Source organism: Cupressus sempervirens, chromosome 8, assembly GCF_028749045.1.
Source record: "Cupressus sempervirens isolate cs-2001-9-10 chromosome 8, ASM2874904v1, whole genome shotgun sequence".
NCBI classification, from domain to species: domain Eukaryota; kingdom Viridiplantae; phylum Streptophyta; class Pinopsida; order Cupressales; family Cupressaceae; genus Cupressus; species Cupressus sempervirens.
The window spans coordinates 684,708,906-684,780,994 of record NC_143125.1 but is presented as its reverse complement, the minus strand read 5'-3'; the positions used below and the strand labels follow the sequence as shown (position 1 = coordinate 684,780,994).

General features: G+C 34.3%; 1 protein-coding gene across 1 annotated transcript; it reads right to left on the bottom strand.

Annotated features, from left to right (window-relative positions):
• Window positions 1–41,552: 41,552 nt before the first annotated feature.
• On the bottom strand, window positions 41,553–48,639 carry LOC149544309 (protein TOPLESS-RELATED PROTEIN 2-like). The gene is made up of 16 exons (XM_089796383.1): window positions 48,329–48,639; window positions 47,052–47,213; window positions 46,749–46,928; window positions 46,149–46,262; window positions 45,898–46,056; window positions 45,258–45,429; window positions 44,983–45,106; window positions 44,671–44,774; window positions 43,866–44,012; window positions 43,647–43,757; window positions 43,374–43,547; window positions 42,937–43,071; window positions 42,735–42,824; window positions 42,445–42,633; window positions 42,127–42,296; window positions 41,553–41,922 (listed from the first exon to the last, which is right to left on the bottom strand). The coding sequence occupies exons 2-16, from the start codon at window positions 47,132–47,134 to the stop codon at window positions 41,730–41,732; spliced, it is 2,145 nt and encodes a 714-aa protein (XP_089652509.1). The 5' UTR covers window positions 47,135–47,213; window positions 48,329–48,639; the 3' UTR covers window positions 41,553–41,729.
• Between the last annotated feature and the right edge of the window lie 23,450 nt (window positions 48,640–72,089).

Below are 72,089 nucleotides of genomic sequence, written 5' to 3'. Positions count from 1 at the left end.
TAGAGTTAGATTTGTAGCTATTGGTAGATCACACATGAAATGCTCTGGTTAGAAGATCATCAGAAGATTCTTCTTTAGAGAGTTTTGATGGATTTTTTTTTGCCTTGATCTATAGCACCAGGAGTAGCCTCTTGTCTACCAAAGACTACAATAATATGAGAACTAGAATAAGGTAACATTACCATAGGGGTTTTATGATCAGGTGTAGATGTCATCTTTATCTTTAGCTCCTTTCTCTTGTCCTTTTGTCGATCCTTCAACTTGTGGAATCAGTTGCAAAGGTGGCCCCATATCTTCTTTTATTTGGGGTCATCTTCTATGTTGAATTTCTCTGTAAGATTCAACAAGATCTTTTGAAAGATGTTATCCTTAGTTGTATGGAGTTCTTCAAGAGTAGGATTAAGCCTTGGCCTCTCCTTAGTGTTCACATTAGGAGTGTTCACCTACTCTTTAGACATTTTAAAACCATAAGGAATGGAGTTAGCTAACCTTACCAAGGTTTTTTCATGTTTAACTATCTATACTTTTTTCAAACTCCTTCTTTCACTTCCTTATATGTCCTTAAGTCTTCAAAAATCAGAACAGATGTGGTTCTAAAACATCTTTGACATATGATCATCTTCTTTGTTGATGTTTTCTTGGGCTTCATAGGAGATGCTCTCTCTATACTGGTCAAAAAGCTCATGAAGCACCTTGTCATTTGTGGCATGAAGTTCTTCAAGAGTAGGAATGAGCTTCAAACTTTCTATCTTCAACCTCAGCTCCTCTCTTTGCATGTCTTTCAGTTTGTAGAATCTATAGCACACACATTTCCATTGGGATGCAGAAATATGATCATATTCAATGTTGATATTCTTTTGGATGGCATGAGAGATTCTTTCTTTATATAGAAGCACAAGATCTCATAACAACTTATCAATAGTTTCATTGAGTTCTTGGAGAGAGGGCTTAGGCCTTTTGCTTCTCTTAGTCTTTGAATTTGGCATGGCCATTGAGTTACACTGGACCTTCTTAGGCCAAAGGAAACAGGTCCTTCATATAAAGTCACCCATTTTCATCCTAGGGAAGACACATTTAGATTTTTGAGAATGAGAAACCAAGCACTAGAGTTCCAATCTAATCCCTAGTAGAGTCACCAAAAATTGTTGGTTAACTGTTTGTCCCTCTTGCTAACTTGGCTTTACCTTAACTCTAGATGCAAAAGGATGTCACCAAAAAATGGGTCAGTGTATGTGTTATATCACTACCCTCTAAATTATAAGGTATAGCTCCCTTATATGCAAGATATGAAATGAATTTTATCTTTAATAGATCATTGGAATCGGGGTATGCTCTTAACCTAAGAGCAGAAGAGGATCAACTAGGATTCTCTTAACTAAAAACACCTCAATCAAAAATAGATTTGGGAAACCTATAACATCTAGTTTAATAGATATCACAAGTTACCTTAAAGCCCTTTAATACTACTCCTGCTCTGGTCTAAATGCATATTATTCCTACTAATAACCCTCTACTAAAATTGAATCTAGTAAGATATCACTAGCTTCAAATACATCTATCTTACAATCCCATAGAGACTATTTTACTGTGCATGGTTAGCTCAGTTGGAGGAGAAAATAAATAGAACATTAGAAATGTTGATCTAAATAGAATTAAGATCACACAAGACCTAGTTGTATATATCAATCAAATCCTTCATTTAATACAACCTCTCAATTTTCACATAGTATCTAGAAACACAGGGGGAGAAGTTGCATAAAATTGTTGATAGTTCCATTAACTTGGAAAATTACATATATAGGCCCCCACTTAGGGTTCTCAGCTAGTTAAAATCATCAAATACATTAACAAAGTACTTGAATCACTCAAAAATACAATAGTCATTAGTTACAATTCAATACATCAGAGAAAGAAAGAAAAAGTGATTAGAAACCTTCAAAATGGTTCATATTCCTCTCTGATCATAATAGTCAGCTTAGTACAAAAATTTGTATTTCACATTGTATTATTCATAGAAATTTTTAATTCTAGTTGTTGATCTTGATCAACTATCATGATTTAAACATAGAAATCCTTTCACCTTTACCTTGTCGCTTCTTCACAACTATCATTCATATGATACTTTTAACCCATGTGATGATGTGCTCAACTATTTTGAATACATCTCGAAAGCTCACAACTTAATATTTTAACCCACAGTCAAACCTTGTGAAATGTATGATCAAAGAATTTCACATCCTCACTACTCTAACAAGAGATTGACTTTAACTCTTTGTGATGCCACAATTTCTCATCTGAGGTTAACAATCTCCTTGTGCTCAACTTCATCACTCAAGATTTTAACTCCCCTTTTAACTGTGCAATGTTGCGATGACTGTACACTTAACCACAATCATGCCTTCATAACATTAAAACTAATTGTGGGTAAACACCTTGTGAAGTAGCAAAACCTTTAAATTTTGACCATCTCATAGCTTTGCAACCCTTTTATCTTTCAACTTGTTATCTAGACTAACCTAACAAAATAACTATCTATATATTCAAGCATTTATCACAACCTCACAACCAAATAAATTAACTTCCACTAAAACCTTATGATGATGCAATTTTCATTTTCTTTGACAGTCAGATGCTCTTCATAGTCTTGCAACTTAGAATTATTACTCTTGGCTTAACTGTGTGAAACTGTGAATAACTCTTATCTTAATTGTTTTCTCATTCATCCTTGCTTCACAACTTGAATTATTTTCAATGCCATCTAGCCTACAAACATGTGATAATTTTTTGACTTAAGTATCATGGTCTCTCACACCTTCATTGCCTTAATTCTAGGTTAAATTTAACTCCTTGAGAAAATGTGATAGCCTTAGATCTTAACTACTATGTTCAACTCTTCACACAATCACAACTTGAATTTCTTTAGGCCAAAACTAAGTTGTGATAAAGTGATCTTTAACTTTTGTTTCTTTTGTAAATTTTACTTTATCAAAATAACAAGATATTCCTTTCTTCAATCACCTAACTCATTCAATCATCTACTTCTAGCTGGCCTTTCAAACAACGATGTGGAAATTTTGATGCATTATGTGCCATCAATTTGATTTCCGTCTTTCATTCTTGCCACCTTTGACTAGGGTGTTTGCTATTGCTGGATATTTTTAGTTCTTCTTCTGTATCAGATTTGAATGATCTTCCTTCTAACTTGTTTCCATGATCTATATCATGTCCTCTCACCTTGATATCGATGTTCTCTATTGCCTTTTGCTCTGATTATAAGTGTGATCTTCTTTCCAAATGCATCTTTTCTTCACCATGAACACTTGATCAAAGCATTAGGGTTTCAAAAAAACTTCCCTCTCATCTAGGAGATACATGAACTTACCCTCTTTTTTGTAATCACCTAATACGAACAAATGCATTGGACTTATTTTGAATACCCACCTAGGCACACACAAAGGGATATATGAGAGGGGAAGTTCCTTAAGGGAAATATAAATACAGACATGACATCACATTAACTTAACCCTAATCCTAGAAGTTTGAAAAATATAGGGGACTCAAATAATGGCAACACATTTGCATATGCAATTTTATCACTTTGGAAAATTGTATTTGATCTTTACTCAATCACCAAGAGATGATATAATTTGTAAGTATAGATTTTTGCATATTTATTTTTGTATGAATAGTTTTAATTGAATTTTTCTGAGGAGAGTGAGTCTACTCATGATGATAATGGCTCCATTTATTGGGTCTTTAGAGGAGAGATGCTTATAGAAGATTAGATGTTGTTTATGGATTTGGGATGATTAATTTGTGTGAATGACTAATCAAGCAATTTGTAGAAAATTAGGGTGTCAGTTGTTAGTAGTTTCATTAATTTGATAAGGGAATCAGCTTTGAAAGAAGGATGATCAAAATTGGCATCTCCATCATTATGATAGATGTCTCTATCTCATAATAGAGAATTACCTCTTATGACAAGTGACAAATCATTAAATATATGTAAAATCAGAAGAACATTCACCTATAGTATTTTTGAAGGACAAATATATAATAAAAATATAATTTGGTGAAAAACTCCATGAGCTATGTGGCTCCATATTGTGGCTATTGCATTGTCCAGTAGTGGAAACTCTTCACTTTAAAAATGAAGATCTTGAAATCAAACAAGATAACTATTAGAGATCTATATTTTTGTTTTAGTGATAAAAAATATACAGTCTAATTTTAAGAAAAATAATAGTCTTAAATGTATATGATTACAAAAAATAAACAAGATTACTAGTTGTAGTTGTATAATTATAGTATTCCTAATTATGTTAAACAAAATGTTCAATAAAACAAGTATGAAGTAACATAAATGGCTCATCTACTTGATCCTATTATGACTTAATGTGAATGCATATGATCATTAGGTGGACAATATTATGCACGAGATCTTTACTCAATTACCAAGAGATAATATAATCTCTAAGTACAGATTTATGTCTACTTAATTGGGTACGAATAAATTTAATTAAATGCAAGGATAATTTCTTGTGTGAATTCAAGACATGAATGATTAAATTAATTTATAATAAGTACTATACAATTGTGTATGTATTCATGTAAGCAACTCACATAGTGAACTAATTTACATATGTACATGCACATATGCATACAATCATCATAATTAGTTATCCTTGAATCTAACCAAAGCTATTATATATGAATAAGAGATACATGTTTAGAAGGAAAAGAAAAGAATATTTACATAGGTACCTCTTCTCCCCTTCAAGAAAATTTCAAAGCAAGGGTATAGAGATCACAAGGGAATGAAAACAAAATCTTAGATCTCCATTGATCTCCACCAATGTTCAGAACTCTCCACCCTTGTTCAAAGCTTTCCACCCTCTTTCACACGCAGCTCTCCACAATCAATCAAAATAAATGGAGAATGATTAATGTCATTTTTTCTTTTCTTTTTTGTTTATAATCCATAATCCATAAGATCTATCTATATATATACATACATACATACATATATATGCATACATACATATATACATACATACATACATAAAAACAATAATGCACTTTTTAAGAGTTTACAATTGTTCAACAAAATTAATGTTTTACAAGAAAATGAATTTGAAGAATAGTTATCTCAGAAGCAAGAACATGGTGTTGAAATAGTACAAAAAGTGCTTGACATGAGAGGTCCACAAGTGAGGGTTTTGACCAATCTTGAAAACTTGAATGATGAAATAAAATCTATCAATCATCAAACACCTATGCCAAAGTTACAAAACACTGTGAATTTGATTTTAGATAAGATATAGGCAAATATTCATAAGTTTTATAATCAAAATTTAAGGCATGAGAGAAAAGGAGTGTCTTTAGAAAGAGAATGAGAAGGAGTGCCTTTAGAAAGAGACTACACGGCAGAAACAATGGCTAGACAACATAGAAGATATTATAGGAGCCACTAGATAAAATCCATAAAAGTGTTGTAGTAATTACTATGACATTGGAATCACTTGCAAGTGTCTTTGAGAATTTACAATCCAAATATCAAATGCTTATAAGAGTGTTTCAAGTACTAGCATAGTCTCCCTACAATGATCCCAAGTATCAAATTCTTATAAGAGTGTTTCAAGGTTGGGAGCCACTTCAACATCCTTTACATGGTTTAGAGGTAATATCATTGTAGTAGAGGCTTCTGCAAGGGAATGAGCCTCATGATTATGGCATTTACACAAAAGCAGAACTTGCTCTTCAAATCCGTACACTCAACTCTTCACTGAAATTCTTCAATTCCTTGCATATGAAATTTTATCACCTTGGAAAATTATATTTGATCCTCCTAGCTGGGAATAGCTAATTGTTCATTTTATTGTACCTAATATGGTGACAATACTACAAGAATTTGTAATCAACCCAACTAATCAGAAACTAGATCCATTTAACTAGTTATGGTTAGTTTCTTTCTAAAAATATCTTCTATGATATGTTTTTGTAAAATTTATTGCAAACTCTGTCCATTTTTCTTGGTCTACATTATTTTTGTGAAGGATCTTGAGGCAAATCACTTAGCACGGGTTGAGTGAGTTTTTTTTTTTACTATTTGGATTCTAGAATATGTATGCAACTGGATAAAAAAATTTGTTGTGTAGCTAAGATTTAATAAGCACCTTAAAAAATATCTTGAAATATAAATGTTTAAAATGAGATATAAAGAGATACCTATTTAGAAGGAAAAGTAACCAACATTTACATACCCTTGAAGAAAATCACAGAGCTAGGGCATGGCAACAAAATTGTAGAGCAAGGGCACAACATGGCAATGAAATAGCGCAACAAGGGCACAACATAGAAAAAAAATTGCAAAGAAAAGGCATGGAAACAAAACTACAAAGTAAGGGCATGACAACAAAACACAAAGGTCATAAGGGCATGGAAATCAAATCACAAAAAATTGTAGAGCAAGGGTGTGGCAATGAAATTTAAAGATATATCATAGGAATGAAATGCACCAAGAACATATTTATTTTTGGAATACTTTTAGAATAATTGAGAGGGGGGGTGGGGGATGAATTAGTTATCCAAGGTTGAGATGTATAAATAAAACTATTCACAGCTTAGTGAACCCATAAAACATTTATCATCATGCATCCATCTATAAGACTATGCAATAACTTAAAACTTGTAGGTTAGTATCAAATCAATTTGTAGAAATGTAAACATGAAACGTAATAGATTCAGTAACACATTTGACACAATGATTTACGTGGAAATCCAATTTGAGAAAAACCACCAGTAACATGCTACTCTTTTTCACTCTTCTAAAGTGATGCCTTGTAAAAGGCCAACCCTATTAAAGGTTACAATACACACTGTTAATTTGACCCTATCAAAGGATTTCAATCACCGTATTAGGAGTGAGCCTTGTTAGAGGACTTTAGACCATTCACTTGGAATGTCACCCAGTTAAAGGATTTACAAATGACTGTTAGGTCAATCGTAATCCAAAGGATTTATCCTAGACTGATACAATTATTAGAGAATAATAGTAAGGCTTGATTGGATAACTACTTACAACTCTATTTTCATATTATAGATCTCTATTTTAATCCTCCGTTCTACTTTCCTTACACATTTCAGCTCTAATAGCTTGTTCACCCTTCAAGCACTCATATCCTTAAGCCTTCTCACTTAACATGCCAATGCAAACTCTTCTCTTAGGTCACTTGATGAAGCAAAACCCCTAACTCCTTGTCTTCCTTAGGTTCTCGAACATGACAACCCTTGCTTCTAACCATCCATCCCTATAAATAGGAAATTAAGATCTTTTTCTACTCATTCTCCATCATCCAATTTAGGGCTAGAATAGATTAGGTAGGATACAATGAATCTACCCCATATTTCATATCACTTCTAGAAACTTCTTCAATCCTCTTTGAATTCACCTCAAAAAAATTTACCTTAAATTTTGTGCCATCAGCCCATCAATCTTATCTTCCACATGGTTCACACAATCTAAGAAAAAAAACTTGTCAACTTAGATCCGTTGAATTCAAAATCTTTCAAATGCAGCCACTCGACATTAACTTGCTTCTTATGCTTGGCACATATTTCTTTGCTTGACATCTTTTATAAAATCACTCGAAATGAACTAAATTTTACTGGTGCTTAGCATCAACTAAACTTTACTTGGCATCCACTTTTTTGCTTGGCATACACTAGAATAGACTTTTACTTGGCTCCAACTAATTTTCTGCTTGGCTTGTCCTAACTTTACTCGGCAGCTACTATTCACTCGGTCAATCTTGGTAGACAAACTTTTTTTAATTTGTTCTTCTAAACTCTCTTAGTGTAACCAACCTTTGTAACCTTAAGTAGATTATCAATACATCATGTTATCACTATTTTAGTTGATTCTTGTATTCCCTTTGTATATCATAACTCAACCTTTCCTCTAGGTGCTATTGTTACATCTTTTGATGAAGTCCTCTTCATCAATCAAATAAGTGATAGTACTTAAATCATATAAGAAGTTTTCTTACGAACAAATAGCAGGTTTAACATCAGTGACAAAAATATGATTGAAACAAATTAATCATACTTATATCAACCTATTCTCAACAATCTCCTTCTTCAACAATCTTCCTCAATCTATTCTCAACAATCTCTCTCTTTGAAATTGATGGAAAACCAAACTAATCAACCAAACTGACTAGGTTAAAATAGTAAGACCAACAAAATCTCAAAAAGAAAATAATTCCTTGTATTGAAATCTCTCCCTCTATTAGTAACTTTTATCTTACTTTTATCATCTCAATAGGTTACAAACTCTTTTGTATCATCCTTATAACTCCATGTGAATTACTTCTTGTATCTCCCTCTTACTAGATAGATGTTAGGATTTTTCCTCCTTTGTTCTCCTAATCAGTAACTATCTCCCTCTTTTGTGTATTTTCCTTTATTAGCAATTATGTCCCTCTTTGACAACAATACCAAAGACTTGTCATCTTAATATGTAGATATGAACTTCTTCAGTTTCTCCCTTTATCACCTTACTTGTGATTGATTTGTAGTATCATCTCTTTGATTACTTTTGGTAGTTCCTGAAGTAAGATCCACTGCATCAATTTGTAACATATGAAAATTAGCTTGTTTGATGTAGGGCACTCCTTTTGTTACTTAGATAGCCTTTGATAGGGGTATCACCCCTAGTTTATCTCTTAGATACTCATGAGCATCCTTAGGTAATGCTTTTGTGAAGATATCAACAATTTTTTCTTTTTGTTAACATATTCCATCTTCACCTCTTTATCTTGGACTAATTCTCTCAAGTAATGATACTTGATTGCAATGCACTTAGTCTTTATGTGCATCATAGGATTCTTTGATATTTTTATAGCACTTGTATTATCATAATAAAGTATCTCTAGTTCTGTGATCTCTTCCTTCATACCTTTGAGAAGCTATTTGATCCATATAATATTTGTACAATTTATAGCAGTAGCATAATCAACTTTAGTAGTAGATTGTGAAGTACAATTTTGTTTCTTGCTAGTCCATGTAATTGATCTCTTGCTTAAGAAAAATGCTCCTCCACTGGTGCTCTTTCCATCATCAATGTTTCCAACCCAATCAACATCAGTATAGGATCTTAATTCAAATTTCTCATTTTTCTTATAGTATAGACCATACTTCTCTGTTCCTTTCAAATATCTCATTATTCTCTTTACAACCATCAAATGACTCTCCCTAGGATTAGCAAATAATATTACAATTATACCTATATATAATGCAATGTCAAGTCTGTTGTGTACTACGTATTGTAATTTTCCAATCATAGGCCTATATAATGTTTGATTCACCTCAGTTGAATCACCATTCTTTGACAATTTGTATCTATCACCATAGGTGTACTTATTGGTTTGGAATCCTCTAATCCAAAAGTTTTCATTATTTTCTTGACATATTTTGACTAAGTGATGTATATACCATATTTCATCTAATATACTTCCAAACTGACAAAGAACTTGATCTCTCCAAACATAGACATCTCAAATTCTTGCTTCATTTCATTTGCAAAAGCCTTACATAAAGCATCTTGACCTCCAAATATGATATCATCAACAAAAATTTCAGATAACAAAATACCTTTTCTTTTTTTTGTCTTCATGTATATATTTTTGTTATCATCATTTCTTTCAAATTCAATCTTCACAAGATAATTATGAAGTCTCTCATACCATGCTTTGGGTGCTTGTTTCAAAACATATAGATCTTTTTGTCATCTACATACCATGTCCTTATTGTTAACATCAACAAATCCTTCTAGCTATTTTGTGTAAACTTCTTCCTCTAATATGTCATTCAGAAATGCAAATTTAACATCTATTTGATAAACTTTGAAAGCTTTGTATGAAAAATAAGCAATTAAATTCTTGCTCCTTCCAATCTAGCAATAGGAGAAAATGTATCTCCATAGTCAATTCCTTCTTCTTGTGCATATCTTTTGCAAACTAATCATGCCTTGTTCCTTGTGACTTCACTTATTTGTATATACCCATTTGGTGCCAATCACACTTTTTATTCTAGTCTAGGAACTAGAGTCCTTTTTTTTTCTCAATTTTTTCAATCTCTTCTTCCATGGCTTTACTCCAGTCCACATCTTCTAAGGCATATCTCACTGATTTGGGTTCTTTTATGCTCAAAAAACATGTATCATTTCTCAATCTATTTCTTTTCATTGGTCTAGCATATTTATCTCCAATGATTTGTGTAACTCAATGATATGTATTGACATATTTTGACAATCTTGGTTTAGCTCTAGTTTCCTCATTTGGTCTTTCAACTTTAGAGTCACTATGTACATCTCTTTTAGGTAGCTCAACATCTCTACTAATCTTAGAATTAGAATGTGCTTCAACTTCATTTTGTAACTTGGCATTTGAATGTAGCTTAGTTCTTGAATGCAACTCGGCATTCATAGTACATGACTCGGTAGTTACTAAAACTTGTTGTGGTTTGTAGCTTGATTTGTTGCATCTTCTTTAGTAGGCATATCTTCATAAAAGTATAGAAATGATATTTATTCTTCTGATTCTTTCATAGGTTCAGCCTCATATACTTTTGTACATTCAACAAAATTTACATTTGCACTTTCCAAAACTTTGTTAGTGTTAGTATTTAAACACTTATAAGCTTTACTTCTAGTGGAATATCTTAAGAATATACCTTCTTGAATTTTTGCATCTATTTTACCATTTCTGAAGTCTTTGAGAATATAGTATTTGCTTCCAAATACCTTAAAATATTTTACATTGGGTGAGTATCCATACCATAGTTCAAAATGTATTGAATGAGTACCTTTCTTGACTTGTACATGGTTCAAGGTATAGATAGCTATAGTTACAGCTTCTCTCTAGTATTTCAAAGCAAAAATTTTCTCTATCATGAGTGTTCTAGCACAGTCCATTATAGATCTGCTCCTCCTTTCAACAATTCCATTTTGTGGAGGGGTTCTAGGGGTAGATGTCTATCTTTTGATTCCTATGTCATTACAGAACATCTTGAACTCATGTGATGTAAATTGTCCTCCTCTATTAGATCTCAAACATTTTAGACTTTTACCTGTTTCCTTCTCAACTCTTGCTAAGTACCACATAAACATTTGGAAAGCATCAGATTTCTATTTTAGAAATATTACTGTCATCATTCTAGAATAATCATCAACAAAAAATATAATGTACTTATCTCCTTTGTATATTTTTACTTCAATTGGTCCACACAAGTTAGTATGAACAATCTCTAATATTTCTTTAGAGGTATGAACTTTACTCTTAAAACTTGACTTTTTCATTTTGCCTAACTGACATTGTTTGCACATTATATTATTAGGTTTCTTTAGCTTAGGCAAACCTCTAACTTTTCTCATGTTATTGATACTAACCAAGTTATCAAAATTAACATGACATTACCTTTTGTTTCATAGCCACACATCATCAAATTTTACAACTAGACAAGTAGCATCCTCTATGTCAAGGTAGAATAGGTTACTCCTAGTCTAATTACCCTTTCCAATCAATTTTCTATTTGTGTCATATACCTTACCAATTTTATTTTCAAACTCAACCTTACATCCTAAATTATTCAATTGTGATACACTCAACAAATTATAGCTAAGTCCTTCAACATAGTAAGCATTGTCACATAAAATCTTATTTGTGATTTTGATAGAACCTTTTCCTTTTATTAAACATGGTGTATCATTATCAAATCTTACACTATTTCCACCATAACAATTCAAGGCAATGAACTTACTTTTATCTCTAGTCATGTGATGTGAACACCCACTATCAATGATCCATTTGTCATTCTTGTTCACACAATTCACAAGTGGAGTTGCCTCATCTTCAACGGATTCATCCTTCATTGCAACATACACCACTTCATCATCATGTTCATTAGATTCATCTTTTGTTTCATCTTCAGCAATGTAGCATGACTTTTTGTCTTTGTCTTTGTAGCCCTTATTGTCTTCATCTCTCCTACTTTTGTACTTGTCACCACCTTTGTATTTCTTCTTCTCTCGACATCTAGTAGCAATATGACCAACCTCATTGCAATTGAAAAAAATGATAGGTAATTTACCTTTGAACTTGCCTTTACCCCTATGGAATCTTCTTGGCAATAGTGCTTCAAGTTGTTTTACATCCTCCTCATCTATATCACTATTACTAGACACATACTTTTTCTTTTTCTTCTTTTTCTTCTCATCAGATTCCTTCAATGACACCTTTTCTTTGAAACCAAATTCAATATTTTAGGTTTGTAATTATCGAAGTTAGATAGCTCAAAAGTAGTGAGCCTACCTACCAGACATTCAAGTGATAGATTATTCCCCGGTATACATCTTAGTTCTTGAATTGCAAAACTCTAATAGCATATATAGGTAGCAATTTTATTAAAACTTTTTTTAGTACAATATCATCATCTATTTTACCAGTAGTTCCCCTTATTGCATTAACAACTTCTTTTATCCTTGCAATATATTGAGCAATATTTTCACCTTCTATCATTTTCATATCATCAACTTACCTCTGAGACTTTCAGCTTTGGCTCTTAGAACATTATTGTCTCCTCAATAGATGGTGGTTAAGGCATCCCACATTTTCTTACACTATTAAGACTTTTGATATCATCAAATTCAGCATAACTTAGGGTAGAGGCAATCTCCAACGTTGTCTGATTATGTTCTTTCTCCTTTTTCATATCCTCGACAGTTGTAGCTCCAATAGGATCAACATGCTCTTTAGTAATGGTAGATTGTGCATGATCTCCAAGCCCTCCAAGGTGTAGCTTTATCAAACTTTGTCATATAGGAAAGTTATCTCTATTAAGCTTTAGTACTTCTCTTTTTGACATATGGATCTTTGTGCTTCTAGTACCTTCAAACTAGTCCTCTTAAGAAAATAGCTTGGATACCAATTGCTGGAATACTTTTAGAATAACTAAGAGGGGGGTGAATTAGTTATCTAAGGTTTCGATGTATAAATAAAACTTTTCACAACTTAGTGAACCCATAAAACATTTATCATCATGTATGCATCCATAAGATTATGCAATAACTTAAAACTTGTAGGTTACTGTCAAATCAATTTTCACAAATGTAAACATGAAACATACCAAATTTGGTAACACATTTGACACAATGATTTATGTGGAAACTCAATTTGGGAAAAACCATCAGTAACATACTACTCTTTTTTACTCTTCTAAAGTGATTCCCTATGAAAGACCAACCCTGTTAAAGGTTACAATACACATTGTTAAATGTGACTCTTTTAAAGGATTTCAATGACACTATTAAGAGTAAGACTCATTAGAGGACTTTAGACCATTCACTTGGAATGTCACCTAGTTAAAGGATTTACAATTGACTGTTAGGTCAACCTTAATCCAAAGGATTTACCCTAGACTAATGCAATCATTAGAGAGTAATATTAATGCTTGATCTGATAACAACTTACAACTCCTTTTGTAGATTATATATCTCTATTTTAGTCCTCCATTCTGCTTGGCCTTCACACATTTCAGCTCTAATAGCTTGTTGACCCTTCAAGAATTCATACCCTTAAGCCTTCTTGCTTAACATGGCAATGCAAACTCTTCTCTTAACTCACTTAATGAAGAAAAACCCCTCAATCCTTATCTTCCTTAGGTTCTCGCACATGAAAAACTTTGTTTCTGAATAGCCATCCCTATAAATAGGAAATTAAGATCTTATGACACTCATTCTCCATCATCCAATTTAGGGTTAGGATAGATTAGTTAGGATACAATGAACCTACCCCATGTTTCATATCACTTCTAGAAACTTCTCCTTCAATCCTCTTTGAATTTGCCTCAAAATAGTTTTCCTTCAATTCTATGCCACTAGCTCATCAATCTTATCTTCCACCTAGTTCACATAATCCAAAAAAATAGACTTGTCAGCTCAGATCCATCAAACATCATGATCTTTCAAATAATGCAACCACTTGGTATTAACTTGCTTCTGATGCTCGACACATACTATGTTGCTTGGCATCATTTGTAAAATCACTCAGCATGAACTAAAGTTTAATGGTGCTTGGCAACAACTAAACTTTACTTGGCATCCATTGTTTTTCTTGGCATATACTAGAATAGACTTTTACATGGCTCCAACTAATTTTTTGCTTGGCTTGTACTAACTTTTCTTAGCACCTACTATCCACTCGATCAAGCTTCACAGACAAAATTTGTTTAACATGTTCTTTTGAACTTTCTTAGTGTAAATAGCCTTTGTAACCTTAAGTAGATTATCAATACATCATGTTATCACTATCTTAGTTGATTCTTGTATTCCCTTTTTATATCATAACTCAACCTTTTCTCTAGGTGTTATTGTTGCATCTTTTGATCAAATCCTTTCCATCAATCAAATAAGTGATAGTACTTAAATCATATAAGAAGTTGTCTTACTAGCAAATATCAGATTTGACATCAATGACAAAACAATGATTGAAACATATTAATCATACTTGTATCAATCTGTTCTCAACAGTCTCCTTCTTCAACAATCTTCCTCAATCTATTCTCAATATGCATAATCATGAGGCTCATTCCCTTGCACAAACCATAACCCAATTAAATATATCTATATATTAACCCAACTAATCAACAACTAGACCCATTTAACTGGTTATGGCTTGTTTCTTTCTAAAAATATCTACTATGATATGTTTTTGTAAAATTTCTTTCAAACTCAGCCCATTTTTCATGGTCTACATTATTTTTGTTGAGGATCTTGAGGTAAGTCACTTAGCATAGATTGAGTGATTTTTATTGTTTTATTATTTGGATTCTAGAATATGTATGTAGTTGGATCATATATATAATAATCACCTTGAAAAATATCTCTTTGAATATATAAAGAGATACATGTTTAGAAGGAAATATAAAGACAAACATATTTACAAGGAAAAGAATTAAAACATTTACAAATGTACCTCTTCTTCCCCTTGAAAAAAATCACAGAGCAAGGGTACATAGATCTCAAGGGCACAACATGATAATGAAATTGTAGAGCAAGGGCATGGAATGACAATGAAATCATAGAGAAAGGGCACAACATGATAATGAAATCACAGAGCAAAGGTATGAAAATGAAATGTAGAAATCACAAGGGCACAACAACCAAATGCACTGATGACAAGGGCCATGACAATTTTCACATCTCTCCACCCTCGTTCAAAGCTCTCCACCTCTTTCACATGTAGCTCTCCAAAATCAAAACAAATGGAAAATTATTATCATGTTCTCTCATTTTTATGCTCATGAGGGCACCATAATTATGGTTCAGATGTTGGTATTACAATGACATCGAGGAAAATTGCAAAGAAAAAAACATGAAAATGACCACAAATTCACCGCTATCGCAATTTGACCCCAACTTTTGTAGTGTGTATAATATGCCAATGAGCAAAGGGATTAAGGAAAAATCAAGGTCGTTACCAACCCTTACCTCTTCCAACCAAGCCATGGGATAGTGTGACCATAGATTTTGTCTTAGTTCTTCCAAGGACAACACAAGGTTTTCATAGCATTTTTGTTATTATAGATAGATTCAGTAAAATGGCTCATTTTTTTCCTTGTAAGAGCTTTAATGATGCTTCACATATTGCTAACTTGTTTTTCAAAGAAGTAGTCAAGATTCACAGATTACCAAAATCCATTATCCCAAATTGAGATGTGAAATCCCAAGGTCACTTTTGGAGGATCTTATGGAAAAAGTTGGGCACAAATATTTCCTTTAGTTCTACCTACCATCCACAAATAGATGGGCAAAATGAAGTAGTTAACACATCATTAGGAAACCTTTTAAGTGTTTGACAAACCAACATGAGTAGACATGGGATGTGATCCTCCCTCAAGCTAAATTTTCCTTCAATGACTCAGTCAATAGGTCAACAGGGAAGACACCATTCCAAGTAAACTATGGATTCTATGCTAGAGGAGTCATGGAACTAAGAGACTTACCAAGTGAGTTCAAAACTAGTGCACAAGGTGAATAATTCTTATCATGGATCAAAAAATTTCATGATCAAGTCAAAAATTCTATGATTTAGAAGACTACAAGATACAAGTAGCAAGCTGACAAGAAAAAGAGACATGTTTCACTCAAAGAAGGAGATCAAGTATTGGCTTATTTGAGCAAAGAAAGAGTGCCAAAGGGACACAAAAAATTATAGATGAGGAAGATCAGACCCTATCATATATTGCACAAAATTGGAGAGAATGCATCTAAAATTTTATTGCCTCCTAACATATCAATTTCTCTTATCTTTAATGTTTTGTATCTCACCCTTTTCAAAGGTGATGCAGGTACTAATGATGTAATTCAAGATTCTAATGAACATGTAGAATAGATCATGGATCTACCACCTAGCCAACCACTTTATTTGGAAAATATTTTGGATTTTAAGGTGGTCAAGAAGACAAGAAAGAAGATCTATACAAACAACTTTTTCAAGTGGAAGGGTCTTCCACACAAAGATGCTACATGGATGAGTTAAGAATGCATTGCCAAGCATGGCTCCTCTATTCAACAACTATCCTCAAGTGGGACTTGAGTTTTTCAAGAAAGGGAGTATAGTGTAGGAGCACCTAACCCTCCATTTTGGATAGCATCTATCATTTCAACTCTACATGAGTTCTACTCAAGGGCATTTTTGCATAAGAGATATTTGTAATAGGTAGAGATAGTTATCTAATAAATCAAGTCTACTTGTGAGGCCTAGTCACCATTGGTGTTTTATAAGCCATTGGTTTTTTACTATGGTCACTAGGCATGTCTTAGTCCTAGGGTAAGATAGGTGTTTTCTTAGGTTTCTAAAGTTGTGTACTTGGCTAACACTAGGAATCATTTGTTAATCAACCCAACTCGGCATGGTTTGGGAGCTTGGAAGTGCTTGAGAATTATTGGTGTAGAGTTTATGCTAACTTTCCTTTGTTAACTAACCCAACTCAGTTGACACTAGCTCCAAACTTGGTTAACACTAAAATTCTTAGCATATATAGGGGAGTTGTCTCCAATGACCAAGTAGGCTAGGCTAATACTAGCTTCTTGATAAGGCTAATAGTTTTTCATTACATTTAACAAAATTTCACCTTATCACTCCCAATAGTCATAACCTTTTAAAATCAATTGGATTAGTTGGGAAAAGTCTTAAAATAGCCCTTTCAGATGGGTGGAAGAAATACACATAGAATATGTAGTTTTGCAGTTTGAATCAATAAAAGATCTCATTCTTCTTGTAACATGATGTATTCCCATAATGTATAGATTGGTATGGATTGGTATATGTGAATAAGTTATTAAATTTAAATCCTAAGCATCTTAGTAGAAGAATACAATTGGTTTGAGGGTTTGAAGTGCTCTATAATTAAACTTATCATAATTTATTCCTTGAGTGCACCAAAACCCTCCATTTAGTGACTAGTTTTAGGAATAATGCCTTAACTTACATTCCCACTATGTGAATTCCATGCCACTTGGTATTATGAAAGTTAGGAGGTTGTACAATATGGTCCCTAAAGGATGGGATATGGAAAGCAAGGCTTCTAATTTTTCTAGCAAGACCTAGGCCAAACATCTCTATGTGTTTGGTTAAGGATAGTAGGTGTTGAAGTGATATATGCATTTGGTGGATGGATGAAACCAATAAAAAAGTGGATAATAATATCTTATAGATCCCTACATGTTTCCCAGTTGGTAGTCTAACCCGGTCAATCATCAATTTTGTGTTTCCTTCACAAAACCTAGTAATTAGGCTTCAAAGGCAATTTTGCTATCTATGATCCTTAGGAACAAGATAGGTAGACCAAACCCAATAGTTTGAGTTGGATTAGTATTTTGGAGCCTTTCCACTCCCCTATAAACTCATAGGTTCCCATTTCAAGCATAAACCTAGTATTTGGGAATTTTTGTGCTTAAGACATAATGGTGCTCTTTTGGGTGCCTAGGCTATGTTTTTGTGTAACTTTGTTTCAAAGGTGTAGAGACCTCTCTTGAATCCATTTTTCGGTGTTTGATGTAGTTCAAGGCTAAACCACATCATTTTTTCTTGTTTTATGGAGATCTCTACATCAACTCCCATCTCACCTAAGCATTATGGAAAGTGATAAAAAATTCTAAAAAACATGGGCTATCATGGCCAAGGGTCCTTAATTGGTGATAAGAAATATCTCATATAACCCTTAAGTCATACTAAGGGTTGAAAAAAAAGAGATACTATTATCCTAGGCTTTGGGCTAGAAGATGACCTACCAAAGCTCAATAGAAGAGCTCCCATGTTTAGTGAATTAGAAGATGATAACCCACCTTTTGTTGCTCCTACTCTAAAAGAAGAGGATTTCATGTCTCCCACTTCACTAATTTGGGGAGAATAAAATATGGTTACCTCTAATGATTTTGAGGCTTCAACCTCTAGACAACATGAACCTAATGAATCTAATCATGAAAATCCAAATACAGGATGAATACAAGAGAACATTGTTCACTTAATTGCTAGGAACCAAAGTATAGATTATGGTGAATATAAATTTGAATGTATCTTAGATGCATCTTGTGTATTAGGGGTGAATGTCATCCATGTCTATGATACCCAACCAAACATATATTAAGAGTCTAGTCTAGGATTTGACGAGTTTAATTTGCAACTGCTTTAGTGGATCACATTGATCCATCTAGGCTTATTCCTGATCAAGACTCTTTGGAACTTTCACTATAGGTTCAACCTCTCATGTCACCAAAGGTGAAATCCTTACATATCAAAAACCTTGAAGTCTCCATGTCTCTCTCATTAATCCACCCTGATCTCATAGATTGGTCTTCTCAACACCAAAGACCTAAACTATCATCTTTTCAGAATGACTATTAGATTGCTTGCTACCTCAATGCCATTGAACCTATGATATCTTCCACTATAAAACCTGTGGTTAACATGATAAAAATAGATATCATGTACATCATTAATAAAATCAAAAGAGAAACAAAAATTATGTGAGTCGATGGAAAAAAAAACCTTTTTATGGCAGTATATAAACCCAAAAAAAGTAAAAAAATAGGTATCTAAGGGTGAAAACCCCTTAAGGAACTTGAAGATGAGGTACTTGGTAGTCTACTAAGATATTTTCAAGATATATCATAGATTCATATGAAACCCACATAGCCTATTAACTTGGGTATAGAAGAATCTCCCAAAATCATTCATGTGGCTCAATCTCTATTGATTGAACAAAAGGAGAACTTCACTAAGTTCTTTCAAGACAAAAAGATCAACTTTGCATGGACCTTCTCAAATATGCCTGGCCTAGACACTGATCAAATTATGTATCAATTTTCTATTTCTCCTGGTGTCAAGCCTGTTAAGAAGAAGTTGAGAAAAATGAATCCACATGTGGCTCTCTTGGTTAAGACAGAACTGAAAAATTTCCTAAATGAAAACTTCATCAGAGCTATTGATTATGTAGAGTGGATCTTCAATATTGTACATGTGTCCAAATAGTATAAGTCCATTTGAGTGTGCACCTATTTTAGAGACTTAAATAAAGCATTCCCAAAGGATGATTTTCCATTGCCTAACATAGATATGATAGTGGACATGATTGTAGGCTTTCAAATGTATTCTTTAATGGATGGCTTCTCAAGATAGAATCAAATCAAATTTTCCTCTAGAGATAAGGAAAAAATGGCCTTTACATGTGCATGGGGTACCTTTTGTTGGAATATCATGCCATTTGGGCTAAAAAATGTAGGAGCTACCTATCAATGAGCCATGACCACCATCTTCCATGACATGATGCACTAAACTATGGAAGATTATGTTGATGAAAAATTGGAAAAAAATTTAAAAAGAGATACACGTCTTGATAACCTTAATTTGATATTGGATTGCATGGAACAATTTCAGCTTAGGCTAGATCCCAAAAAGTTTGTCTTTGGTGCACATTAGGAAAATTGTTAGGCTATATCATATTAGAAAAAGGCATTGATGTCAATCCAAAAAAGGTGCAAGCCATCATGGAAATGCCTCTTAATAGGAATATCAATCAATTAAGAAATCTTTAGGGATGTCTACAATCCATTAGGAGGTTTATATCTCAGTTGGTTGATAAAGCTCAATCTTTCAATAAGAACTTACACAAAGGCTCAACATGTATCTAGAACGAAGACCATCAATAAAGCTTAGATCAAATCAAAAGGTATTTTGCTAAACCTCCAATATCAATGGGGTGATCCCACAATAATGGGTTTCACTTTTTCACCAATTTTGACACTAAAATCATTTTTTTTGAAATAAACCTCATATTCAAGTGACTATATCTCTAAAACTATGAATAATTTGAAGATGATGTAAACTAGTGATTTATAGTACTCTGTTCCTACTTTGTAACCGTATTTTTTAATTTTTATTTTTTAAAATTATTTAAGTTAAATTTTTCTTCTCCCCTGAAAAGTGGTACATATGAAAAATCAATATTTTTAAAGAGTGATAGTCATTTTGACAAGCATGATTTCTTTCTAGAAATGATAATGAGGTAATTCTTTCGGTGTTGGATTTGTAACATCAATATTTAGAGGATGCATTTGGTTTGATTCAATTTGGTTGAATATTGTATAGTTTATAAAGTTTTGAAGTGACATCAATTGTAATCCAAACATACGTTCATTTCAACATGGATAACTTGAACTCAATTTATCATAAATCAAATTTTTTTTTAATAGAAAGTTATCTTAGTAACCTATTTCCTAGATATTTTTCAAAAAAAATTGACCTAATCCACAATTTTTCCTAAAGTGTCAAATTATATTGATGTTCAATCATTAATAAACCTATAAAGAGTTAAACTCATTTTTGAAATTCTTAATGAATATAATATCAATTTAAATTATAGTCATTGGAAAGCTTTCTCCAAGAAGTGTTGGGTGATGCGACGCGCTCCCCTGCCCATAGGTGGTTAATTATGTGGTGTTCCATGTTCACTAACAGTCATGGCTTTTGGTGCAACGGCAAATGGGCCCAACAATTGGTATCAGAGCCTGGTTTTGGCTTGGTCATGGGTTCAAATCTGCGTGTCGAGGGGGAGATTGTTGGGTGATGCGACGCGCTCCCCTGCCCATAGGTGGTTAATTATGTGGTGTTCCATGTTCACTAACAGTCATGGCTTTTGGTGCAACGAAAAATGGGCCCAGCAAGAAGCACAATTGGACATTTATTGATCTATAGTAGGAGACCATTTGATCCCAATTTTGATGGTCAAAACACCATTTTTTTCTATTTTTTAAGAAAATAAAAAAGTTTTTAAAAAAACATATGTTTGCACAAACGCAGTGTTCACACGAACCTATTTTATATGTTCACGCGAACATATGTTTTCAAAAAATGGCAATTTTACAATGAAAATATAACTTTTGTATGTTTGTACAAATATTTATAACACTTATGTTCACACGAACATGCCTATTTATATTTATTTATGTTCGCACAAACATAAATGGAGGAAATGTTCAAGCAAATTTTTCCTTAATATTGGCATGAACAATTGAAAAATAGAAATTGGAAATTTTCATCCATTTTTTATTTTGTTCGTGCCACAAAAGTGGCACCCAGTATTGTGGGGTCACCCATTGATGCCACCCATTTCGAGAAAACCTTTGATACTATACATATTAGCTACATAGTCTTCTCTAGGAGCACTAATAGCACAAAGTGATGAGACTAGAAAATAATCCTCCATTTACTACATCAGTCACACTTTGGTGGCTTATGAGATGAACTACAACAACATTGAGATGGCTTCTTTTGTAGTGGTATTTTCCTCCCAAAAGCTTAAACACTACATGTTGGCTCACATAGTCCATCTCGTTGCAAAGATTGATCACCTCAAATATCTATTGAGTAAAGCTACACTTAGTGGACATCTGGGTAAATGGATGAATATTCTCTCCAAATTTGACATTTAGTATGACAAATGCAAAGCTATCATGTGGAAAGCTATAGTTGATCAGCCTGTTGATTTTCCATTGCAAGATACAGCTCCTATATAGGTTGAATTTCCTAATGCTTCCATCATGTATATCACTGAAAGATCCTAGAAGATGTCCTTTGATGGTTTTCACACCTAGAATAGGGTTGGGGCAAGCATTTTTTTTATCACACCTCATGGTTACGCAATCCCTATGTCCTAAAACCTCGTGTTTCCTTGCAATAATAATATAGCAAAGTATGAGGCCTTAACAAACAAGATTAAAATGGCTTTAGAATGGAGGATCACAGAGCTACATATCTATGGATATTCTTAGCTTGTCATAAACCAAGTAAATAATGATTATCAAACCAAGGGTGACAAGTTGGTACCCTAGAAGAAATTTATTGATACCTTATCAAACTATTTCACATTTGTGACATTTCAACAAATTTGTACAGTAGAAAATAAGGCTAAAAATGCTATTACCACCCTAGAATCTATTCTTTAGTTACAAGAACATGAATCACATTTTGAGTTCCTAGTGGAATAATTATGTCACCTCGCTTATGATTCCTCTAATAATCATGTGATCTACACTATTTTCAATCATGACTCCTCATGTTACTCCACCATTTTCTCCTACCTACGTGATCAAATCATTCTTGAAGATCTCACATGAAACCAAAAATACCAACTCCTTCACAATGCATCACACTACACCCTAGTCTCTAATGACTTGTATAGGAAGGGTCTAGATGAAATTCTTCTTAGGTTTCTAGAACTAGAAGAGTTCAAAAAGGCATTAGCCAAAGTTCATGATGACATTTGTGGAGCATACTCTAATGGCCTTGCACTCTCTTGGAAACTACTTAGGGCAGGCTACTATTGGCCAACCATGCAAGTTGACGCTATTAGATATGCTAATTCTTGTATGAAATTTTAGCTACATGCTAACTTGATTCATGTTCTTGGATTTGATTTTATACCTTCTATTACATATTGGACTTTTTCAACAGTGGGCCTTTGATTTGGTAGGGAAGATTCATCTATGTTCATCTAGTGGCCACAAGTTTATCATTATAGCAATGAAATATTTTACAAAATGGGTTGAGGTTGTACCTTTGATTACTACTATAGGCAAGTATGTTGCCTTATTTATTCTCAACCACATTATTTGTCTCTATGGAATTCCATCCTCCATTGTTATGGATAATGGAGGATAGTTCAAGAGTAAGGACCTAAAACAATTATGTAAGAAATTCAAGATTAAACAACATTGCTCCCCAATATACTATCCGCAAGGGAATGGCCAAGTTGAGGCCTCTAATAGGACATTGCTCAAAATCCTACACAAAATGGCTCACAAATTAGGTAAAGATTGGCACCTATAGATCAATTCGGCACTATGGGCTTATAGGACCACCATACATACTCCTATAGGGGCTACACCCTTTTTGTTAGACTACAGTTCTGAGGTTGTCTTACCCTTAGAAGTTGATATTCCCTCACTATGAGTCACTGACAAAGATCATAGGGCTATGAGAATACAAGAGATAGAAACCCTCAGTGAGCACCACAAGGTTGCATTTGATCACATGAGGGCTTATCAAAAATGGATGTCTACTACCTACAACAAAAAGGTCAATCCCTGTGAGTTCCAAGTGGGTGAACTTGTGCTTTGAGAAAACCCAAAATATCAGCAAAATAGGGAACATAAAGGGAAATTTGAGCCTAATTGATTAGCTCCTTACATTATCATGGTAGCATTTGGATCGATGTCTAAATTAGCTTTCTACTTCTAAAGGGGAACAACTTGCTAAGTCTATCAAAATTCTACATCTAAAGAAATTCTATTCTTAAGGTTCATAGCTCATCTATCTATATATATTTATTGATCCTAAAAATTTCTAAGAATAAAAAATATCTTGAAAAAATGATCATCTTAGTGAAAATCTAGCAATAAACACTTTGATGTATTGCCAAAAGAATCAAAAAATACAAAAAAATTGAAAAAGTTCTAAAAAATTTGTCAAGTGGTGAAAAACCTGGAAATAGGCACTACTTGAGACCCTTGCATCTATGCCTTTCAGTCTCACTTGATGTTTATTCATTCCACAACTACATTTCCTAGATTGGAATTGTCTCTTGTCCTCGTCTTAGGGGCACAACTACTTAGCTCATTAGGTTCTTCTTATGCAATAGGGTTTCTTTGGTAACTCATGAAAAATAGTGTTTCTCAACACTGCCTCCCTTGACATCAAGTGTTTCTCAATACTTTTTGGATACCTTATGTATAATCTATGATGTTACGACATTTCTCACTATCAAATTTGAGTCTCAACAAAATAGCCATGTGATATCACACACACACTTAAACATTAAACTTGTTGAGCTATGATGAACTTTATCTTCTTTGTGTGTTGTTTATGATGATTTTTTTTTTTAGTGTTCCCTCCCTAATAGTCTTTTGAGGATGTCCTAGATTAGAAAACTGGGGGGATGGGGCATGTTTTACTTGTTTTCTACTTCCAAGTGTACTTTGTTGGTCTAAGGCATTGAGAGCCTTGGTTCTTGTCCTACTTAACACTTTGGGCCTATAATATATCATCCTCATTTTTGTTTGCAAGACCACACTTGAGGGTTATCCAGGCATTTATGGCTTGATATAGGTGTAATCTTGCTGTAGAAAACTTAGGGAATCTAACTGCATTAGTCATCTTGACTCACATGTCTTTGATGCTTAGGTTGTATTCCTGCATACCTATCTGATATAGATCATATTCATGTAGTGCCTCCTTTGTTTACATTTTGTACCTTGTTATGTTTTTTTTTGAAAGATACTTTGATACTCATGTTTGAGGACATTCAAGATGACCTAATGGTCAGATACTATATTTTGATTTACCAGTATAATAGATGTTAGATGCTATGTTGTTCAGTTTGATCATATTTACATGGTGATGCTTATTGATGTGACATGATTCTTTATGATGATATCTGGCTATTTTTTATTTGGACATATACTTTGTTTATGATAATATAATGGACTTATTGGATTCTGGATACTTTGATTTGATGTTATGGCTATTTACTTCATTCTTTCTTTGAGATGTTTTATGATGCAGTGAGTGATTTAAATAGATTATTTTAATGTGATTTAATGCATTTATCACTTCGGCTATATTATTATATGCAATTGCACTTGATCATGTTGTTCAGTGTGTAAGATTTATATCCCTAGTAGTGGCACGCAAAGTTAGTGATTCGGCTATTCTTACGTAGCCAATGTCATCCCTATATGGTTGACATATCCTATTTAATGGAATAATTCAACCCTCCAATGATTTAATACTTTTGGACTCATTTTCATTATGTAAGTAGACCCATGAGCATGTCTGTGCATTTAGAGGTTCACAATTATCGTAAAAGTTATTAAGGAATTTTGTGATTTAATAGTTTAAGGAAAATTTATGTTTGATTTAATTATTTTAATTCCTGACAACTTTTTTGTAGTTGAATTCCGTTTGATTAGAATTGCCCAATTTTGTTTGGGTTGAAAAGGGGTTGTTTAAAAGAGCTAGTTAATTTCCTAATATTATATTCCACTTTTACAAGTGAATATATATTCCAAAAGGGAATTATTTCCACACTTCTTACTTGCAAACTAGGAATTTGTAGAGAAAATTCCAAAATCCTCTTTGAAGGATTTACTGTTTCATTTGTTGTATGAGCTACAAGTGTGCAATTTTTGCAAGGTTGAGCTCTTTGGATCTAGCTCGGGGAGACATTTGTTTGTCAAGATTTTTAGCAATGAATGAGGTGTGATTATTTTATTGTACGCCTTCCTATTTTAGACCTTTGGTTGCAAGGTAGGGCTCTCCCATTTTTTTGCTTAGTTTTGGGGTCTTCTTTTGGTAGTAAAATGTTTGGAGGCTAAGAACTAGTGTTCCCCTTTGTGTCTATGTTCTATCTCTACCTAGTTGCATAGGTACAAGAATTTGTCCCTTTTTGGACTTGAGGGTTTGGGGTTTTGTGCCGTTATGTTGGCTATTTTTGCATACAAACTCTAAACCTAGATTTTATTTGATATTTTTGACTTTTATACCTAGCAACATAATGGGTTTTAATTTTGAGGCTTTTTTCATTTTTAGTTTTAACCTCGATTTGCCTACTGACTGATTTTCTTAGATTTTCTTGGCATCAAAGTTGGTCATGGATCCAGATTATCTATAAGGATATCTATCTAACCCTTGATGTATTTTGGTTGTATTAGGATTTGTGTTGAATATATACTCCCAGATATAGGTCAATTGAGTGATCTATTTTATTTGTGCTTTATATAATTCTCATCTAGCCTGTGTTACTATGATCATGGTGTAGTTAGTGTGCCCACACATGAGCACGTGAGCATGCACTTGTTGGTCTTCCGAGACATGAGCTCCTAATATCTTGTGAGTTGAGTTATGATTCATTAGGGTTGGGTTGGGAAATCACACTGCCTATGAGCACTCATCATGTAATGAGCATGGGTATATAGGGTAGGTCAGTGTGGAGGGGCTTCTCTCCTAACCCTAGGTCATGTTCTTGGTGAGTTGTACGTGAATAAGTTTCTAGTTAAGAGATAATTAAATAAATCCATGGTTAATTAAATAAGATAAGAAAATATTACATTGTCCACATGGCTCATCTAGGGACATAGCACATTGGCCTCCTAAGGGGAATGGTCTATAATGATGTTGAACTTGGGGACCCCAAGCAACCTGCTCTCTAGTAGAGTCCCTATGTAGTAGACCCATAGAGTGTCTGACTAGGACCTATTGTATTGCATTGTCTCATGATCTTGTTTTCAGTCCTCTATACTATTTGGTGTAAGTTTTATCCATGGATGGTTGTCTTTATGTGTTCTTGAGATCATATCGCTATCTCCATCTGCACGGAGGTAGTGGACCTATGGGTTCCACATGGTTAGGAGGCCCAACTACCTTTACTAGTTCTAGGGACCAACATACAGAGTTGGTCTTCCTCCATGTTTAGTTCTGGAGCTAGATGCTCACATGGTTCTCTGTATCTTCTAGAGTATATTTTCCATGTGATTTATGTTATTTCAATTAATAGATATAGTTGATTTATGCACATGTATGTTCACTACGATGTTTCTTTTTGCATGATTAAATTAAATTCTTGGATTAGATCTATGGTTGAGATTTTAGTTTTATGTGATCTTCCTTATGCTTTCGAGTGTCTACTCCTTGATTATTGTGGATCTAGTACTCCCCGATGTGGAGGTTCTATCTCTTTTCCCCTTTAAATTTTTTGTCAAGCTACTTCTTTGCAATCCTAGGCAATAAAAATTTAGCATTGCATGATACAAGAAAAGTATCACATACCTTAGAGAGAAATATTTGTGATACTGGAAAGTATAGCACAGTAGTAAGAAGTTATATTGTGTGACACTGGTAAATTATTGCATGGTAATAGTAAGTTATATCGTGTTATACTGGAAAGTATCACATGATAGTTATAAGAAGTATCACATGATACTGGAAAATTATCACTCGGTAGTACTATGAAGTTTCATATGATATTAGAAAAGTGTCACCTGATTTCTTTGGGTAAAACCTACTCAAGCAAATAGTAAGTATCTCTAAACTTGTTGGTTAAAAGTCAAAGGGTGTTTTGGGTACCCTCTTGGGTTGTGCCCCTTCCTAGGTCCCAACAAGTCAAAGATTATTGGTTTCTAGTTTGTGTAAATTTTCATAGTTGGTTTTGGATGTGTTGGTAAGTAGCTACACTCGGAGATTCATTGGATGTCTAGATTTCTTGGTTTTGTCCTCCATTATGATCTTTTGATTGATTGCATGTTGATGTGTTAACTCCATGCTTGTTCAAAGAAAAAAATTATATTGGCTTTTATCTATCCTTGTTCCAAGGATCTTTGGGTGAGACATTATATTTGGTATCAGAGCTAATGTTGCAGCATTGGGATCTTTGTGTTATGCTCCCACTATGATTTTTTTTTGTTTATATATTATGGTATCTTATTTTAGCTAATTCTTGTGATAATTATGATTGCTACATATGACTCTAACCCTTATCTTGTTCCTCCTTTAGTGATGTCTCCTGCACATAGACCTCATGGTTGGGGTAACAATCAACGAAATAACAATAAAGAAGAACACCATGAGGGAGAATGTCAGGGAGCTAGGGGAGGACAAGGTGATAACAATTAGGGTGATGTTAGGGTAGTGGTGCCTCTTTTACAAGAGATTATAGCTTGGTTGGGACCTCGAGTTGTGGGAAATCGATAGGACCGTGACTAGGAAGAGGGATCCCACCATGGAGACTCCCACATGTTAGAGCATGGAGGCAATGAGGAAGATGGGCATGAACATGAGCATTCCCACACACCACTTGGTGATATAGGTAATCATAGAAGAGGTTGTGGTTAGGATGATTGAGATTCCATTCAAATGGACATGATGAGAGACCTTTAGAGGTCTAAACCAACACTATTTGATGGCCTAGGAGGAGGTCTCAAGGTTAAGACACAGTTCTTGGATATTGGGTGTTGCCTCTCCTTGCATCCATATGAAAGAAATGTGAAGGCTCATTGTGTTGTTATACAATTGATGGAACATGGATCCATATAGTGAGATATGGATAGTGAAAAGGTTCAGATTAATATAAAGGATCTCACCTAGAAGATATTTGAGGAGAGGTTTAGGGAGAAATTCCTATCTCCATAGTACCAAGAAGCTCATGTTGATGAAATCCATGAACTGGGACAAGGGAACATGATAGTGGATCAATATGAGAGGTGATTCTTTGGGCTGAGACAATATTCCAATTATCGTTATGAAAATGTTCTCCTCACACAACATTTTGTGTCTTAAAGATTTTATCATTGGGGATGTCCATCTTCGTCATCCTAGAACACTTGCACTCACCACTAAGAAGGAAAATATTTTTGAGAGAAATGTGGCTAGGGGGATCAAAGTTAGATTGGGCTCTCAAAGCCATAGTACATGATCCATAGGACAGAGTGTATCACCCCCTTAGACATAGGTCATAGGACAGTGTCAAGCCCAGTTAGCACCCTCACAAGGTGGTCGTAGTTGTCAAGAGCAATGACACCAACATTACTGTAGAAAGGTGGATAAAGTTTGGGTACCATAGGATGAAAGGGGCATGACTAGACTCAAGATTAGTAGTCCCAATAGAGTCATCCATCTTAGGAAAATCAATAGGACTCTAGCCATAGGAGTGCACCTTACTCTAGTTCTTCCCAGGGTGGACATGGATCTGGTTCCAATTTTGGAGGAGCATGTTTTCATGTGGTCAACGAGGCCATAAGTCAATGGAGATTCCTATAAAGACATATTCAAGACATGGTAGAGGTGTGGCCATGTCAAAACCTACCATGGGTGATGTAGGAAGATCCCAAAGAGTATTTACAAAAGTTGAAAATCGTTAAGCTGAGCACTAGGGTATCATAGTCAAAGCTATAAGTACATTTTATGGTAATTCTTTGGTTGTTTTAATAGATTTTGGTGCATCATATTCTTTTATTTCACCATCCCATGTTCAAAGATGTGGGCTAATGGCTACATGATAGGTTGATAGGTGGAAGGTTGAGTTAGCTACAGGTTCCAAGGCGACTGTGGATTCCATAGTTAGTGGTTGTGTGCTGGACTTGGATACTTTCACCACCACATTTGATCTTTGCATCCTATCCGTAGAGTCTTATAATATTGTATTGGAAATGGATTGGTTAGTCACCCATCAAGAAAATATAGACTGCCCAATGTAAATTGGCACAATGTGTGGATAACATAGGTGGGCAAATGGAACTTGTATGGGTCCAAAGGCTAGTCTCACTTCAGATGATCTTGGCTAAGCAGCTAAAGTGGAGTGTGCGACATGGATGTTATATTTTTATAGTCTCTATCAATGACCTTGAGGAGGTTGAGAGCCATAAGATGACTCTTGAAGATCACCCACTCCTTCATGAGTATGCTGACATATTCCCTAATGAGATGCCAAGAATGTCATCAAAATGCAATATTATTTTTTGTATTAATCTCATTCTAGGAGTGCAGCCTCTTTCACGAGCTCCTTATTGTATGACTACTTAGTATTTGAGTGAGCTTAGATTGCAGTTGGAGGAATTATTGGCCAAGGGCCATATTCATCCTAGTTTATCCCCATGGGGTGCACCAGTCATCTTTGTGAAGAAGAAAGATGGATCACTACATTTATTTATTGATTATTGGAAATTGAATAAGATGATAGTGAAGAACCAATACCCCTTTCCAAGGATAGATGACTTGTTTGATCAGATGAAGGGAGCAAGAGCATTCTCAAAGATTGATCTGAAATCTAAATACCATCAGCTTAAGATTCATGAGGCTAACATTTATTGAACAACTTTTCATACATACTATGGGCATTATGAGTTTACAGTTGTACCCTTTGGGTTAACCAATGTGTCATTAGTGTTTATGAGTTTGATGAATGGAGTATTTCATGTGTAGCTTGATCAGTGTATCCTTGTTTTCTTGGATGACATATTGATGTATTCTAGGACTATTGAGGAGCACGAGGTCCATTTATGCTAGTTGTTGCAATGCTTATGAGACCATCAGTTGTATGGAAACTTGGGTAAATACAAATTCTTCCAATCTGAGGTGAAGTATTTGGGACATATCATCATAGGTGATCGTATTGCAATGGACCCAAAGAAAATCTGAGCTATGATGGATTGGTCGATGCCCACTAATGTTTCTATAGTTCATAGTTTCATGGGATTGATAGGTTACTACCATCAATTCATGAAGGAATTCTCATGAGTGGCTTACCCTATCACTTCTCTTTAGAGGAAAGGGAAGAAGTATGTTTAGTCAAACCAGTGTGAGTCAAGGATTGAGACTCTTAAGGAGTGATTGACTAGTGCATTGATCCTTGCAATGCCTAATCCTATAGGTGACTTTATGGTTTTCACAGATGTTTTATTGGAGGGTGTGGGCACAGTGTTGGTGCAATATGGTCATGTGATTGCATATGAGTCTATAAAACTCAAAGACCATGCTAACTACCCCACTAATGATTTGGAACTTGTGGCATTTGTGCATGTGCTTGTGTGTTGGAGACATTTCCTTTTGAGACATAGGCTTGAGCTACATAGTGATCATCATAGCTTACAGTATATCTTTACTAAGTCAAACTTGAATGCATGACATCATCATTGGATGGTGTTCTTGTATGAATATGATTTTGATGTTCACTACATCAAAAGGAAAAAAAATGTCATTGTGGATACTTTCAGTAGGAGGTGACATGAGATATTAGTGTTGTCACTGGGAGTGGATTTGTGAGACCGTATCCTAGAGGATTTTCCTAGTGATAGATGGTATCAGGAGGTGAGGGTGGCGATTGAGTCTAGATGTTACCCATGAGAGGAGGTTTACAGGGTATTTTCTAGAGTCTGATGGACTACTGTAACACTTGGGGTGCATTTATGTGCCAATGTCTGGCAATCTTCGTACCTTGATTCAGTCATAAGAAAATCATACACCATATTCTACACATCTTGGCATCAATAAGATACATCTCTATTTTAGATAGTTGTACTTTTTGGCAAGTAAGAGGCATGATGTTGCTGATTTTTTCCTCAATGTTTGGAGTGCTAGAGAGTGAAGGCTTAGCATCAGCATCTGATAAGACTTTTGCAACCACATACCATTCCAGAGTGGAAGTGGAATACTATATCTATTGATTTTATAATGGGATTTCCTATGTCATCACGATGACATGATTGTATCATGGTGACAGTGGACAAGTTATCCAAGGTAGCACATTTTTCACCCATGAGAGTATCTGACACAACTTCTTCTGTAGAGCATGTTTTCTTGGAAGACGTCATTCATTTGCATGGAATCCTTTGAAATATTATATTAGATAGAGATCCAATTTTTACTTCATGACTATGGACATCTCTCCATCTTAATTTGGGCATGCAATTCAATTTTAGTTAAACTTACCACCCAAAGACTGATGATCATATTGATAGAGTGAACTAGGTTTTGGAAGACATGCTTTGCATGTATGTGATGGACAAGCAAGTGAAGTAGTAGGACTATCTTTACCTTGTTGAGTTTTCTTATAACAATGGGTACCATAGTTCTCTTGGCATGTCACATTTTTAGGCCTTGTACGGTAAACCATGTTGTAAATCATTTAGAGGACTGACTGATTTTAGGTCTAGAGATGCTTCAGGATATGGAGCAACAAGTTTTTTGTATTAGAGAGTATTGGTTATTGCTCAGAATAGCTAGAAGAAGTATGCAGATGCCCATAGGTTTGATCATCACTTTTCAGTTGGTGACAGGGTGTTTTTGAGTGTCTAAGGAAGAGCCCCATCCATTATGGGAAAGGCTCTAAGTTGGCATCATTTTTTGTTTGACCATTTGAGATCCTCAAGAAGATTGATCCTATTGCTAATTGACTAGCATTGCCACCTACCCTATCACACATCCATGATATTTTCCAACTTTTTGTTTTGAGCCAGTATATTCTAGATGTGATGCATGTACTTGATTAGGATGCTTTACAAGTGGAGGATGGGTAGCTTTCTTTGGAGCTCATTTGTATCCTTCAGCATCAAAGATTGACCCTTAGAGGTCAGGACATAGAGAAGGTAAGGGTCTAGTGGAACCCGAGCGATGAGACTTCTGCTACTTAGGAAGATTCTATAGGGTTGATAGATTTGTACCCTTATCTTTTTGCAGACTTCCAAGAGTAAGCCTATGCCTAGTGGGAGAAGATGTGGTTCCTCTCATGTTTGCATTTTGTACCTTGTTATGTTTTATTTCAAGAGATACTTTGATACTCATGTTTGAGGACATTCAAGATGACCTCATGGTCAAATACTATATTTTGATTTACTAGTATCATAGATGTTAGATGCTATGATGTTTAGTTTGATCATATCTACGCGATGATGCTTATTGATATGACATGATGATTTATGATGATACCTGGTTTTTTTTTTTGGACATATACTTTGTTTATGATTATATGATGGACTTACTAGATTCTGGATACTTTGATTTGATGCTCCAACTATTTATTTCATTATTGTTTTGAGATGTTTTATAATGCGGTGAGTGATTTAAATTGATTATTTTAATGTGATTTAATGCTTTTATCGCTTCGGCTATATTATTATATACAATTGCACTTGATCATGTTGTTCACTGTCGATGATTTATATCCCCAGCAGTGGCACCTAGAGTTAGTGATTCAGCTATTCTTACCTAGCCAATTTCATCCTTGTATGGTCAATATATCCTATTTAATGGATTAATTAAACCCTCTAGTGATTTAATAAATCCAGACTCATTTGCATTATGTGATTAGACCCGTGAGCATGTTTGTGCATTTAGAGGTTTGCAATTGTCGCTAAAGTTATTAAGGAATTTTTTGATTTAATAGTTTAAGGAAAATTTATATTTGATTTAACTATTTTAGTTCTTGACAAATTTGTTGTAGTTGAATTCCATTTGCTTGGAATTGCCCAATTTTGTCTGATTTGAAAAGAGGTTCTTTAAGTGAACCAATCAATTTCATAATATTATATTCCACTTTTAAAAGTGAATACATATCCCAAATGTGAATTATTTCCTCAATTTTCACTTGCCAAATAGGAATTTGGAGAAAAAATTCCAAAATCCTCTTTGAAGGATGTTATATTCTGTTCACTGTAGGAGCTATAGGCATGGATTGTCATGAGGTTGAGCTCATTGGATCTAGCTCATGGAGACCTTTGTTTGCCATGATTTTTGGTGGTGAGTGAGGGGCAATTATTTTATTGCACATGTTCCTATTTTATCCCTTTTGGCTATGAGGTAGGGATCTCCTTCTTTTTTTTTGCTTCGTTTTGGGGTATGCTTTTGGTAGTAAAACATTTGGAGGCTAGGAACTAGTGTTGCCCTTTGTTTATGCATGCTAGCTCTACCTGGTTGGATGGGTATGAGCATTTGTCCCTTTTTGGACTTGAGGGTTTGGAGTTTCATGTCATTATGTTGATCATTTTTTTATACAGACTCTGAAACCAGATTTTATTTGATATTTGTGACTTTTATACTGAGTGACACAATGGGTTTTAATTTTGAGGGTTTTGTCATTTTTGGTTTTTGCCTTGATTTATGTACTGCCCAATTTTCTCAGGTTATCTTAGCATGAAAGTTGGTCTTGGATCCAGATTATCCATAGGGATATCTATCCGACCCTTGATGTATTTTTGTTGCATTGGGATTTGTGATGAATCTATAGCCCCAGATATAGGTTGGTTGAGTGATATGTTTTATTTGTGCTTTATATTTTCTTATCCAACCCATTTTACTATGATCATCGTGTAGTTGGCATACCCACACATGAGCATGTGAGCATGCACTTGTCAGTCTTGCGAGACCCAAGTTCCCAGTTGCTTTACAGTTGAGTAATGATTCATTGGGGTTGGGTTGGGAAATTGTGAGCAGTCATTGTGTAATGAGCATGGGTATGTAGGGTAGGTTCGTATGGAGGGGCTTCTCTCATAACTCAAGGTTGTGTTCTCGGTGAGATGTATGTGAAGAAGTTCCTAATTAGGTGATAATTAAATAAATCCATGGGTAATTAAATAAGATAAGAAAATACCACATTGTCTGCATGGCTCATCCAGGGACACGACACGTTGACCTCCTAAGGGGAACAGCCTATAACAATGTTGAGCTTGGGGATCCCAAGCAACCTACTCTCCTTTAGAGTCCCCACATAGTAGACTCCTAGAGTGTCTAACCAAGACCTGTTGTATTGCATTGTCTCATGATCTTGGTTTCAGTCCTCTATACTATTTGGTGTGAGTGTTAGCCATGGATGATTTTCTTTATGTGTGTTTGAGGTCGGATCACTATCTCCACCGATACGACGAGAGTGGGCTTGTGGGTTCCACGTGGTTGGGAGGTGTAGCTACCTTTATCACTACTAGGAACCAACATACAAAGTTGGCCTTCCTCCAAGTTTAGTTGTAGAGTTGGATTCTCACATTGTTCTTCATATCTTTCAGAGTATATTTTCCATGTGATTTATGTTATTTCAATTCATAGAGATAGTTGATTTATGCACATGTATGTTCACTACGGTGCTTCTTTCTGCATGATTACATTAGATGCTTGGATTAGATGTATGGTTGAGATGTTAGTTTTATGCAATTTTCCTTATGCTTTTGAGTGTTTACTCCTTGACTATTGCAGATCCAATACTCCCTAGTGTGGAGGTTCTAACTCTTTTCCCTTTTAAATTTTTCATCAGGCTACTTCTTTGTAATCCTAGGTGACAAAAGTTCAGCATTGGGCGATACTGGAAAAGTATCGCACGCCTTAGAGAGAAATATCGTGCAATACTGGAAAGTATCGCATGATGATAAGAAGTTTTATCATGCAACACTGGTAAAGTATCGCATGGTAGTAGTAATTAATATCATGTGATACTAGAAATTATTGCATGGTTGTTATAAGAAATATCAGGTGATACTAGAAAAGTATCGCCCGGTAGTACTATGAAGTGTCATACAATACTGGAAAAGTATCACCTAATATATTTACAAAAACCTACTCATAAAAATAGCAAGTATCTCTAGACTTGTTGGTTGAAACTTTAAGGGTGTTTTGGATACCCTCTTGGGTTGCACCCCTTCGTAGGTCTCGATAGGTCAAAGATTATTGGTTTCTAGTTTGCGTAAACTTTCATAGTTGGTTTTGGATGCGTTGGCAAGTAGTGATGCTTGGAGATTTGTTGGATGTATGGATTGCTTGGTTAAGTCTCCCATTGCAATATTTTGATCGATTGCATGTTGATAAGTTAACTCCATGTTTGTTCAAAGAAAAAAAATTTATTGACTTTTATCTATCCTTGTTACAAGGATCTCAAGGCAGGGCACTACAATTCATATCCTAATAGTTATACTAGTGAGAATTATATGATCTTTTGATGTCACTAATAATGCTCAATCATGAAATTAGAGTCTAAATATTTTGCGTCCCTTGCAAGTAAACCATTTTGCATACTAGTTTGCATTATCTCATTCTAGCTTAGTCTCACATTGTGCATATGGAGAGAGCTCTCTCTTCATCTTTTCATAAACACATCAACTAATTGCTTTCACATTTTCTTCACTTTCTTCTCGATCATATATTTTCATTTTCTTGATCTTTCATGTCGCCTCTTTGCTATCCTATCATCAGAAGGGGTTAGATCAATCATCACATCTAATCTATCCAAGCATCACATTTTCAAAAAATGAGCTTATATCATAAACACGAGAGCTAAAAACTATCAATGAGAGAGATCTATGATCATATAAACATGAACATAAAACAAAAGCATCACATGGAAACATAAACTCAAAATTCTAAAACATCCATATGCAACATCAAACACATGAGCATAAAGATGAGACAAATACACAAGTACATCGATCGAAATTAGTATCTCATATATATATATATATATATATATATCAATTATGTCACAATACTTATACAATCCAGAATCTAGATGAATGTCTCAAAATACATATGATACAACAAAAATGTCTCAAGGACATCATCATAGATCTACTCCTAACTCTAGGACTAACTCCTGGCCTCCTAGGTTGGTGGTGGTCATGGAGTTGGAGCCTGTCTCTTGTCTGATAGCTGAAGCACGCCCTCTAATCTAGTTGTCTTCTCTGAGTAGTTTGATTGTCTCTGTCCTAACAGTACCACACCTCTATATGTAGCATAGTAGTAGGTAGCCCATGATCCATGATGCTCCAACTCTTTCGTAGCAACATCTCACTTCCTATGAAGCTCCTCTCCCCCTACCTGCTCATTTATCGGCTATCGATCCGACACCACTACAACAATTCATGTTGTCTACAACTCTACCTCTAGGGCTTGAATCTTGGCATCTTGAGCATCCTCCTCTCCATCTCCCATGATAGGTTTCTCCTTTCATGGCTCAACTCGCTCCACTATCTTGCATCTAGGTGAATGCTCCTTGTCCTCCTTATCCTCACTTTCCTCTCTAGCATCATGGGCTCGTATCCACCTCCTCCCACCTGCTCAAGAATTGCTCCTAACCACCATATGCCTACCCCTACCTCTGCCTCCTCCACCATCCCCACCATTTCCCCCCTTTCCTACTACCACGGGTGGTGCATCGAGCCATGTGAATCTTAGGAAGTGATGTCTCTACATTTTATATAAGTATGCTAGATCTTCCCCTACATCTGCCAATGTCTCTGCATCTCATATAAGTATGCTAGATCTTCCCCCGCATTTGCCAACTCTAGGTAGTAGTCCCAAGGATCCCACATCAATGTTGTAGCATCCCTCAATGCGGTCTGGTAATCCAACATGGGCAGCCAGCCTTGTGCCTCCTCCCCATGGAACCATGCATAGGTGGTGGTCTCCATCGAGATCACCTATCACTGACCAAACAATTGCCATACTCAGTTGACCATAAATCACTCTACCATCTCTACATGTCTCCCAACCAATGGTCGAATATAGCACATGTACTCAAGCTCCCATGCATTTGACCATCTCTGACATTGTCGATACGGTCACCAAACAAAAGAGGTAAGCTCATAAAAAATGTGTCGATAGTAAGTCGCATCTCGGCTATGACTCTGTGGGATGAACCCTGTGTATCTGAATATGAAGGACTCGTTGTGCTCTCATGACTACAGTTGTAGTTGGATCACTACAATATGCTCCCAAGCCCATATCTAGGCCAACACTATACCACATGCCCACTTCTGCCCAGATCGATAGACTATCTTGTGATACATGTTGGCCAAGATAGCAGGTCCCCATGCCATCCTCCGAGGCTGCCCAATCAAATTTTCTACCAATCAACCCCATCCTAAAGGGAAGCCCTTTTGGCCCCTATTAATGACCAAATCCTAGGAAAACAATGAGCAAAGAAGGCAAGGTAATGGGTACTAGTCTCCACACTCATCTATGAGCCTCTCCCAACTCAAGTGGTAGTCTAGGATAGTGACATCCTGAAACAACCGTTGCATCGCCAACCTCCCCTCTATTGAGGTCTGATCATAGTAAACTTGTGACATGTAAAAACTCACATTAGTACATCTCATATGGATATCTAAAACTTGAAATGAACAAGCATTAAAACACAACAATCAAACTCACAAGGTCTCTATGGCATGGTACCCAAAGGATGTGATATACATCCTCCAAAGTTGTGGTTGCCTCACTAATAGATAGATGGAAGGTGGTTTGCTTGATGTGCCACCACTCAACCAAAGCAGTCAACAACTCGTGGTTTGCCTGTATATGGGGCATGCATGTCAACCACCTCAATCCCATACTCGATATGGTAGCCCTCTCGTCAACATCTAGATGCTAAAGGATGTGCAACCCCACCACCTTGGGGGCTCTAATCAAAAGGGCAGGAACGAAAATCTAAAAACCCCAATCAAACAAACATCAAAAACATCAATATCAAATATACAGAGATCAAAACATTATTAGTAGATCAAAATAACAGAAAATAGTGCTCACACATGGAAGATTTGATGATAAACATTCAAAAAATCTCAAAAATGGCCTGTGCGATACTTTTGATAATAATCGGGTGATACTTTTTGTTGATTAAGTATCGCGTAGTACTTCTTATACTACTTGGGCGATACTTTCCTGTCGAGCGATAGTTTGCACCATGCTAGACGATATTTGGGTAGGGTTGATACAATGTAACTTTCCAAAGCGTGCGATACATTCTGTGGGACAAAAGTATGACGCAATACTTCTCAATGTAGTCATGTGGTACTTTTAAAGTATCATGCAATATTTTTGTCAAAAGCCCTAAAAACCTAATAAAATGTGTTAAATGCTCAAAAAGGTGTAAAATTTTTAAAGACTTACCAGGGCCTCATACTCGAGTGGCTAGTTGTGCAACTGGCTACGCTCAAATGATGTCTCTATGGGTCAGAATGCCAGCTAGCACCATGATCTCTCTCCAAATCACACAAAAGCTCTCCAAAATTACAAAAGACAAATGATTTTAAAATGACCCTTGGACCCCTATAGTCCTCTGACCTCATTTTGATTCATTTTTCAAACTCCTCGTAATTTCACAAAAATTACACCCCTAGCTAATTTTGACTTCCTAGATCCATTTTTGGGATTGAAATCAAAATCTAAGTTCATCTTGATAGTCAAAATCACATTTCAAAATTCTACCTTCTTCTAAGCAGTTAGTTGATCTCTTGAGGTCTAATCTTTGAATCTTCACTAGGGCATCTTCATTTCTCCATGTCCTCACCATTTCTACATTTCGTACCTACTTCAATTCACATCTTTCACTTCTAAATCATCTTTTTACTTAATTTGACCTTATTTTTAGGTTTTATCCTTCTTCGTCAACTCTAGTCAAACTGGGACATCCTATCACTGTTTTATGGCCACTCTTTGGTTTTAATCTCATATTTGTCATCACAAACTTTGCTATATCTCAATTTTCTCATATTTGGCTCATTTTTGCATTCCCTTTACCTTGTTTCGATTTCAATCCCGAGGGGGTAGAAATACTCTATCATCGCTTGCTACAGCTATCGATTTCTTAGGAGTATATGTTTGATCTTTTCATTTGCTCTTGATCTATCTATGTTGCTTGATGTTAGTACTCTTCTTCAGTTTAGATATTGTATCTTTCCTACTGTTCAGTACTATCGATATCAGGTTGTACATTCAAGACTTGCTGTCTTTATGCATTTTGTTCTTAGGAATCAAATCTCTCTATCTATTGCTGCCTACTTGGCTTTTGTATTCTTTGACATCATGTATTCCCAGATCGATCACATATTAGTCAAAGAGGGAAAAATGTAATCACCTCAAAATGGTCATCTAGACTATTAACCCCCTTCTCAACATTTTGGCTAAATTAATTAATTATTCACCTAGGCCAAATTGCTAAAAATCAATTAATTTGATTTTAACCTATAATTTGCCTATATTATCCTAAGTTCATATTTGATCAAAAGAACATGTATCATTTTAATTAAATAAATGACCCCATTCTTCTAACTCACTCAATGTGCACACATAAAATCTTTTTTCTCTTTACAAATTAAAAGAAAAGGCTTTTGTCTCACATAAAAAGTCAACTCATTTTCATTGGTTGACTTGCTCTTACACATGGATCATGCCAAAACTCAACCCCCACCCTTGATTATCCACTTCTTGATCTTGATCTCAACCATCCACATACCTTTAAAAGGGAGAGCTCTCTCCTTCTCAAAGGATCTTGTTTTTTAGTATTGTTATGTTGCAAGTTTCTCAATAGATCTTAGAGCTTGTGGAGAACTTCTCACTTCTTGTCTAAATTATCTCATCATCACCGTCATACTAGCTTAGATTCATTTGAAAATAGTTTAATTCATTTTGTAATAGCTTAAATCACCTAGTTTAATTGGAATGTTTTTTGTAACACTCTCATTTGCTTAATCTAGTTGCATTGTGCATGTCATTCTAGCATAGATCATACTTGCATTGCATGCTTGAGGACTCCTTTTGGACACTTACATTCTTGTTCTTGTCTAAAAAACCTCTCATTGCATGGTCTACTAGCAAGGGATGTGTCTCTAAGGCTCATTTGAGAGCTTCTCATATGCACAAACACACACATTTGCACTCCATGGATAGGGAGCTCGAAGTCGGCATTCAAGCATTCCAATTCATGGGATATCTTGGATAGAAAGGTTTAGAGTAGTGCACTTTATTAGTGTACAATAAGTATGTGGTAACAAGTCAAAACAACATGTCAAATAGTTTGACATCAATGACAACAAGATAATTGATTACCCTGATTGTGTCAGCAGTATACCAAACAATCAACATCCATGCTAACAATTTCACTTGCAACAACCAACATCTTCATCAATTACCTTCATTAATCAACTCTTAATCAGTTAAGCCAACAATATTATATATTTATATTTTTTCTATTTACATTATAATTGAAAATCTTAATCAAACATAAAAAAATAAAAGTTGTTTCCAACTTTCAAAAGATACAATTATTGACCAGTGAAAAAGATTCAAAAATTGCCCTGTGAATGATGTATAATGCATGCCTAAAACCAGAAAGCGCAAAAAACTATACAATATTAATCCGCCATCTAACTACCGAGTCTAGGGAGAAACCTTAAATATTTGTTAATACATGCAAATATTATAAACTTAAAACTATCTCATTTTCAATATAAAATGTATAGTAAATAACAAAAATGATAACTTCTAATTGGATCAGAGTTATGGTTTTAATCACTAGATAAGTGAAGGAATTGAAAAAAATATGCAATAGTACTTAGCCTATAGGCAAGTGATAATAATTTGAGATACCTAGAGAATAATAGCAAACTTCTTTAAATATAATAGACTGAGTGATAAATAACTTGAGATGCATAGAGAATAATAGCAGAACCTCTTTACATAAAATAAACAATGGATTTCAGTTTGTATGCCCCTGCAAAAAAGGCTACAAGTATTGATCTCCTAAATAGATTAGAATATACAATTTGTTATATCCTGCTTTTGATATCTGCCTATCACATTTCCATGCTACTATGGTAATTCAGAACCATGGTTGCTTGTTGAGGGTTCTGAAGTACCTTCTCCATTCTCAAGTGAGCCCACAGCCTCATCCCCCTCTAATTCTACAAGCTGCAACAAATGCACTGTCCCATCACTGAAACCAATTGCCAGTTCCTTATATTCATGAGGGTGTGCTGCAATTGCAAGTGGATAGATGTTGTTCCTGCAGATGGGAACCGCGAGAATTTCCATTATTTCTTTTTATGAATTGTAGCAGTTTTCATAAAAATAAAATAAAGTATGTTATTCAAAAGCATAAAAAAAAAGAGTAGGGGAGATGGGATCAGTCTCAAGATTCAAATTGCAGTGCCTTGGTTAGGTAGAATTCAATAAGTGTATGAAAACATTTGCATAAAAGATACCATACCTTCTGCCTGATGGGAAAAATGCAGCAGGAGGGATGCAGCAAAGTGGCACTAGGGTATCTGCATCAAATACCCCCATTGCACCATCACAGAAACTGGCATAGACTAGTTGGCTGTCACATGAATATTGGGCACTCGAAATTGGTGCAGGCATTGGATCCTTGGTTTGCCACTGCAAAAGAAAGTGGTGAGGTACTCATTAGTTGTTTCTTCAAATGTTAGATATCAGTTTTCATGTTTGAACTTAGCATAACTATGCATAGAAGTTTCCAAAGCACAATATGTAGAAGCTTAGCATTTATACAAGTGTAGCATCTTACATGACATGCTTGATCAAATGTCGAACAATCATATATTACAATCTGGTTCTCCTGCACAACTAGCAAGTAAACCTGATCTTTGTGAAAATTTATTTTGCCAATTCCAACTGGTGATGATGACCTTTCTCCATGTGGATATACAAATTGTTCTTGCTGTATATCACATTCATTTAGGCTCCAGGCACAAAGCTACAAACATAATATTTATCTCAATCAAAATTGTGTTTTCATGACTAAAATGCCAAAAATATATATTAGCTGAGCAACTCTCAGGAAGCTAAAGCCCTTACCAGACCATCAGCTCCAGCTGATATCAGCAGATCCAAAGATAAAGAGAATGCCACACAAGTGATTTCCTTTTGGTGGTGTCCTTCCAACATCTTTTCCAAGCATTCAACAAATGCAATGACATTATACAATAAGGTCATAAATGACAATCAGAATAAACTGTTAAATACTGAATGTTCATAGAAACTAATATATCCATGATACCTTAGTTGTTCCATTTTTCACATGGCGTATTAGAATTTTTGAGTTCTCCAACCCAAAAGCAATGATATTGTTATCCTTTGGATGGAAAGCAAAAGATGTTGCTCGTGGGGAACAGGGTAACAAGACTGTTACAAGCTGCATTAAAGTTTGCACTACTGTGTTTAGGAATATTATACCAATAAACTGAGAAATCGTGAATTTAAGATTGAATATCATAGGAATGCATAATTCAACCTACATAATACCATTCCTTAAAAATGTTTTTGACATAAAACAACAGGGTATTTATTTAACATGATTAAGTACAAGTTGAATCAATGGCAGATTACCATGTCTTCTATCCTGAGAAATGTTAAGTCGAAAAGGAAGAAAAATAGTGACGCAAAACTATGAATCAACAAATGAAGTTATTCATTCTAAATGAGCATATCAATCACCTCAAATGTTTTTGATTTACGTAAGGACACCTCTCTGCCAGAAGTGGAGAGTATGTACTCGTCATTGTTTGACACAACCATACATGAGATCTGTTTTTCTGGATCCTTGTAATTTGAATCATGTGTTGTCGAATGATTACCTGATGCCAACCCTTTTAAAATGGTAGCTGTCACCTGAAAACAAGTTCCTAATATGGTCAAATTAAATGTATAGATTCATTTAAAATAAACTGGCTTCCATTTAAGTCCAAGTAAATGTCTGAGAATCTGAACCTTCCCAGTTGGGTTCCCCTCATTACAATCCCAGTCCCATCGCTGGCAACAAGCATTGGAGTCCAAAGCTAGGAGACTACAACCAGAGTTTGTAACAAGTATTTGAACAATCTGTAGAGCACAATAAGGAAAATTAGAGGTACAGAAGAAAAACAAGTAAATGAGATTCTGCATTTCTCCTTGATAGTTTTATCTAGCATGGAGAGGATGAGAGCTTGCCTTTCCCTTGGAAATTCCTCGTAATTTGCGAGTCTTACAGTGGATTGGATGAGACACATTTGCCAGGCACAATTTTTTTATCTTGTTTGCATCCTCATCTTGAACATTTTGTTTCAAATCTGTTCGCTGGTTGCTATCAGCATTATTCTGTATGTGTAACAGCCATTGCAGTTAATTGTGGACTTCAAGAAATGGCTATTTTAGATGCTTATACATTAGTCTCAACTTAAGGTCACAAGAATGGATAGAATGTGATATTGCATTAAATCCTGTACTGTCTGGACCTTTTGAATATACAAATGAGGCTCTGTAACTCTGATTGTTTAAGCTTTGATAAGTACCAAATTGACAACGGCAGTGTGGCTAATGCTCTCAATCCTTGTCAATAATTTTTGGTAGGCGGGAGGTAGGGTAAGGCATAATACAGACACTGAGGGCTGAGAGACACACTTATCAAAGTTTTAGCAGAAACAGACATTCTTAACCTTGCTTCAGTACTTATGATATTTATGTCTTATAGTAAGATGCATTAACACGTTCTGTTTGTCAATCATGTCAATTTGAAGATCTTACTTGAAACAATATCTATTCTAATCTATTGATTTTACTGTTTAACGGTAAATTTTCACTTCATAGTATACTCAGAGCTATATAAATATTTTCTACTGAAAATACTATATAAAGAAATATATGGCAGGGGAGACAATGCAACAAGCACAGAGACAAAGCTGTGCAATTAAGACAAGATTGGAACAAGTATTGAGAAACTTCAAAAATACACCATACATGGAAAGCTATTCCTTACCACAACAGATGGACCAACACGGGAGCACTTCGTAACATGTACAGAACCCGAAAATTGATATCCAGTAATTATTGCAGTTGGTGATCTAATTTGCTTCAGCAAACCTGTTGAGGCCATCACACACTAAGACATATCAAAAAATATACATTGTTTGGTTGATTATTCCTTGCCAGAGGAGTGAGATCCTATTAAAATTCAGATACTAAGAGAGGGAAATAATTAAGAAACCAACATCCCATAATAAACATTCATGAATGGCTATGAAATTGATTGATTGAAAAATTAACTTGTTATAGACCACAAAACATTTACCTCCATTCTGAGGTGGGAAAGCATTCCCTGTGCCTGCAAGTACAAGAGGATGTGGTATGGGAGGCTCAGAATTCACCATCCGTCCTGTAAGAGACAACCTGCATCTACCAGAGAGATCGACTCCCTGTGGAAATGGCTTTAATAAATCAGAGAAAAAGTGTATTACTCAGAGAGGGCATAATATCAAGAAATACCTAAAACTTAAAAAAGAGAATAGTGAAGGTATGGACCAAGTGTTTTTTTTTTTCCAAATATTGGTCAGTAACGCAACTTACAGCATGTGTAGGAACAGGGAAATAAGGTACACATTGTTGAATCGCTCCAACAATAGAATTATTTGTGTGACTTAGAGATTCACCAGGAGGTGCACATATATGATCAAAAAACAAAGTTTTGATATCAGGAATAGAAGCTGGATGTTTGCAATGTTGATGCTGCCAATTCAGACTGGAAAAATGGGTATATAAAACTTGTGAGCCAGTTGTAAGAAAATTAAACCAAATCAGAAACAATCCCTGCTTCAAGTACAAAATCTGACCCTTAATGGGCTTTCTAATTCAAAAATTGTACTGTTTAAACTGGTAGAATAGCATTCGAACATTTTGCAGATTGCTAATTAAAAAGTGATTAACAAACATGAGATTTGCGCCATTTAATGAAATTCTAATCAAAGTACTTGAGCTTTATCATGATTCAGCTCTGGAATAAGGTAATTGGTGTTAGATTAATAATTAACTATTATCAACTAGTTCCTTAGGTAAGTCAATCAAACAGCTTTCATTTGAAGATACAATTTTCTGTCAATGCAATATGTTTCCAGAAACTTTACCATGCAGCTCCTACAACTGTTGAGATGCAAAAATTTGTCTTTAACCAAGTTTGGAAACAGTTGAAAAGTAAGGAGAGAAGTGGGACCTTTGATTTATGAGGATCCTTAACCTAGAAGTGTTGATATGTGGAAATTTCAGCTTATTACAAATTTGAGGATTGCCCTTTATAAACATTTGCAGGTCCAGAAAAACTAGTTGCCGTTGGGATGTTGTATCCCCATAATTTGAAAGCTGCCCATTTTCCCTAAATTGAAAAAAAGTATACTTTAAATTAGAATCAACACGGAAAACAGAAACATTGGGACAGCTTGAAAATGTAGTAAAACAGAGCACTACCTGATGTTTCCTAGAGGTATTAAATCTGCAAGCTCTTTGTAAATGCCACTATTAAAATGTTCAAATACTTTAAGATCCTTTCTAAGTATTTCCACGGCTCTTGCATAATCTTTCCTGGAAAAGTGTAAAGCTATTCAGAAAATTTGACCTAAAAAACACTGTGCTGTATTATAAAAATATAGCTGAAGAATTTATAACCTGAAACCCATATTCTTGATATAATTATCTACAATATCACAAAATATGGAAAAGACTAGAAAATTTCAAATAAACAAACAAAATCAACGTCTGGAATATGAACCATGAAGAGTTTAGGAATAAAAGCTAGCACTATCCCAATGGCAAAAACAGAAGTATTGAACTGAATCATCAATTAGTCTTACATTGAAACTACAACCCGAAAATCAACTTTTACAAACAGAAAGATGAAAGATAACCCGAAGCCCAAATTTCATAATGAAAGAGGACTGAAAGATCTCAATTCTTAATCATTAGAGGTTTATAACATAAACTGGCCTAGTGTTCATTCAGGAAATACATTTCACAACACCTCCAACAAGCACCACTACAGCTCAAACTCCAGTAGAGAATATTGCTTACATGTCCAATGCCTCTAAATATTTCTGTTTCCTGATCTCAAAGAAAGTTTTTGTAGAGTGGGAATTCTCTTCAACTGTTGTAAAACTGGAGAGGTAACAGTCAGCATTATCCCATTCTCCAGTGAGAACTTGGGATTCAAAATACTCCATGTTAAAGTAGCAAAGAGACTCTTGTTCCAACCTAGGCAATGTGAAATCGCAGTATAGTAAACATCAAAAGAAGACAGGAAGAGAGTTGCACCATTGAATTGCAGGATCATGCAAAAACAATACCATGTTCAAAATTATCAGAAATAACACTTACTTGCGAGCCGTTTCACTGAACTCATTCTCATTCAGAAACTGCAAAATGAGGAACACCAAATCGCTGCTCAATTTGTGGCCCATTGTGAATGAACTCCAAATCACATACCCTGAACCAAGTCAACTATTCTGACTCCTCCTCCTTCACAAGGATCAATAGCACCTGTACCATCAGACACCCAACAATCTTTATGACAAGAAAGATTTAGTTAAAATGGGAATTCTGTAGAAGGGCTAATCAATTCATCCCCGTGCACAGACCATGGCGCCAAAATCTTTGTGAATTCAGAGCAACCAAATTTAAATAAATAGAGAACTGATAATAAAACGTGGGTGAAAAGTCCCATGAAAACAGCCGTATGCTGAAGGCTTTTATAGTGGAGATCTCATTAGAAATAGAGTACAGAACTCATTATTTGCAAAATCTGCTGGCCTTTATGGTGGAGATCTCAAAAGGTAAGTTGCGTATTCATTTAGGGCTCTCGTAGATCAAATCCCCGTTAAAATCTTCAAAAGACATTTTACACACTCATTAATTCATTCAAATTTCCCCGCGCCTTTCTCCAACTGACCAAGCCAGGTGTAGTCTCTGGGTAAATGTAACAAAGCAGGTCGAGTGAAAGTCCAGGGTTTTTTTTTTGAACCAAAGACAAAGGGGTATTCCTTTTTTCAAAATCCACCCAGGACACAGTCCCGACCTCATTCCCTTTAGTAGGTTTAGAAAAGTATAATCCATCAGAGATGGTAGATTTCAACAGTCCACACACAGAGATGGTAGATTTCCACAGTCCATAAATAGTGATAACTAATAACTGTATCATTCTTTATGTGCATAATATTTCACGCCACACTCCATGATCCATCCTGGGAATGAGAGAGCTATAAACAATTGAAAATGAATAAATTACAGCTCTCTCTTCCTGACTATAGATAATGGCGTGATCTCAAACATTAAACAAATATAATTATTCAATTGAATACAAAAGCACATACAGCGAATATAATCCAGTAAATTTAACTGGTGCAAGTCCTAGTAAATCTAAGTTTATGATCTAATTCTCACCTAACATCAAGGCATGACTATCAGTCTGAGCACGGAGATATCCATCCTAACTCAAAGAAGACTCCACCAAGACTTCAAAAAAACGGAAAAGGGAAATAAATAGACAAAACTAATTAGTTGTTTCAGCAATTCCAACACACCTCAAGACCACAGAACAGAACACCAGAAGAAACATAAGGCATGTCAGAAAAATGGAGCAACCTACATCAACATACCTAAATCTAATTTCAATTGTGAAAACAAAATTCTCCTCCTTTTTTCTTCCGCCGCCTTCGCTCCCGCTTCTTGAAAATTCTCCTCAAAATTCCAAGTACAACCGAAAACAATGAAAATAAAGCTTGTTGAACCACGGTGAATGACTTTACGAAAATGGATCGATGCCAATTAAATAGCGAAGCCAATTTTAGGTCCCCATCCTCGAATTTTTAATTCAGCCTCTGCCAAACAATAACACTCTTCCCGAAAAGGGATTTTCCCTCAAAACTACAAAATTTTTCAAGGAAAAGCAAGATGCATAGTTCGCGGGTCGTCTCCGCCGGAATGGCTATGCATGGCCCGCAATCGGATCATTTCGAGTTTTGTACCAGCGTGATAACTACACTGACTTATCATTGACTTATCGTTGATAAGTACGTACAATATCTGACAGGACGGACAAATTTATATCTGCGTCGATTCTGGGAATTATTGAGCATGATGACATTTTTAAAACATTTTTAAAGTGGAAAAAGTCAATTTTGTGTAATGTTTAAGTATACAAATAATAATTATTTGTTGTAATTAGTTATTATTATTATTTATAATTAATTATTAAAAAAAATTTATTGGTCATTGATTGATGAGAGGATCACAAGTTACCATTGTACTATAGGTTCTTGTTTCAATTTGAACTTTATTTTATTAAATAATTTAATTTTAATATTATTTTCTATCACATAAATTTACAAAAAATGTATACATATATTAAAATTTCTTAATTTTTTTTATTTAAATTCTTGTATTTGTTAATACTATATATCAAATTTTAAATTATTTATAAATTAATATCCTCAAATAAATTGAAATAAATAATTTAATCAATATTAATAATTAAAATTAATGGCGAATAAAGCAAATTTCTACAAACATGCAAACTCAAATGCTGACGAGGCATCTTTTTTTTTTTTTCTAAAAATAAAAAATATAGGAAGGCTCAAAACTCCATGCCTACTATAATGAGAGGTCTAGGAGCTTGTAAACCCTAAATTTTGGCACAGATTTGTGATTTCATGCTAAAACAATTTAAGTGCATTAACAAGTTTGAACAACTCTAGTGTGACCAACTCAACTATCATGTCCTCTTATTCAATAAATATCTAAAAGTGTTAAAAATGACGGAGCAAGCAAGAGAAGAAAATGAAGGTAAATTTGCCTTGGCTTTCACAAAGAAAGAACTTGCAAAAATCCCATGGCAAAAAATAGTGGAAATCCCCTAGAGGACAAATGGACACTAGTACAATGAAAGCACTCCAAATGGATCCAATGGAAGCGAAAAATATATGTCTTGTTCAATAGTGCAAATTTAATTACGTTAGGTAGAAAGAAAAGGACCTCATAATTAAGAGATGAAAGCCTAAATTTGAGGAAAGATTTAAAGTCCCCTTTTCAAACCACAATAATTCCATCTCAAGAGATTCATTAATGGGGAAAATAGAAAAGAAAATGGAAATGGCAAGATTACACATACACAATGATAAACCTTTTAGAAATTACTCTAGATGAGCCAAATAATAATTATTTTCACAAAAGGATTTCATTCAATGAAATAGTGGAAAAAATTAAAGTAGACACCCTTTCATTGCAAAACCAAGGAATTTCCACAAGGAAACCACAAATGACTGACAACAGTGAGGAAGAAATAAATCTCAATACAACAATCATAAGCAACAAATGCACGAAAGAATATTTCGATTTCACTACTAAATTTTAGGCATGTTTTCTCGTTGGTGCACGGTCCTTTGGTTGACATGACAAAAATAGTGTCTAGTTGCATGAAGCTTTTGGACAACAAGTAAGCATGACCATTCTTACAAGCAATCTTATATATGTGCAATGTAAGAATAGAATAGTGAGGAATGCATTGTTATCTAGACCAACATTTTTTTTGAGAGAGATATAGTGTCAGATTTTTTAAATAGAACCCAAACTTCAAAAAGAATAAAAATTCAATGTTGAATTAGTGCTAACTTGGATAACATTTGAACAGTTTCTAGTATAATTCCTACATGATCAGATAATTAAATGAATTGGAAATTATGTGGGAGAACTATTAGTGAAAGAAACAAACTTTCTAGACTTAAATGAAATAATGTTTTTAGTGAACTTAAGAATAGACACACAAGAAATCAAACCACTCAAAATCATCACAAACAAATCTTTATACAGTTTAACTCCTAATTTTTTTAAATGATTCATCCATGTTATGGCTTTTTATGATCAAGAAACTAGGAATGGATGATTCTTATACCTTAGTATTCTAAACTTCAAACTTAAAAAATAAAATTTCCAATGGTATTAGGGAAAAGTGTCAATCTGGAGACAATCAACATGAGAAAGGGAAAAATAACAATGAAAGTGACAAAAGTTGTATAACTAAAATGAACTCTGAGCATTTCAACATGGGCAAGACCTACATAATTAAGAATTAAAATAAAGTATTCTACAAAGATATAGAAGAGGGAGACGTCATATAAATAAAGTATAATCAAAATATAGACAAAGAGGAAGTACAAGTAATGCAATCAAATGTAGATAAGGATAATTACCATATAGGAACAATAAATGTCAACAATAATAACAAGTAAAAGAATGAGTTAGAATTTTCAAAAGTTGTTATTACAGAAGAAGAGAATAATATATACAAAAAAAGTATAAGAAAACTAGTGGTAAATATGGAAACTAACTACCAAGAGAAAAATGAAACTTAAGGAAATAATACTCAAAATGAACTTCAATATCTTGATTAGCTTTAGCTTGATTTTATAGAAAAAATAGAAAGAAACATGGGGATACTAAGCAATAAAATGAAAGACATCACCAATGTACATAATGAAGTATATGATCAACTTCAAAATTGGTGCTACGCCCTTGATATTGGTGTATATAGGGTTATGAATAGTCAACTTGTGGCTATCTTAATCCTTAATTAAGTCATGTTATCATTATTATATTATTATTTAGGTAGGTAGGTTGGCCTAGGTGTTATGTAGGGTTGTGTCTATTCAATCTAAGAATAATTAGGTATATATAGGAGGTTGTGAGTCTTATTTCAACATCATATTGTGAAGTGTGTTCTCATTGGAGATATTTGGAGGTTGCCCCCTTGAAGTGGCCTATTACTCTCAGTTAGTATCAAGTATTTATATAATATTTCATATTATTTCTTCTATTGTGCAAGTTATTTCATTATGATTGGCATGAGACAAATAAAGTACAAAAGAAATCAACATACCTTAATACTAAATAGAAATAAAATGGAAACCCTATTTTACAACCCTGATTTTCAAAAGGAATGATCCAAATTGATTAAACAGAAGAGGGTGTTCAATGTAGAAATGGATCAACTGATGGAAAATAGGGAGAAAAGGGGGGTTATATAATCTTTTTATTGTGGGGGAGTTTGTGCTTAAAACCTGAAATAGATAAAAGATAAATACTAGCCTTGAATCTAGAAAATGTTATTTTTTGATGTCTATAAGTAATTTTTGGAAAATCTGCAACCTACTTTAGATTGGAAATGTCAAGATAGAGAAAACCCAAAAATCTTTTTCCTTTTTGAAGGGAAGGGAAGTTGACCTTGACCCTGTTGGCGGGGCACAATCTTACCCTAAGGCACAATTATACCCCAAAAAGTCAACCTTGACGTGCACTGCTCCGAAATTTTATTTTTTTGTAGATCTCACAAGTTTGACGAAAAGGGTATTTGAATCTGCTCTCTAATTTGATGTTCCACACCTATATCTACAAGAAAAATGGTTTGTTTGTTGGATGGGGAGTTTGCCTCAATCAAACCCCAATTTGGAATTAACCTTGAAATATAATTGAAATTATAATATGCATAAACAAAGTAAATGGAACTATTCACCTTGCTTATGTGGAAATTCTTGTGGAGGATTTGAATCCTTGAATCCACAAGTATGGATGCTCCAAATGTATGTAGAAATGTATGTAGGATGTCTCAAATCAATGTCATTAGATCTTCAACACCAATCTTGAATGTATCTTTGCATAGAAGAAGGCTTGGAGAAATATGGATGGAGAAATCTTCAACAAGAGGGCTCCATAGAGATTGAATCCTTCAATGGCTAACAATAGATCTCCTTGATGAATTAGATGCTTGAACACTTGAATGCTTCAATGTTTGACAAATAGTAGAACTTCACTTCCCTTTATTGATCATAGGTAGATTTGACATAGTGGATGCTCTCATGAAATTATGGATGTCAAAATGAGGGAAGAATGCTTCCTTATACAGAGATCTAGGGCACTAGCTCCTAGAGAAGGTTAGCATAGTAGTAGTAAATCCCATTTAACCTTAACCCCTAGAAATGAACCTAGATTAAATGAAATTTATGACTTTACCATTCTAAAACCCGAAACAGCTGACCCATAAGTGAGAAAAGAAAATTTTTAAAGCCTGAGATCTTGAAATTCCCAAAAATTAAAAATAGGACCTAGGGTTAGGGATGAGGTCGACCCTACCCTAGGTCAGGGTTGAGGTCGACCTTGACCTAGAAGGTCATCCTTAACCCAAAGACCAAAGTCCTAATATTCATAGAATAGTTTATCACAAATAGGTTGGAAATAAAGAGAGAGAGAGAGAGAGAGAGAGAGAGAGAGAGAGAGAGAGAGAGAGAGAGAGAGAGAGAGAGAGAGAGAGAGAGAGAGAGAGAGAGAGGGGAAAATAGTCAAATCCACGCAAAGACCCATTCAAGGTGCTTGACATGACCCTAGACCACTTACTCAGAAGGCTAAATGCTCTTAACATGGAAGAGCTTCCATTTTAAGATGATACATTAAGCCCCCAGTTTAGCAAGAGTATGGACTTGATGCAAACTCTTAGTAAAGTAGATCATGAAAAGATAATCTTATTAAAAGCAAAGGGAAAAAGAAATCCTCAAGCCCCAAGAGACTCAAGTCTTTGTCAACTCCAAGATCACAATAAGAGAGACATATCTAGAAAAAGAGAAAAAGAAAAAGAGTGTGGTTATCTTGCCCAATGATAACTTATGTCCCATTGTGAACCATACAAGGAAACTACGCAACTGGAAAGATGGAATGTGGCTACTCACTAGTCAATTCATGAAGGATTCACCCTCAAGAATATTCTATTCGATAAGAGTAAAACTAAAGGAGATCCAATCTTAAGGACACCTTCAACCTCAAGGGATCAACAATATTTGAAATTGGAGGGATCGAGAGATCTTAAAATATAAACCCATGCTTTAAGGATTAGTCACTAATCTGAAAAGGGAGAAAAAATATCTTGAAAAATAATATCTATGTATTTAAAAGTGCATGTGTGCAATAAGTGAGCAAAGCATATGCCCCCATATTAAAGTCATTGTTAACACTTTAACATGAGCAATGGATTTGATGGAAACATAAACAACTTCAGTAATTACGTTTCCACTACATGATGCCCCCAGACAAAGACAAATCAAGGGACATAGTACATAAACATACAGAGAACATTGAAGGGATCTACCTACTATGGGGTCAATGTGATCATAAGATTGTGTGTGTGTGTGTGTGTGTGTGTGTGTGTGTGTGTGTGTGTGTGTGTGTGTGTGTGTGTGTGTGTGTGTGTGTGTGTGATATTATTACAAATAAATTGACATCATTCCCCAAAGAGAGTAGAACTACAATCACAAAGGAGGAAAGATCGCATAAGAACTACAAAGAAGAATATTTTTGGAACATGACCTAGAGACCAAAAAGAATCGATGCTACTAAGTTGTGAATCCAAGCAGATGACTCAAGGAAACATTTACGAACAATAGAACAAGTACAACATAACATGAAACAATATATGGAAGAATAGAGATACATATAGAGGAATAATACAATAGGTTTGATTCTATTATCACCTTGTGCTAATGAAGTAATAAAGATTGTATAAAAGAATCTAACAACATTTTAGCAAACATATTACGGGAGAAACACAATAAAATAGACAAACACACAACAAAGGCTACCATGAAGAACTAGCCAATCAAGCATGCTACCTACTCTTCCCATCTCATTTTTTATCATTTAGGGAAGGCGGGTAACTTGCAAGAGGGGCTATATCCAACATAGTAGGAATGATAGCCAATTCAAAACAAGGATCCTCTTGAGAATCGCAATGTTCAATATTAGGTGTAAGTGTTAATTGTGAGGAAAGCATATCAGGTAAATCAATGTCAATGTTAATAGTTTCATATTAATCATTAACATCATCAGTATCATCAAAAGTGTCTTCATCATCTAAATTAATCAAAATAAGATCTAAGATACAAATAGAATCATCAAAATCATGTAACTTAACATCATTATTAGTAATAACTTCTTCTAACACATCATGCATAGTTGTGTCCAAAGCAGGTAAATATTTTTGAAGAATAGAATTACGATCTTTAGCTTGAGCACGAAACTTTTTACGACGTTCATTAGCAGATCAATTACATTTTTCTCTACTTGAAATTTTTTGAGAACTAGGAGGAACAATTACACAATCCTTCACAGGTTCCATACAAGGATTACTAGAAAACTGACAAGAAAAAAGAGGAGCTTGACTAACAGATCTATAAGCCATAGATAAAGGAGGTATGGAAGGTGTAGGAAAAATACCACGGTTAAGATCCTTACAAGGTATTCTTAACTCAAGAATCTTTCGCTACTTATAGACTTGCTATGAACAAAAAAGATGATCAAGTCAAGCAGGACATGAATTAGGTAATGAAGGCCAAAAGAAGTCAATTGTAGCAACATCCCTAGGCCTAGAAGTATGGTATAAGCTATGATTAACTGTCTTCACTTCATCGTCATAAAAAAACTTAAGAAATTTATGAATAGGTGAAGCTACAACATGCATGTCATTTAACCATGGTAAACCAAGCTTAACTTGAAATTGATTAGAAGTAGGAATAACAACAAAGGTGGTATTCACAATCTTTCCACAAAGTTCAACTGGTAAATCAATAGAACCAAATGAGAAATAAAGAAAACCATTACAAGTTTGAATCCATACATATTATTTATCATAAAAATCACATTGCAAACTTTTCATAAAAAAGATTTTCTTTTGTAATAGCATCGACTAAGGAAGTAGTATCAACAAGACAACCACAAGTAGGTATCTCAACAACATTAGCATAAATATAAAGGGCACCATTAGGAGCTTTAATAGTCTCAAAATCATCAAAGGTAATCAAAAGTTCCTAAGGTCATTTTTTCTTAGGTTGTTCTCAAGGTTTAGGTTGAAGTTTTAATTTAGGCTAAGGTGGAGCTGAAACTTGAGATTGAAGCAAAGGTTGAGATTGAGGTGGAGATATAGATGGAACCACATGCTCCACTTGATTGACAACATGATTAAGATCATCCATCTTCAAATCATACACAATATCCATAGAAGATGGCTCACTAATAGTAGTAGTATCATGTGTAGGTAAAGAATTCATATAGATTTGCAAATTTTGATTAGGAGGAGAAATAGATTTATTCCCACTACCATAAAAATTATCAATAGATAAAGCATTAGAATCAATTAAGTTGTGAACCTTATGTTTTAAAGAATAACATTTCTCAATATCATGACCATTTTGGCAATGATATTGACAAAAAACTTTTAGATCAAAAGATTTATATGCCATTATAGTAGCTAAAAGAGGTTGAATAGGAGATAAGGTAATCATATTAATAGTTAACAACCTATTCATAGTAGAATGTAAAGATTCAGAGAGTGGAGTAAACATATGATTCAATCAAAAAGTAGCAGATGCAAAAGTGGCATTGTGAGATGCAACAACAACTTGATCTGCAACTGCATTTTCTTGTTTATATATCTTGACATAGTTTTTGAATTTTTTTAACTTTATTTGGATTAAGAGTAGCATCATTTTTATCAACAGGAACATGAGCCATTAGATTTGTGCTCTCAAATTGACTCACTTGTAATTGATAATGATGAAGCATTGAACAAAGTTATTGAAAAGTAGTAAATTCAGTAAGAAAAATCTTATATCTAATATCCTTTTATCAATATCAGGAATAGGATAGGAAATCTAAGAATGCAAATGCTTAAATCTACCAATAACTTCATTCAAATTTTCCCTAGAATTTTTCTTATGATACATCAAATCATTCAAAGATAGTTATGGGCTAATGTTGTTTTAAAGTTGTTGAATAAAAGCATTAGCAAGTTGAGGAAATGAATGAATAGATTAAGGAGTCAAAGAACAAAACCATTTTAAGGCTTTGTCACCAAAAGTTCAAGAAAATAACTTCTCTAAAATCCTATGATCATGAGCATAATCACTACAAAGGATTTAAAATGTTTTAACATGATGAAAAAGGTCTCTCTTACCATTATAATTCTCAAGATGAGGCATATTGACTTTCTGTGGAATGGGAGTATGAATAATATCCTAAGACAAAGGACTTCCCATGTCACAAGTAGGGATACTAAACTTGTTTTGAGTCAAGGATGCAAGTTGTTGTTGCAAAGATGATACAGTTTGAGCCAAATTGGTAATTGTAGAATCATGTGAAGAAATAGGTGAACTAGCAACATTAGAAATGCTAGGTAAAGTGTATGAAGCTATAGGAATAGAAGACACAACTAGAGGAGCAGTAGGAATTATAATTGGCATAAGAGTAGAATAAGTAAAAGAAACATTATAATAAGAAGGTTGTGAAGTAGGAAGAGACACAAGAGGAACACTCATAGGAATAGAGGGAACAGTTGTATTCACGAAAGAAGGAGTATAGGTAGGAACACTAGGGAAAGGAATAGAAGAAGGTTATAGACTAGTGATAGGAGGAAACAACCCTAAATCTTGAGCTTCTTGAGCTAAAGGTTTAACGTTGGAATGAAAATGGTGAATAACACCATGCAAGAGATTAACACCTTGGTCACTATCATGAAGAACTTTCTTAAGAGCCTCTATAGCTTGAATATAATCTTGATTATGGTTTTCTTGAAGAATCCAATCACCCATTTTATCAAGTTCATTTGAAATTTTTTGGACTTGTTCAGGAGAAACTCTTAAAGAATCATCCTCATCATGAGATGAGTGAGAAGAGTTTCTCTCCATAAGAGGATTAGACTCAGGAAGAATCAAAGTTTCATCTAGAATCCTAAGGAAATGAGAAGAAGACCCAGGCTCAAAGGTACCCACAAGTCTACGACTGCATCTAGCCCTAAGATTAGTGTTAGAATTCTTTAGAATAACTAAGAGGGGGGGGTGAATTAGTTATCCAAGGTCCAATGATGTCCAATACAACTTTTTCTATAAATCCTTAATGGCACATAACTAAAATTTTCATGAGAAGTAAACATGCATCACATCATAACACAAATGATTTTGATGGCCTGGAAACCCTCCAGGAATAAGAAGGTAAAACTAGAGTGGGGATGATACCCACAAAATAACTGTGTAATAGATTTCAACCACTTTTGCTGGTCTACCCTGTTAAAGGCTACAACACATTGTTAAATGTGACCCTGTTAAAGGATTTAAGAACATTCAACTTAGAATGTCACCCTATTAAAGGATTTACATAGAGTTGTTAGGCTCACCCAAGTCCATGGGATTTATAGTCACCTTCTCAAAAGAATCTTTCATCCCTCTCTAAGGATCTCCTATCCTCCTCCTGGGGATCTCTTTATCCTTCTCTTGAGGATCTTCTATCCTTCTCCTAGGAATCTTCTATCCTTTTCCTAAGGCTTATCCACCTAGCTATTAAGCTAGCCTAGCAATGTAGGGTTTCAATGTCTAATACAATGGTAAGAAAGTATTAGAGGGGTTTTGACCTAATATAGATTGCAACCCTAATTGTGCAAATTTCAGATCACTCTTCAATCCCTTTCTTTGCTTGGCTTCTCTCCCTTGTAGTGCTGATAGGTTGTTCACCCTTCAAGATCTATCTCCTTGAGTTCTTCCACTCGTTAGGCCAATGCACTCTATGGTCACTTGATCAATCTCAGAGTCTTGATGCTCTGTTCTTACTCCTCTTGGCTTCTTTGCATGACCACACTTATGATCAATTCCTTCTCATACATGCACACTTGATCTCTGTCTTATAGCTCCTTATAAAGAAGTTCTATTCTTCATTTCCTGCTCAAATATTTGAGAAAATGGTATTGTTTTCCCTCCAAATTGTTTCTTCTAGAAACTTCATGATAAATCTATTAGCATTCGCCTTGAATTGGTTTGCATGGATTACATAGAATTCTGTGACATCAACTCATTATCCTTATCATCCAACTAATTCACAAAATTTGATGTAACAACCTTATCATTGCTGATCTAGCGAATCTTTGACTAAACAAATAATGTAGCAACTCGGCATCATTGGTTTACTGATGCTTGACTCCTTCTATGTTACTTGGCTTCTATTGTTATTTTATTGGCGCTCGACACCTATGGCATTTCTACTTTTCTCAGCACTTGAAGACTTACTCGGCATCCATTATCTTTTTCTACTACTCAGCACCTGAACGATTCTGTGTTACTCGGCATTTGAATAATCACTCGGCTTACACTGAAGTTGAACTTGCTTGGCTTCAACTAGGAATCTACTTAGCTCTCTCCAATGAACTTAGTTAGTCTTTACAAATGACTTAGTTAAACTTTACATCTTTGTTATATCTTAGTGTGTCCATCCTCTTAGAGTATGTCATCAATACACTATTTCATCAATGGCTTAGTTGATCCTTATACTTCATTACAACATCATAACTTCAACCTTTCTCTAGGTACTGTAGTTACATCTTATTGATTGCCACCTCCTTGTCAATCAACCAATTGATAGTATTTGGATCACTTAAGCAATTGTCATTCTTGCAAGTAGCAAGTTTGACATCAATGTCAAAACAATGATTGAAAACATTCTTTACTAGTTCCATTATTCTTCATTCATGATCTTTTTAATCATTTCCAACAATTAGAAGTAGGACTAGAAGTAATAAAGCTCATAAACCAATGCCAAGAAAATAAACTAAACTAAGAAAACATAAAACAACAATATTTTTGTATTTTGAAAGAGATTTTGCAATTTTTTTGTATGTCTTGAATTTAAAATGCAAGAGCATAAACTAAATCTACTCTTAATGCAAGAAAATACCTAATGAAATGGAAGGAATATAACACCACAAAGCACAATAGGGCATCTAATTCCATAAAAGATAAGAGGGTAAGTGTGTCAAGTTCATCAAAATGAATAGAAAGAAAATGGAAACCTTGTTTTACAACCTTGATTTCCAAAAGGAATGATCCAAATTGACTGAACACAAGAGGGTGTTTAATGAATAAATGGATCAAGTGATGGAAAATAGGAAGAAAAGGGGGGGTTAGATAATCTTTCTATTGTGGGGGAGTATGTGCTTAAATCTTGAAATAGATAAAAGACAAATACTAACCTTGAATGTAGAAAATGTTGTTTTTTGATGTCTATATGTAATTTCTAGAAAATCTGCAACCTGTTCTAGACCAAAAATGTCGAGACAAAGAAGACCCAAAAATCTTTTTCCTTTTTGAAGGGAGGTTGACCTTGACCCTATTGGCAAGGCACAATCTTATCTTAGGGTACAATTGTACCCCAAAAATTTGACATTGACCTGCACTACTTCGATGAAATTTCTTTTTGTGGATCTTGCAAGTTTGACAAAAAGGGTATCTAAATCTGCTCTCCAATTTGTTGTTCCACACCTATATCTACAAGAAAAATGGTTTGTTTGTTGCATGGGGGATTTGCCTCAATCAAACTCTAGTTTGGAATTAACCTTGAAATATAATTAAAATTATAATATGCACAAACAAAGTAAATGGAACTATTCACCTTGCTTATGTGGAAATCCTTATGGAGGATTGGAATCCTTGAATCCACAGGTATGGATGCTCCAAATGTATGTAGAAATGTATGTAGGATGTCTCAAATCAATGCCATTAGATCTTCAACACCAAGCTTGAATGTGTCTTTTCATAGAAGAAGGATTGGATTTAAATATGGATGGAGAAATCATCAACAAAAGGGCTTTATAGAGATTGAATCCTCTAATGGCTAACAATGGATCTCCTTGATAAATTGGATGCTTGAACACTTGAATTCTTGAAATTTTGATAGATAATAGAACTTCACTTCACTTTATTGATCATAAGTAGATTGTAGATAGTGGATGCGCTCATGAAATTATGGATGTCAAAATGAGGGAAGAAGGCTCCCTTATATAGAGATCTAGGGCATTAACTCCCAGAGAAGGAAGAAATAGGAGTATTAAATCCCATTTAACCTTAACCCCTAGAAATGAACCTATATTAAATGAAATTTAAGTTTCTAGCATTCTAAAACTAGAAATAGCCAACCTAGAAGTGAGAAAAGAAACTTTGAAGCTTGAGATCTCGAAACTCCCAAAAATTGAAAATAGGACCTGGGGTAGGAACGAGGTCGACCCTGCCCTAGGATAGGGTCAAGGTTGTCCTTGACTTAGGTCAAGATTGATGTTGACATTGACCCAAAGGCAAAAGTCCTTAGATTTATAAAGCATTTTATTAGAAACAAGCTATAAATAGAGAGAGAGAGAGAGAGAGAGAGAGAGAGAGAGAGAGAGAGAGAGAGAGAGAGAGAGAGAGAGAGAGAGAGAGAACAAGGGGAAAATAGTCAAATTCATGCAAAAACCCATTCAAGGCACTTGACATGACCATAGACCATTGAATCGGAGGGATAAATGCTCTTAACATGGAAATGCTTCCATTTTAAGATGATTCAAATACCAACAAGGAACTGAATATATATTATCAATTATCAATAGATCTAAACTTGATAAACAAAATCTCATATTATTTATAGAAGAGTGTGGGGAGGATTTTCAACCAATTATAGGATAAAAACCAAAATGTGATTTTTAATACAACTCAATATAAATAGGGTAGATAGTTTGAGAAAGAACTAGAATATGAGGAATGAAGATACTCATCTTAAAATGACTATTGAACCAATAAATCAAAATGATTTGGATATTATAACAAGTCAAGACGAAGAGAACCAAGAGATAATGGATGCAAAAATTAATGATGAAATATATATAGAAGAGGTAGATGAAGACCTACAAAAATTTAATCTAACAAAGAGGAAGAATGTAAGGAAAGAAATAGAAAATGAGATGGATCAACACATAGAATCCCAAGAGAACATTGAGATTAATTTTGATGAAGAATAGCTTGGGTTAGCTTCTACAATAGAAGGATTAGAGATACTAATAATTACTAAAAGACAAAAGAAAAAAATGATGGAAATCAATGATGGAGTTCAAAAGCCAAGAAGGATCAACAAAGCATTAGGTTTAACTTATTGACTTATTTCATGCAAGCAAGGGGTAGTACCATCCCCAAGATAAAAAATCACAATATGGAACTTTAGGGGCATCATTTCCCCCTAATAAACAAAGACTTATAAAAAGAATATTAAAACTATTCAATTCAGATATAATAATTTTCCAAGAAAGTAAACTTAATAAAGAAGAGGTCAAAAAAGTAACTAGTAACCTAGGAATTTGGCAATCAAATTGGGTAGAGTCAACATGGGCATTAGGCAGAAAAGACATCCTATGTGATCTTAGAAAAGTAATTATGAATCCTTAATAGCTAATAGAAATTAGACATCTCATATAATTCATAGTATAAATAACAATCTTACCATTGTCATTACTAACACCTATAACCCCACCACTAGTAATGACAAGCTAGAATTATGGATAGAATTAAGTAACTATATGAACACTCATGTAACATGGATACCCATATTCTAGGAGAAGATCTCAAAAAATTAAGGATAGGAGTAAAAAATATGATGGATTCACATTAATACTACAATCAAAGAAAGACTTCAATCTATGGGCAACCACCAATAATTTGTCTGATATTAAAAATAGAAATGGTACTTTCACTTGGAATAATAGAAGGGTGGGTTTTAGTTAGATAGAAAAGAAGTTGGATAGGTTTTTATTTAGAGGAGATTCGTGTTAATTCAACTTTATAAGCTTTTAAAAAATCATGATCTTATCATTTCCTAGTTAGACTAGAAATCATTGAATCAAACAAACTAGTATGGAATCCTTTTAAATTTGAAAACATGTGGCTCCAACATAAAGACTTTATGAACTTGGTAGAGAAATGGTGGGATGAGAAAAAAACTAAAGTATCCAAGATGTTCTATTTCAACTCAAAGTTAAAGCCTCTCAAGAGAAAGTTGCAAAAATGGAAAAGGGAACACGTCCATAATATTTTTGATGAAAAAATTAGAATAGGACTTGGACACTCTAAAAAAAGAAGTAATTAGGATAGGTATAGATGAAGAAAATATTACAAAGAAAAATAATTATTAAGAAAACATGGAGAAATTTTATCAAAAGAAGAAACCTTTTGGAAACTAAAATCAAGAGGGATGTGGTTGGCTAAAGGAGACAAAAATATAGAATTTTTGCACAGTAACACAAAAATTAGAAGCACAATTAATAGAATAACTAAAGTCAAGGATTAACAAGATAAATATATAGACAATCATATTGTGATGGAAAAGGAATTTATCAAATACTACAACAATATCTATAATGACTATAATTCATCCAACCTCAAAGCCCAACAAGAGATCCTAACTTCAATCCCTAAGCTGATTGCAGAGTGAGAGAAAAAATGGTTGAACAACAAGATTTTCCTTTCAGAAGTCAAAGGAGTGATCTTTCAATGCACCATGGAAAAGCTTTAGGCCCTAATGGCTTCAATATCATTTTTTTTCCAAAATATTGGCACATAGTAGGAATATACTTATATGAAGACACATAAGTGACCTAGAATTCAAGAGCACTATTATAATAAATCAATACCACATTGTTAGCTCTCATACCTAGGAATACCACCTACTTAGAATTAGGAGATTTTAGACTCAGAGCCTTATGTAATACTATATATAAATTCCTCTCTAAAGTGTTAGCAAATAGGCTAAAATAATTATTGCTTGAAATCATTTCTTAAGAGAAAACATGATTCCTAATCCATATAAAACAATCTAACAAAGAACCTTGTATGATGATAAAGTTTGATATTAAAAAAGTCTATGATAAAGTAAATTGGAATTTTTTATGCAAATTCCCAAAGACATTTGGATTTTTGATGGGTAAATATGATCCTTAATTGCATATCAACTCCCAAAATCTATGTTCTAGTCAATGGTAGTCCTGAAGATTTTTTCAACATGCCAAGAGGTATGAGACAAGGAGATCCAATTTCCTCCTTCCTTTTTTTCAAAATGACATAAGTCCTAGGTAGAACCATCCACAAATCTCACTCAATAAGGGTCATCACTACATTTAACCCTATTTTTCGATGTCAATTTCTAATGAAGGAGGCCCATTTTGTGAAATTGGTGTTTATTTTTTGATTCCTCTCGATGTCATCAAAATTCCAACTACCTATGTTGAGTCTGTCAAAATTATGATGGTCACGGGGAATACACAAATAAAAAATACAAACACCAAATAATTTTCACCATTGACCATGCATGAAAGGCACAATTCTAGCATTAGGTTTGAGTAATAAATTCCCATGCGAGTCACTCAACACTGCAAGCCCACATTTCATCAACACTACCTAGGTAAGGATGTGTACTACTTGAACTTTATGTGATTTGAAAATAAAAATTTTTGAAACCTAATTTATGTGATTTAAACATGAAATTATTTGAAACTTGATTGATGTGATTTGAAAATGAAACTTCCTAGCTTGAAATCTGATTTTATTTGAAAATGAAATATCTTGAAACTACAAAAAATCTATGGAAAAATACTATCAATTACACCCTGAGGACATTGTAACCCTTGTCACATTTGAGAAGCACAATTTTTGGCACCAATATTTTTGGGATTAAAAAGCACAACCCCTTCCTTGAACTATACAACATGCCAATTCCCATGACATTCACATATTCATTTAGTATATCTGATGACCCTGATTGTGGTTTTTTTTTTTTAATTGTTTGTGAGGTTTTGATTTATAAAGTAGGTGGGATTTTATGAGAAATATCTATGATTTTTCCAAGGTGGGTAAGAATATAAACAATGATGAATGACTAGGCATTGAATAGTGTAGTTCCTTGTCATATATACACATACTCTTCTAGCACCAAGCAAGCCTATCTATGGTGATGTTTTTCTTACACATGTACACATTGGGCTAAGAGAATCCATTTTAGACTAGCAATATGATTCATCTATATTCATCTTTTATATGTGCCTCTCCACACATCCCATATTATCCCATTTTCCCACCTCTCCTAAAACACATATAATCTAAGTCAACACAACATCTCCCCACAACCCACATATAAAATTTTGCAAAAGGTTAAGTGGAAAGATAGGGAAAAAAATTCAATAATGGATATTCTTAATTTTGGTTACACACATGATAAAGACGATGCACGAATGTTTGCTAAATTCATTTTCTATCCCACTGATGAAGAGCTCATAACACATTATCTCATGAGAAAGTTTTTAGATATTAGTTTCATAAGAAGGGCCATTGTTGAAGTGGACCTTAAAAAGCATGAGCCATGGGACCTCTCTAGTATGTTCAAGTCTCTCCTTTGTTATTTAATGTGTGTATAATCCCACTCACCCATTTGATCTCGAATGATGACATGTGCATACTGAATGATGAGTGTTTGTACTGAATACTCCAAAATCATTCATTTCATACCTTCATCTATACATAATGCCTTTCTAGTTTATTTCTACTCACACACTCATTTCATTTCATACAATCATCTAAAAATTGTGTCAATCTAAGCTCTCAATAATTTCCTCTCATTTGATCATATCATAACTACTAAATGATGATTATTGTAGAGGAGTTCTTTCAAATATTAAGAATAATAATCATTTATACATATTAAGTTGAAATCCTAAATGATGATTATTGTAGGGTAGTAGTTCCAAATATCGATGGAAGTTATTGAAGAGTGGCCTTGGGGCCTACCCCTTAGAGCCTTTGACCAATGTTGACTCATGAAGTTGACACTTGGTCCTATGACCTTATTGGGTCCAAAGGAAAACACATCAAACAACATTATGACCCTAAACAAATAAAAAAACTTGTTTGGTGATACTTGTGTTTGGAACAAATACATTTATGTTTGTTTGATTATATATATTTTTCTATAACATAGTTTATCTAAGCTTAATGATATGATATTTCTTAATTCAAAATATAAGTAAATTTTATGTTATTTCTAGATTAGATTATGTCTTAATATTAGTTTAATCCAAGTTTCAAATCTTACTAACTATGATATATTATCAGAATGATAGATGAAATGTTGGTTAAAAAATGAGATAGCTTTCTAGATTCTGATGGTAGATCATGGAAAGTGATCAGGAATGTTAATAAAGAAACCACGACAGGATCTAATCTAGTAGAAACATTAAAAGATATATATGTTTACTTTGTGAAATATTTTACTTCTCGCCAGTTTAGCTGGTGAAATAGTTTGGCAAGAAGGATATTTAAGTGGAGTTACATGATCTTACAATCTATAATATTCTAAATAGGGAATAGAACAACACTAGAACTTTTCCTCTCACAATGTGAGTGCTATGGATAACTTGATTTTTCAGGTAAGCAATATGATCAACAATTAAACTTTACTCATTATAGCAATCATTAAGTATATATTGATGGCTAATATTGAAGGCCAACTATTTGGACTATATGTCAACAAAAATTGCAAGCCAAATTAACTCTAAAATCAATGATTTTATGAAGCAAAATTTTTATGGTTATTCTGACTACAATCCCATGTCTCCGATCATTACTCTTTTCAAGCTTTAACATTGTTCTTTTTAGAATAATTTGAAAAAACCATGGTGCGAATTTGAAATATTTTAGAGATATTTAAGGTTTAATTGTTTGTATTTTTTTTAGTGTTTTCAATGGTATTTTATGACTCATCTTATTCACCTTCAATATAGTGAGCTAGAGAAAAGGAACTAAAAATAGGTAAATTTTCATATGTAATTCATTTTTTATCACTCTTTTCTAGCTTACTATTCACCTTTAGTATAGTGGGCTAGAGAAGAGAAAATAAAAATAGGTGAATTTAGTCTGTAATTCAACTCTCTCTCTCTCTCTCTCTCTCTCTCTCTCTCTCTCTCTCTCTCTCTCTCTCTCTCTCTCTCTCTCTCTCTCTCTCTCTCTCTCTCTCTCTCTCTCTCTGCCCTAATCAGAAAGTTTTTGATTGATAAAACATACAAAGTTAAAATTAAGAAACACATAAACTATAGAAGCTATTAGCTTTAATACTAATACTATAAATGTCAAAAGTTCAAATCAATGTATTTTTCTTCCACCAAGATCATGTTAAAATTTCTCCCAATATGGGTTACATCATGCTTATAAGTGGAACCATTGTATCCCAAGTAAACACACTATTGATTAAGAAAGGAAATACACTCAAGAGAAATATGGTCCCTCACATTGAAATACCCTCTAGCTCTCTCATACACTACTACATTTGAGGTTATTTTTTGACCTTTAATTTTGACCAAGATCTTTTTTTGGCTTGCTCAATTCTTTTTTTTGTTTATGAGCCCAATTTGGTCGAAAGTTCTACAAAAATGCTTGATTTGGTTGAAATTTTAAGCAAATTGGGCTCATAAATGAAACAAAACAAAAAGGTGCGCACAAGATTTATTTGAAGTTGATAGGTCATGGGGCATTTCGACCTCGTTGGGGTGAATTTCTAATGTTATTCCCATAATCACGTAGATGCCAAAATATTCTACTAGATATGGATTATTGTTCATATATCAAAGAGTGTGAGATTCAACTATGTTAATCAATTTCAGTGGAGAAGATGTGACTATGTGCTTTGGAGGTCTATGAGTGTGAGATTCAATTGTGTTAATCCCAATGGAAAAGATGTGAATGTGCTTTGTAGCTAGGTCTGCGAGTGATGTGAGTTTGAAGACATTTTCCTTCACACATTTGCTGCACATTTCTTCAATATTCTTGTCTATTCATGTAGGTAGGGTTTTATTCTTGTTCTTGTTATAACATTAGAAATCTCATTAAATGGATTCAATTGTTTTTCAAGTGCAATACCCCTCTAACTATGTGGACCAAGCTTGAAGGCTTGTTTGGTATATTGAATGAGTTTAGGGCACTTTAGATTGAGGTAGAACTTACCTCTCTTGTACTAGATTTTTTTCCTTCCATTGAGGACTTCTTGATGAAGTTTAATCAAAAAAGATATTTATTGCAAGGTTGTGGAAATATGAAGACTAACACTAAGTGTATATACATGATTCTTTCTAATCTTCATGGAAACTTTCAAAAAAATTCTTCTACCTTCTATTCCACCAAAGATGCTTTGGGTAATAGATTTACCATGCTAGCCTTTGAGTTTTTTGTGATTGGTTGACTTGAGAGAAAGCTAAGCTCTCTTAGTTGGATTCTCTCATAGGCTCACAGAGTCATGCATTGGTAGCTCAGCCATCTTCAGCGACAAAGGAGAGGACTCATAAAATCTCATTCTATAGAGTCTCAAATTGATTCTAGCACTCATAGTTCATTAGGGCCACCTCCTCTTAAATGGGGTAAATCAAAGTCAGAAAGACCAAAGTGTGCTCATTGTAATAAGCCTAATCATGATGAGTCACATTGCTATGAGAAGAAGTTAGATGGTTGTGCCAAACATGTTTTACATTTGACCACTCTCCTTCAGAAGAGCAACATTGATATTCCTTCTACTTCTCATAGACCTTCTTCATCATCGTCACTTTAGTCAGATGGTAAAGATATGGGAAAGGGTCATGCACTATGTGTAACTACTATCTCTCATTTTTCTAGTTGGTTACTGGATTCAAGTGCCTCACACCATATGGAATCTTTTTAGGATTTGCTCTCTTCCTTTGAGGCTTCTCCTACTCCACTTATTTTGATGGGGAATAACATTGTTATGACTGTATGTGGTAAAGGTTCTATTGACATTGATGATGGTACATCTCATGATGTACTTTTTGTTCCATCTTTGTCCTCTAACCTTCTCTTTATTTATCAGATCACACATAGTGGGATAGGGAAGACAATTGAGATTGGGATAGGGAAGACAATTGAGATTGCACAGGATTTAGTGCACATCAGAGATAGTGAGATAGGCAATATTATTGCTATAGGGACTCTTGATCATACTTCTTGCCTATATTCCTTATCACATTCTTGTCCACCATCTCCACTATCAGAGACTCACTCTCTTTTTCATGAGAGTCTACTGAGGTGAAGTCAAGTCATTTGAACTTATGTGTGGTTCCTAAGACTAGTGTTGTGACTTCTACACCTCCACCTCATGTTTAGATTCCATCTCTTGCACAAGATCACTCTTCAACATTGCTTACTATTATAGCTCTAGTCATTAAGCCACCTACTATAGTTATGAGGATATATTAGAGGAAACACATCTCCTCTTAGATGATAGATTCAACACACTTGTTATTCCACCTCCATTGGAGATTCCATTTCAATACTCTTATGATTTCTCCTTTGAGCATCAGCTAGGACTTCCAATTGCACCTTATATACATGGGTTTTATCATCTTTGTCCATTGCCTTCGTTTCCTTTAGATTAGAGCCACATTGGTATGTTCATCGACATAGGAATTCTGCCATTTTGGGGGGTGGGGCTATGGAGTCTTGAGCTTCAACCATGGAGGCTTTCATTATACTTATGGTCTTGAGAGATTTTCTTGAGATGTTTCAAATGTGCATTCTTTTCTGTCTCTTTTTGTAGTAGAGTTTTTCCCACTGGGTTTTTTCTATTTCTCCATTTCATAAATATTTGATTGTGGTTGGGTACCTCATTAGGCTTTATTGTTGAGACCCAAGTTTTCTTCCAGCATTGCATTGTAGTTTCCTTTCTCTTTGTGCATTGTTAGTAGCTACATTGTTGCTCATCTTAAGGGGGGTGTTAGAGAAAAAGGTTAATTTAATTTAATTTATTAAATTTCCTTTTCTCCCTTCTTAATATTTCACTTTATTCACCTTTTGTATTCTCATTTAATAATTATTTAGTAATTATTAAATAGCATTTACCTTTTAGGTTACCTTTTCAAGTTTCAATCTCCTTCTATAAGGATTGATCTTTTGTAATTATCTTACATCTTTTTCATTTATGAGAATACAATCCACATATTTTCAAAGCAAACCCTCACCTCTTCTTGTCTTTTTGTTCTCTGTGATAGGTTTTTACATGTAGGTATTTGAGGGCTTTGTGGATTTCTATTGCATATTTTTCAAATCCTTCAGAACCTCCATCATGGTAAACCAATGTCACAAAAGGTAGAGTGTGTAGATCTGTTTGGCTTCCTTTTAAGTGGTATGTCACTTCAATATTGTAAAGTCATGTTCAGATTGTGTTTCCACTCTAAGCATATAGATAGGTACACAAATATGCATGATAATGTTAGATTTCTATGAAATAATTTCTCCTATACATTCTAGAAGATACAAATAAATATAGATCTAATGGAACTTGATATACATGTAAGGTTCAATTCTAGAGCATAACTTATATTCTAGTCATATTTAGGTGCTTGGTCATTTGATCATGTTTTGTGCCTAGAGAAGAATCTTAATCTAAATCTAATAAAAAATATAACTATAATTCATAGCAATGAGTGAAATATTAGGATTCACAACCTCCCTATGTTGTTACCACACTCAAATAGTTCATTTTCAAGCTAAATACATGGCTTATTTAGCTAAGGGCATCAAATTACAACCAAAAAAAAGCTTCACCTATAAAGGAATTTTCAAATCATGAAGTATATTTTCCTAACTTTAATTTCACCAAGTGGCATTGAATTCCAATGGTGAACTTGCAAGTTAGGGCCACATCTCTATTTTGAACCCTGAATTTGAGGGTTTCAGACCTATGTTCAAACAAAACGTTGTAACTTCCTCTACACAAAACCAAATTGATCAAGACTAGATGAAAATGAAAGTTGATTTACAAAGACAACTTCACATAAACCTTATTTGCTTCAATCAATTTGTAGAATGCCATACAAAACAAGTTCCTTCCAGAAAATAGATTTTTCTTTCATAAAATGTTGCTATAGTCTGTACAATTGGATGATCTTCTTATGGAATGATGTCGTATTCCTTAAATATCTTCAACCAACCAATTCAAAGAAAATCTTAGTGGTTATGAATGTTGGGAAATTAAAATTCCTTTCCATGACAACTTTTCAAAAAGTTGCATTAGCAATTTTCACATTTTTTGCCAAATATGAAACTTTTTGCATTTTGACTCCTAATTGATGCCAAATGATTCCAAACCCTTAGGAATGGTGGAAAATATATATCTAAGGTAAAAGTAACTTATTTTCAATTATTAGAATCCAAAACACATGAAACAACAAAACACATCCCAATGGACTAAGGACTCTTTTGGTTTATAAGACGACCACAAAGATCCTTGTCCACATAAAAGGATAAAACCAACACACAATGGATGGTGTCAACACATCACATCCTTATTAAATAAAAAAAAATTAAAAGAAAAATCTTCAATAAGGAGAGAGGTATAGGTTCCTTGCACCACACCAACTTAGGTTAATGAATAATACTTATATATTCAATATGTTGGGCCTTGTTCTCAACTTTGTGAGCTTGTGACATCAAATTTTTGTTTGGCTAGAACATAAGGCACATCTTGAGTCATAACATGTAGATTAAGAGAAGTTAAATCTACTTGAGGCCTTTCACATTCAATCTTGCTTCTTTGAATTGTCTTATTTATCTTTTAACCCTTATACCTCTTTCAATTGTCTTCTTTATTCCCATCAATTAATATTGCTTCACTTGTCTTTCTTTTTTCAAAAATACAATGAGATTTTTTAAGGGCATCAAATTCTATGATATGGATAGTCTATGAAAAAATTATAGGATACAAAAAAGGAAATGCCTTAATCATCAACTCACACCAAATGGATGACTTAATATTAAAACCACCATCTACTCTAATTTGTTTGAGAAACTTATAATATTTTAGGATTTTAAATTTAAATGACATAGATGGAAGGTTGTACAATGGAGAAAATTTTAATGTTGGCTAAAGATTTTAAGGCAAGGATGAATTAACACCCTCAACTTTTAGTGAGATTAACACATCAAAATTGACAACACTTTATAAATTTGAATAAACATATACACAACTTGATAAAAAACAACTACAACCTGTACAAAAACAAAGCTAACTAATGTATCTACCTTCTATGAGCAACAAAAAGAATGTAGTAAATTTTCAAGCAAAACTCAATTTTTAAAATTTAGTTTTGCAAAAACTTGTTCCCATCCCATACAACTGCCTTTGTAAAGGCTTAAATAGGATTTTTAATATCATTACCACCTTAGAAAAGGTAAAACTACCTCACCTTGCAAACATCTTACTTATTTCTCCAAGGTTGCACATGTTGGAAATATTATGATAGGATAAGTTACTGAGAGGGGAGTGGTAAATCAATAACCAATAAAAATTAATCCATAATTAGTAATTAATCCTTCATGTATATTCTAATCTAATTGCATGTATGAGAAACTAAAAACATTAAAGCATTCATAACACTTTGACACACAATTTGGTGACCTAGAAACCTTCCAAATAGAAGTAAAACTAGGGTGGGGATGA

Excerpts from the sequence above, each read along its gene's own strand:
- LOC149544309 (XM_089796383.1), bottom strand. The coding sequence starts at position 47,134 with ATGGGCCACAAATTGAGCAGCGATTTGGTGTTCCTCATTTTGCAGTTT. Across the intron at positions 46,929-47,051 it reads TTCAGTGAAACGGCTCGCAA|GTTGGAACAAGAGTCTCTTT; the intron begins GTAAGTGTTATT and ends CACATTGCCTAG. Across the intron at positions 46,057-46,148 it reads ATACCTCTAGGAAACATCAG|GGAAAATGGGCAGCTTTCAA; the intron begins GTAGTGCTCTGT and ends TTTTCAATTTAG.